We start from the raw sequence: 72,089 nt of genomic DNA, 5'->3' as shown, positions 1-72,089 counted from the left end.
GTGGGGGATGTAGGGATTGTGTGGGGGCTGTAGGTGTTGTGTGGGGGCTGTAGGGGTTGTGTGGGGGCTGTAGGGGTTGTGTCGGAACTGTAGGGGTTGTGTGGGGGCTGTAGGGGTAGTGTGGGGGCTGTATGGGTAGTGTGGGGGCTGTAGGGGTTGTGTGGGGGCTGTAGGTGTTGTGTGGGGGCTGTAGGGGTTGTGTGGGAGCTGTAGGGGTTGTGTGGGAACTGTAGGGGTTGTGTGGGGGCTGTAGGGGTTGTGTGGGGGCTGTAGGGGTTGTGTGGGAACTGTAGGGGTTGTGTGGGGGCTGTAGGGGTTGTGTGGGGGCTGTAGGGGTTGTGTGGGGACTGTAGGGGTTGTGTGGTGACTGTAGGGGGAGTGTGGGCGCTGTAGGGGTAGTGTGGGAACTGTAGGGGTTGTGTGGGGGCTGTAGGGGTAGTGTGGGGACTGTAGGGGTAGTGTGGGGGCTGTAGAGGTTGTGTTGTGGCTGTAGGGGTTGTGTTGTGGCTGTAGGGGTTGTGTGGGGGCTGTTGGGGTTGTGTTGTGACTGTAGGGGTAGTGTGGGGGCTGTAGGGGTTTGGGTAGTGTGGGGGCTGTAGGGGTAGTGTGGGGGCTGTAGGGTTTGTGTGGGGGCTGTAGGGTTTGTGTGGGGGCTGTAAGGGTAGTGTGGGGGCTGTAGGGGTTGTGTGGGGACTGTAGGGGTAGTGTGGGGGCTGTAGGGGTTGTGTGGGGACTGTAGAGGTAGTGTGGGGGCTGTAGGGGTAGTGTGGGGGCTGTAGGGGTAGTGTGGTGACTGTAGGGGTAGTGTGGGGGCTGTAGGGGTAGTGTGGGGGCTGTAGGGGTAGTGTGGGGACTGTGGGGGTAGTGTGGGGCTGTAGGGGACTGTAGGGGTTGTGTGAGGGCTGTAGGGGTAGTGTGGTGACTGTAGGGGTAGTGTGGGGGCTGTAGGGGTAGTGTGGTGACTGTAGGGGTAGTGTGGGGGCTGTAGGGGTAGTGTGGGGGCTGTAGGGGTAGTGTGGGGACTGTAGGGGTAGTGTGGGGCTGTAGGGGACTGTAGGGGTTGTGTGAGGGCTGTAGGGGTAGTGTGGTGACTGTAGGGGTAGTATGGGTGACTGTAGGGGTAGTGTGGGGACTGTAGGGGTAGTGTGGGGGCTGTAGGGGTAGTATGGGTGTTTTAGGGGGTAGTGTGGGGGCTGTAGGGGTAGTGTGGGGACTGTAGGGGTAGTGTGGGGGCTGTAGGGGTAGTGTGGGGGCTGTAGGGGTGGTGTGGGGGCTGTAGGTGTTGTGTGGGGGCTGTAGGGGTTGGGGTAGTGTGAGGGCTGTAGGGGTAGTGTGGGGACTGTAAGGGTAGTGTGGGTGTTGTAGGGGTAGTGTGGTGACTGTAGGGGTAGTGTGGGGACTGTAGGGGTAGTGTGGGGGGTAGTGTGGGGGCTGTAGGGGTTGTGTGGGGACTGTAAGGGTAGTGTGGGTGTTGTAGGGGTCGTATGGGTGTTGTAGGGGTAGTATGGGGGCTGTAGGGGTTGGGGTAGTGTGGGGGCTGTAGGGGTAGTGTGGGGGCTGTAGGGGGTCGTATGGGTGTTGTAGGGGTAGTGTGGGGGCTGTAGGGGTTGGGGTAGTGTGGGGTCTGTAGGGGTAGTGTTGGGGCTGTAGGGGTAGTGTGGGGGCTTTAGGGGTTGTGTGGGGGCTGTAGGGGGTAGTGTGGGGGCTATAGGGTTTGTGTGGGGGCTATAGGGCTTGTGTGGGGGGCTGTAGGGGTAGTGTGGGGGCTATAGGGGTTGTGTGGGGGCTGTTGGGGTTGTGTGGGGGCTGTAGGGGGTAGTATGTGGGCTGTAGGGGTTGGGGTAGTGTGGGGGCTGTAGGGATTGTGTGGTGACTGTAGGGGTAGTGTGGGGGCTGTAGGGGTTGTGTGGGGGCTGTAGGGGCAGTGTGGGGACTGTAGGGGTAGTGTGGGGGCTGTAGGGGTTGTATGGGGGCTGTATGGGTAGTGTGGTGACTGTAGGGGTAGTGTGTGGGCTGTAGGGGTAGTATGGGTGTTGTAGGGGTAGTGTTGGGGCTGTAGGGGTAGTGTGGGGGCTGTAGGGGTTGTGTGGGGACTGTAGGGGTTTTGTGGGGGCTGTAGGGGTAGTGTGGGGGCTGTAGGGGTTGTGTGGTGACTGTAGGGTTTGTGTGGTGACAGTAAGGGGTAGTGTGGGGGCTGTAGGGGTAGTGTGGGGGCTGTAGGGGTTGGGGTAGTGTGGGGGCTGTAGGGGTAGTGTGGGGGCTGTAGGGGGTAGTGTGGGGGCTGTAAGGGTAGTGTGGGGGCTGTAGGGGTTGTGTGGGGGCTGTAGGGGTAGTGTGGGGGCTGTAGGGGGTTGTGTGGGGGCTGTAGGGGTTGTGTGGGGGCTGTAGGGGTTGTGTAGGGGCTGTAGGGGTAGTGTGGGGGCTGTAGGGGTTGTGTGGGGGGCTGTAGGGGTGGTGTGGGGACTGTAGGGGTAGTGTGGGGGCTGTAGGGGTTGTGTGGTGACTGTAGGGTTTGTGTGGTGACTGTAGGGGTAGTGTGGGGGCTGTAAGGGTAGTGTGGGGGCTGTAGGGGTTGTGTGGGGGCTGTAGGGGTAGTGTGGTGGCTGTAGGGGTTGTGTGGGCGCTGTAGGGGTTGTGTGGGGGCTGTAGGGGTTGTGTAGGGGGCTGTAGGGGCTAGTGTGGGGGCTGTAGGGGTAGTGTGGGGGCTGTATGGGGTGGTGTGGGGGCTGTAGGTGTTGTGTGGGGGCTGTAGGGGTTGGGGTAGTGTGGGGGCTGTAGGGGTAGTGTGGGGGCTGTAGGGGTTGTGTAGGGGCTGTAGGGGTAGTGTGGGGGCTGTAGGGGTTGTGTGGGGGCTGTAGGGGGTGTTGGGGCGGTAGTGTGAGGGGCTGTAGGGGTTGGGGGTAGTGTGGGGGCTGTAGGGGTAGTGTGGGGGCTGTAGGGGTTGTGTGGGGGCTGTAGGGGTAGTGTGGTGACTGTAGGGGTAGTGTGTGGGCTGTAGGGGTAGTATGGGTGTTGTAGGGGGTAGTGTTGGGGCTGTAGGGGTGGTGTGGGGGCTGTAGGGGTTGTGTGGGGATTGTAGGGGTTTTGTGGGGGCTGTAGGGGTAGTGTGGGGGCTGTAGGAGTTGTGTGGTGACTGTATGGTTTGTGTGGTGACTGTAGGGGGTAGTGTGGGGGCTGTAGGGGTAGTGTGGGGGCTGTAGGGGTGGTGTGGGGGATGTAGGTGTTGTGTGGGGGCTGTAGGGGTTGGGGTAGTGTGAGGGCTGTAGCGGGTAGTGTGGGGGCTGTAGGGGTAGTGTGGGGGCTGTAAGGGTAGTGTGGGGGCTGTAGGGGTTGTGTGGGGGCTGTAGGGGTAGTGTGGGGGGCTGTAGGGGTTGGGGTAGTGTGGGGGCTGTAGGGGTTGTGTGGGGGCTGTAGGGGTTGTGTAGGGGCTGTAGGGGTAGTGTGGGGACTGTAGGGGTAGTATGGGTGTTGTAGGGGTAGTGTGGTGGCTGTAGGGGTAGTGTGGGAACTGTAGGGGTTGTGTGGGGGCTGTAGGGGTTGTGTGGGAACTGTAGGGGTTGTGTGGGGGCTGTAGGGGTGGTGTGGGGGCTGTAGGGGTTGTGTGGGGGCTGTAGGGGTGGTGTGGGGGCTGTAGGTGTAGTGTGGGAACTGTAGGGGTTGTGTGGGGGCTGTAGGGGTGGTGTGGGGGCTGTAGGTGTAGTGTGGGAACTGTAGGGGTTGTGTGGGGGCTGTAGGGGGTGGTGTGGGGGCTGTAGGGTGTTGTGTGGGGGCTGTAGGGGTTGGGGTAGTGTGGGGGCTGTAGGGGTAGTGTGGGGGCTGTAGGGGTTGTTTGGGGGCTGTAGGGGTTGTTTGGGGGCTGTAGGGGTTGGGGTAGTGTGAGGGCTGTAGGGGTTGGGGTAGTGTGAGGGCTGTAGGGGTTTGTGTGGGGGCTGTAGGGGTAGTGTGGTGACTGTAGGGGTAGTGTGTGGGCTGTTGGGGTAGTATGGGTGTTGTAGGGGTAGTGTTGGGGCTGTAGGGGGTAGTGTGGGGGCTGTAGGGGTTGTGTGGGGGACTGTATGGGGTTTTGTGGGGGCTGTAGGGGTAGTGTGGGGGCTGTAGGAGTTGTGTGGTGACTGTAGGGTTTGTGTGGTGACTGTAGGGGTAGTGTGGGGGCTGTAGGGGTGGTGTGGGGGCTGTGGGTGTTGTGTGGGGGCTGTAGGGGGTTGGGGTAGTGTGAGGGCTGTAGGGGGTAGTGTGGGGGCTGTAGGGGTAGTGTGGGGGCTGTAAGGGTAGTGTGGGGGCTGTAAGGGGTTGTGTGGGGGCTGTAGGGGTAGTGTGGGGGCTGTAGGGGTTGGGGTAGTGTGGGGGCTGTAGGGGTTGTGTGGGGGCTGTAGGGGTTGTGTGGGGGCTGTAGGGGTTGTGTAGGGGCTGTAGGGGTAGTGTGGGGACTGTAGGGGGTAGTATGGGTGTTGTAGGGGTAGTGTGGTGGCTGTAGGGGTAGTGTGGGAACTGTAGGGGTTGTGTGGGGGCTGTAGGGGTGGTGTGGGGGCTGTAGGTGTTGTGTGGGGGCTGTAGGGGTGGTGTGGGGGCTGTAGGTGTAGTGTGGGAACTGTAGGGGTTGTGTGGGGGCTGTAGGGGTGGTGTGGGGGCTGTAGGGTGTAGTGTGGGAACTGTAGGGGTTGTGTGGGGGCTGTAGGGGTGGTGTGGGGGCTGTAGGGTGTTGTGTGGGGGCTGTAGGGGTTGGGGTAGTGTGGGGGCTGTAGGGGTAGTGTGGGGGCTGTAGGGGTTGTTTGGGGGCTGTAGGGGTTGGGGTAGTGTGAGGGCTGTAGGGGTTGGGGTAGTGTGAGGGCTGTAGGGGTTGGGGTAGTGTGAGGGGCTGTAGGGGTAGTGTGGGGGCTGTAGGGGTTGTGTGGGGGCTGTAGGGGTAGTGTGGGGGCTATAGAGGGTTGTGTAGGGGCTGTAGGGGTTGTGTGGTGACTGTAGGGGTAGTGTGTTGACTGTAGGGGTTGTGTGGGGGCTGTTGGGGGTTGTGTGGTGACTGTAGGGGTAGTGTGGGGGCTGTAGGGGAAGTGTGGGGGCTGTAGGGGTAGTGTGGGGGCTGTAGGGGTTGTGTGGGGGCTGTAGGGGTTTGGGTAGTGTGGGGGCTGTAGGGGTATGTGGGGGCTGTAGGGGTTGTGTGGGGGCTGTAGGGGTTGTGTGGGGGCTGTAGGGGTTGTGTAGGGGCTGTAGGGGTAGTGTTGGGGCTGTAGGGGTTGTGTGGGGGCTGTAGGGGTGGTGTGGGGACTGTAGGGGTAGTGTGGGGGCTGTAGGGGTTGTATGGGGGCTGTAGGGGTAGTGTGGTGACTGTAGGGGTAGTGTGTGGGCTGTAGGGGTAGTATGGGTGTTGTAGGGGTAGTGTTGGGGCTGTAGGGGTAGTGTGGGGGCTGTAGGGGTTGTGTGGGGACTGTAGGGGTTTTGTGGGGGCTGTAGGGGTTGTGTGGTGGCTGTAGGGGTTGTGTGGTGACTGTAGGGTTTGTGTGGTGACTGCAGGGGTAGTGTGGGGGCTGTAAGGGTAGTGTGGGGGCTGTAGGGGTTGTGTGGGGGCTGTAGGGGTAGTGTGGTGGCTGTAGGGGTTGGGGTAGTGTGGGGGCTGTAGGGGTTGTGTGGGCGCTGTAGGGGTTGTGTGGGGGCTGTAGGGGTTGTGTAGGGGCTGTAGGGCTAGTGTGGGGGCTGTAGGGGGTAGTGTGGGGGCTGTAGGGGTGGTGTGGGGGCTGTAGGGTGTTGTGTGGGGGCTGTAGGGGTTGGGGTAGTGTGGGGGCTGTAGGGGTTAGTGTGGGGGCTGTAGGGGTTGTGTGGGGGCTGTAGGGGTAGTGTGGGGGCTGTAGGGGTTGTGTGGGGGCTGTAGGGGTTGCGGTAGTGTGAGGGCTGTAGGGGTTGGGGTAGTGTGAGGGCTGTAGGGGTAGTGTGGGGGCTGTAGGGGTTGTGTGGGGGCTGTAGGGGTAGTGTGGTGACTGTAGGGGTAGTGTGTGGGCTGTAGGGGTAGTATGGGTGTTGTAGGGGTAGTGTTGGGGCTGTAGGGGTAGTGTGGGGGCTGTAGGGGTTGTGTGGGGACTGTAAGGGTTTTGTGGGGGCTGTAGTGGTAGTGTGGGGGCTGTAGGAGTTGTGTGGTGACTGTATGGTTTGTGTGGTGACTGTAGGGGTAGTGTGGGGGCTGTAGGGGTAGTGTGGGGGCTGTAGGGGTGGTGTGGGGGATGTAGGTGTTGTGTGGGGGCTGTAGGGGTTGGGGTAGTGTGAGGGCTGTAGGGGTAGTGTGGGGGCTGTAGGGGTAGTGTGGGGGCTGTAAGGGTAGTGTGGGGGCTGTAGGGGTTGTGTGGGGGCTGTAGGGGTAGTGTGGGGGCTGTAGGGGTTGGGGTAGTGTGGGGGCTGTAGGGGTTGTGTGGGGGCTGTAGGGGTTGTGTAGGGGCTGTAGGGGTAGTGTGGGGACTGTAGGGGTAGTATGGGTGTTGTAGGGGTAGTGTGGTGGCTGTAGGGGTAGTGTGGGAACTGTAGGGGTTGTGTGGGGGCTGTAGGGGTTGTGTGGGAACTGTAGGGGTTGTGTGGGGGCTGTAGGGGGTGGTGTGGGGGCTGTAGGTGTTGTGTGGGGGCTGTAGGGGTGGTGTGGGGGCTGTAGGTGTAGTGTGGGAACTGTAGGGGTTGTGTGGGGGCTGTAGGGGTGGTGTGGGGGCTGTAGGTGTAGTGTGGGAACTGTAGGGGTTGTGTGGGGGCTGTAGGGGTGGTGTGGGGGCTGTAGGTGTTGTGTGGGGGCTGTAGGGGTTGGGGTAGTGTGGGGGCTGTAGGGGTAGTGTGGGGGCTGTAGGGGTTGTTTGGGGGCTGTAGGGGTTGTTTGGGGGCTGTAGGGGTTGGGGTAGTGTGAGGGCTGTAGGGTTGGGGTAGTGTGAGGGCTGTAGGGGTTTTGTGGGGGCTGTAGGGGTAGTGTGGTGACTGTAGGGGTAGTGTGTGGGCTGTTGGGGTAGTATGGGTGTTGTAGGGGTAGTGTTGGGGCTGTAGGGGTAGTGTGGGGGCTGTAGGGGTTGTGTGGGGACTGTATGGGTTTTGTGGGGGCTGTAGGGGTAGTGTGGGGGCTGTAGGAGTTGTGTGGTGACTGTAGGGTTTGTGTGGTGACTGTAGGGGTAGTGTGGGGGCTGTAGGGGTAGTGTGGGGGCTGTAGGGGTGGTGTGGGGGCTGTAGGTGTTGTGTGGGGGCTGTAGGGGTTGGGGTAGTGTGAGGGCTGTAGGGGGTAGTGTGGGGGCTGTAGGGGTAGTGTGGGGGCTGTAAGGGTAGTGTGGGGGCTGTAGGGGTTGTGTGGGGGCTGTAGGGGTAGTGTGGGGGCTGTAGGGGTTGGGGTAGTGTGGGGGCTGTAGGGGTTGTGTGGGGGCTGTAGGGGTTGTGTGGGGGCTGTAGGGGTTGTGTAGGGGCTGTAGGGGTAGTGTGGGGACTGTAGGGGTAGTATGGGTGTTGTAGGGGTAGTGTGGTGGCTGTAGGGGTAGTGTGGGAACTGTAGGGGTTGTGTGGGGGCTGTAGGGGTGGTGTGGGGGCTGTAGGTGTTGTGTGGGGGCTGTAGGGGTGGTGTGGGGGCTGTAGGTGTAGTGTGGGAACTGTAGGGGTTGTGTGGGGGCTGTAGGGGTGGTGTGGGGGCTGTAGGTGTAGTGTGGGAACTGTAGGGGTTGTGTGGGGGCTGTAGGGGTGGTGTGGGGGCTGTAGGTGTTGTGTGGGGGCTGTAGGGGTTGGGGTAGTGTGGGGGCTGTAGGGGTAGTGTGGGGGCTGTAGGGGTTGTTTGGGGGCTGTAGGGGTTGGGGTAGTGTGAGGGCTGTAGGGGTTGGGGTTGTGTGAGGGCTGTAGGGGTAGTGTGGGGGCTGTAGGGGTTGTGTGGGGGCTGTAGGGGTAGTGTGGGGGCTATAGAGGTTGTGTAGGGGCTGTAGGGGGTTGTGTGGTGACTGTAGGGGTAGTGTGTTGACTGTAGGGGTTGTGTGGGGGCTGTTGGGGTTGTGTGGTGACTGTAGGGGAGTGTGGGGGCTGTAGGGGGAAGTGTGCGGGGCTGTAGGGGTAGTGTGGGGGCTGTAGGGTTTGTGTGGGGGCTGTAGGGGTTTGGGTAGTGTGGGGGCTGTAGGGGTATGTGGGGGCTGTAGGGGTTGTGTGGGGGCTGTAGTTGTAGTGTGGGGGCTGTAGGGGTTGTGTGGGGGCTGTAGGGGTAGTGTGGGGGCTGTAGGGGTTGGGGTAGTGTGAGGGGCTGTAGGGGTAGTGTGGGGGCTGTAGGGGGTAGTGTGGGGGCTGTAAGGGTAGTGTGGGGGCTGTAGGGGTTGTGTGGGGGCTGTAGGGGTAGTGTGGGGGCTGTAGGGGTTGGGGTAGTGTGGGGGCTGTAGGGGTTGTGTGGGGGCTGTAGGGGGTTGTGTGGGGGCTGTAGGGGGTTGTGTAGGGGCTGTAGGGGTAGTGTGGGGACTGTAGGGGTAGTATGGGTGTTGTAGGGGTAGTGTGGTGGCTGTAGGGGTAGTGTGGGAACTGTAGGGGTTGTGTGGGGGCTGTAGGGGTTGTGTGGGAACTGTAGGGGTTGTGTGGGGGCTGTAGGGGTGGTGTGGGGGCTGTAGGTGTTGTGTGGGGGCTGTAGGGGTGGTGTGGGGGCTGTCGGTGTAGTGTGGGAACTGTAGGGGTTGTGTGGGGGCTGTAGGGGTGGTGTGGGGGCTGTAGGTGTAGTGTGGGAACTGTAGGGGTTGTGTGGGGGCTGTAGGGGTGGTGTGGGGGCTGTAGGTGTTGTGTGGGGGCTGTAGGGGTTGGGGTAGTGTGGGGGCTGTAGGGGTAGTGTGGGGGCTGTAGGGGTTGTGTGGGGGCTGTAGGGGTTGGGGTAGTGTGAGGGCTGTAGGGGTTGGGGTAGTGTGAGGGCTGTAGGGGTTGGGGTAGTGTGAGGGCTGTAGGGGTAGTGTGGGGGCTGTAGGTGTTGTGTGGGGGCTGTAGGGGTAGTGTGGGGGCTATAGGGGTTGTGTAGGGGCTGTAGGGGTTGTGTGGTGACTGTAGGGGTAGTGTGTTGACTGTAGGGGTTGTGTGGGGGCTGTTGGGGTTGTGTGGTGACTGTAGGGGTAGTGTGGGGGCTGTAGGGGAAGTGTGCGGGCTGTAGGGGTAGTGTGGGGGCTGTAGGGTTTGTGTGGGTGCTGTAGGGGTTTGGGTAGTGTGGGGGCTGTAGGTGGTAGTGTGGGGGCTGTAGGGGTTGTGTGGGGGCTGTAGGGGCAGAACTGGTTGCTGCTTTGGCCCTGGGAGTCGCCGTATCCCTTGCTTCAAAATAGACTTGATTTCTTGCAGCTGGCAGCTCTATCTTACCATGTGTCAAGTCTCTCCTCTGATGTCAACCTCTGATGTCAACCTTGTTCAGGCCATGAAAATGGAGGTGCAAGAAGCAGTTCTGAGCTGGAGAAAGGTGGAGAGAGAGGGGGAAAAGGTTAGGGGTAGAGGTGGACAGGGAGAGGGAGAGGGAAGGGAGGAGAGGTGAAGCGAAAGAATGACAGAGAGAGAGGGAGGGCAGGCTACACCTTATTTTCATGTACAATGTGATTTAAGAAATGACCCTTTGTTGATGAAATCATGGCGAGGTCTGTACGTTCGTTCATACGTTAGTCACACTCGATATCAGCACTGGGCCGATTTGGACAAGACTTGGGTGAACGATGTGTCCTGCCATAGAGATCCAGCATTTAAAGAATTACACTGATTGGCCCCAGGCGGGAGCTATAGTAATTAACAGACATTTGTTAGCCACATGCTATATCTCATTTGGCAAAATGGGGGGCGCTGCATCATTCTTGGGGGACGTCATGTTTACTGTTATCTTGTTTTAGTGTGGTGGTTGTTGATGTCACATTAATATGTTTCATGTTTTTGTGACCTTGTTGCGAGGCCTCATTGTACCTCTCCTCTCCTCTCCTCTCCTCTCTTCTCTTCTCCTCTCCTCACTTCACCTCTCCTCTCCTCTGTCAGTATTATGAGTTAATATGATGGTGGATCATTAGCATATTTTATTATCTCATTATAAACTCTATTCACCTAATTACCTCCAATTAACAACAATTATTGACTTCCTGCTTCCTGTTGGTGGAGAACCACTCAGAAGACAACAACAACACTCCATGGGAAGATAGATATTAAGGTCATAGTTCTCACCGTGGCCAGGGACGACAGGCCGTGTTTCTGTACGTTGTCTGCTGTACACATTAGAGATCCATTAACACAACAGATCTCCCCTGATCTTCAAACACATCTCGTTATCCATTACCAGACATAGGCCTATAGTCTGGTTAGTGAAAGCAGTTAGTCTGGTTAACCTGAGACCAATAGCCTTCATGGATTTATAGTAATAAGTGTAGAAAGGGTGGATTAGTAAATGCTGTCTTACAAATTCTTGGTGTTCTTTGGTATTCTTTGATCGGATGAAGTTAACCACATTGTCATACAAGCTGTAACCAGGCCTATAGCCTTCATGGACTAATACAATTATTTTTTAATGTCTTAGACATTCTTGGTATTCCTAGATACTCCTGTGTGGTGTTCACTGCACTCAAGGAACACTGTCTGTCGCTTCCAAACAAGGTGCAGTCGCTGCCTCGCTCTCCTTCCATGGTGCCGTTGCTGCCTCGATCTCCTTCCATGGTGCAGTCGCTGCCTCGATCTCCAACCAAGGTACAGTCGCTGCCTCGCTCTCCTTCCATGGTGCAGTCGCTGCCTCGCTCTCCTTCCATGGTGCAGTCGCTGCCTCGCTCTCCTTCCATGGTGCCGTTGCTGCCTCGATCTCCTTCCATGGTGCAGTCGCTGCCTCGATCTCCTTCCATGGTGCAGTCGCTGCCTCGATCTCCAACCAAGGTGCAGTCGCTGCCTCGCTCTCCTTCCATGGTGCAGTTGCTGCCTCGCTCTCCTTCCATGGTGCAGTCGCTGCCTCGCTCTCCTTCCATGGTGCAGTTGCTGCCTCGCTCTCATTCCATGGTGCAGTCGCTGCCTCGCTCTCCTTCCATGGTGCAGTCGCTGCCTCGCTCTCCTTCCATGGTGCAGTTGCTGCCTCGATCTCCAACCAAGGTGCAGTCGCTGCCTCGCTCTCCTTCCATGGTGCAGTTGCTGCCTCGCTCTCCTTCCATGGTGCAGTCGCTGCCTCGCTCTCCTTCCATGGTGCAGTTGCTGCCTCGCTCTCCTTCCATGGTGCAGTTGCTGCCTCGCTCTCCTTCCATGGTGCAGTCGCTGCCTCGCTCCCTTTCCATGGTGCCGTTGCTGCCTCGATCTCCTTCCATGGTGCAGTCGCTGCCTCGATCTCCTTCCATGGTGCAGTCGCTGCCTCGATCTCCAACCAAGGTGCAGTCGCTGCCTCGCTCTCCTTCCATGGTGCAGTTGCTGCCTCGCTCTCCTTCCATGGTGCAGTCGCTGCCTCGCTCTCCTTCCATGGTGCAGTTGCTGCCTCGCTCTCATTCCATGGTGCAGTCGCTGCCTCGCTCTCCTTCCATGGTGCAGTCGCTGCCTCGCTCTCCTTCCATGGTGCAGTTGCTGCCTCGATCTCCAACCAAGGTGCAGTCGCTGCCTCGCTCTCCTTCCATGGTGCAGTTGCTGCCTCGCTCTCCTTCCATGGTGCAGTCGCTGCCTCGCTCTCCTTCCATGGTGCAGTTGCTGCCTCGCTCTCCTTCCATGGTGCAGTTGCTGCCTCGCTCTCCTTCCATGGTGCAGTTGCTGCCTCGCTCTCCTTCCATGGTGCAGTCGCTGCCTCGCTCCCTTTCCATGGTGCCGTTGCTGCCTCGATCTCCTTCCATGGTGCAGTCGCTGCCTCGATCTCCTTCCATGGTGCAGTCGCTGCCTCGATCTCCTTCCATGGTGCAGTTGCTGCCTCGCTCTCATTCCATGGTGCAGTCGCTGCCTCGCTCTCCTTCCATGGTGCAGTCGCTGCCTCGCTCTCCTTCCATGGTGCAGTTGCTGCCTCGATCTCCAACCAAGGTGCAGTCGCTGCCTCGCTCTCCTTCCATGGTGCAGTTGCTGCCTCGCTCTCCTTCCATGGTGCAGTCGCTGCCTCGCTCTCCTTCCATGGTGCAGTTGCTGCCTCGATCTCCAACCAAGGTGCAGTCGCTGCCTCGCTCTCCTTCCATGGTGCAGTTGCTGCCTCGCTCTCCTTCCATGGTGCAGTCGCTGCCTCGCTCTCCTTCCATGGTGCAGTTGCTGCCTCGCTCTCCTTCCATGGTGCAGTTGCTGCCTCGATCTCCAACCAAAGGTGCCGTTGCATAGAAGGGACAATAGAGAGAACTGAAGAGAAGAGAATATTCATCCACTCTTGAAGAACAACGGGAAGTATAATACAAAAACGAATATAAATGATTATTATTTAAACTAACAAATGTTTGCATTTAACCTTCAGCACTCTTTCTCCACTCAACAACCTCTACAAGGTTACAATTAGGTCTGTTCTGTGTAAGTGTGTTTATGTTTCTAACAGCTGGGGAAACAATTATCCTTGATGGCGGGCTGAAGGACGGCCACTAACCACAGAACTGTGGGCAGAACACAGCTATACATCATTATTAGACTATTATTAATCATACAGTCAACACACACACACACACACACACACACACACACACACACACACACACACACACACACACACACACACACACACACACACACACACACACACACACACACACACACACATTGACATTACTGCTATCCCTAACCCTATCTTTAACCACAACCTTAACCCTAACTAATAAGTGACTGACCCATTTCAGAGTTAGCTGTTATCGTTACCGATTGCCTTTCAGTTTGGATTGCAGGTTCTTGAAAGATGGTTTCCAGAAACTTTAATTCACAATTTTTTGTCACTGACAGACTCTATATAGAATTTGTCAGATTCCCTTGTATATCAGTCAGTTTTTGTTGTTGATTCAGTCAGTGAATAAATAGGAGAGTTGAGGCAGTATGGGAGGCGTTGTTGTTTACATGGTGTGACAGGGATGGATGAGCTCAGTGCTCTGGTTTCTCTGGGGGTATACTCTGTGATCCTGCAGCTGTCTCTGGGTCTGCTAATGCTGCTGCTGATGCTGCAACTGTCTCTGGGTCTGCTACTGCTGCTGCTAATGCTGCAGCTGTCTCTGGGTCTGCTACTGCTGCTGCTGATGCTGCAGCTGTCTCTGGGTCTGCTAATGCTGCTGCTGATGCTGCAACTGTCTCTGGGTCTGCTACTGCTGCTGCTAATGCTGCAGCTGTCTCTGGGTCTGCTACTGCTGCTGCTGATGCTGCAGCTGTCTCTGGGTCTGCTACTGCTGCTGATGCTGCAGCTGCCTCTGGGTCTGCAACTGCTGATGCTGCAGCTGTCTCTGGGTCTGCTACTGCTGCTGCTGATGCTGCAGCTGTCTCTGGGTCTGCTACTGCTGCTGATGCTGCAGCTGCCTCTGGGTCTGCAACTGCTGATGCTGCAGCTGTCTCTGGATCTGCTACTGCTGCTGATGCCTCAGCTGGGTCTTTGAGCTAAGGATGTAAAAAATATCCAGCAACTCTTGGGAGAACAGTGGAAGAAATTGAGATTTATTTGAACAATAAATTATAATTTTTTAAACAACCTTCCATTGGCAGTTAGTTGCTGGATAGTTGTTCCATCTTCAGCTTGTGTCACTTTTCATGTAGCTTGGTTTGAAAGCAGTTTTTTTTCCCTTTACTGTCTTTCTGAACCCCAAGAGCACTGAGAGGATGAACATATTGTCAAAACACAAGAACCAATAAAAAAAACTGACCAAGACAATATATCTGACCATAATTATATCCTCCTGATTCCTGCTTACAAGCAAAAACTAAAGCAGGAAGTACTAGTGACTCGCTCAAAACAGAAGTGGTCAAAACCATCAAACAAGCAAAGCGTCAATACAGGATTAAGAATGAATCCTACTACCCCGGCTCTGATGCTCGTTGAATGTGGCAGGGTCTGAAATCTATTACGGATTTCAAAGGGAAACCCAAACGCGAGCTGCCCAGTGACGCGAGCCTACCAGACGAGCTAAATGCCATTTATGCTTGCTTCGAGGCAAACAACACTGAAGCATGCACGAGAGCACAAGCTGTTCTGGATGACTGTGTGATAACGCTCTCGGTAGCTGATGTGAACAAAACCTTTAAACAGGTCAACATTCACAAAGCCGCTGGTCCAGATGGATTACCAGGACGTGTACTCAAAGCATGCGTGGACCAACTGTCAAGTGTCTTCACTGACATTTTCAACCTCTCCCTGACAGAGTCTGTAATACCAACATGTTTCAAGGAGACCACCATAGTCCCTGTGCCCAAGAACGCGAAGGTAACCTGCCTAAATGATTACGGCACCGTGGCACTCATGTCGGTAGCCATGAAGTGCTTTGAAATGCTCGTCATGGCTCACATCAACAGCATCCTCCCGGACACCCTAGACCCACTCCAATTCACATACCGCCCCAACAGATCCACAGATCATGCAATCTCTATCGCACTCCACACTGCCCTTTCCCACCTGGACAAAAGGAACACCTATGTGAGAATGCTGTTCATTGACTACAGCTCAGCGTTCAACACCATAGTGCCCACGAAGCTCATCACTAAGCTAAGGACTCTGGGACTAAACACCTCCCTCTGCAACTGGATCCTGGACTTCCTGACGGGCCACCCCCAGATGGTAAGAGTAGGCAACAACACGTCTGCCATGCTGATTCTTAACACTGGGGCCTCTCAGGGGTGTGTACTTAGTCCCCTCCTGTATTCCCTGTTCACCCACGACTGCGTGGCCAAACACGACTCCAACACCATCATTAAGTTTGCTGACGACACAACAGTGGTAGGCCTGATCAGAGAACTGTCACTGTGGTGCTAGGACAACAACCTCTCCCTCAATGTGAGCAAGACAAATTGGCTGATCGTGGACTACAGGAAAAGGCGGGCCGAACAGGCCCCAATTAACATCGATGGGGCTGTAGTGGAGCGGGTTGAGAGTTTCAAGTTCCTTGGTGTCCACATCACCAACGAACTATCATGGTCCAAACATACCAAGACAGTCGCGAAGAGGGCACGACAAAACCTTTTCCCCTTCAGGAGACTGAAAAGATTTGGCATGGGTCCCCAGATCCTCAAAAGGTTTTACAGCTGCACCATTGAGAGCATCCTGACCGGTTGCATCACCACCTGGTATGGCAACTGCTCGGCATCTGACTGTAAGGCGCTACAGAGGGTAGTGCGAATGGCCCAGTACATCACTGGGGCCAAGCTTCCTGCCATCCAGGACCTGTACAATAGGCGATGTCAGAGGAAAGCCCATAAAACTGTCAGAGACTCCAGTCTCCCAAGTTATAGACTGTTTCTCTGCTACCGCACGCCAAGCGGTATCGGAGTGCCAAGTATTGGACCAAAAGGCTCCTCAACAGCTTAAGACTACTGAACAATTAATAAAATTGTCACCGGACAATTTACATTGACCCCCTCCCTTTTTGTACACTGCTGCTGCTCGAGGTGTATTATCTATGCATAGTCACTTCACCCCTACCTACATGTACAAATTACCTCAACTAACCTGTACCCCCACACATTGACTCAGTACCGGTACCCCCTGTATATTGCCTCGTTATTGTTATTGTTACTTTTTATTATAACTTTTTATTTTAGTCTACTTGGTAAATATTTTCTTAAATCTTCTTGAACTGCACTGTTGGTTAAGGGCTTGTAAACATTTCACAGTAAAGCCTACTCTTGTTGTATTCGGCGCATGTGACAAATAAAGTTTGATTTGATTTTGACATCTTGATCTATGCTTTTTTCTGCCAGGTTGGACATATAGCATGGCGACAGTAGGTCTACTGCCTAACTACAAATCCATGTTACTGATGTGCGAAAATGTAATTAGTGTTCTGAATCATTAAATTATATTTTCATCAATTGGAGTGATTTCTCTGACCTTAACATTGGGGTCAGCCCAGGATATGGATGTAGAGTGAGGTAAGAAGGAGCCATGCTGTCATTCCTGCGTCTTCTGGAATTGGAACTCTAACAATCCAATTGAAATGCGAAATGAGAACACCTGATCCAAAACACTTATGTCATGCAGGCCATGGTTGAGTGATAAATCTTCCGGCACATGTATGAAGCTCCCGACCGGAGTTCAATCCCTGCATCCACCCTTCCCACTGTTTCTCCCACCTGCCTGTATCCTCTTCTCCTTTTATAACTGTCTAAATAAAGTGTCGTAATGTCCTGAAAAAATGTATTAAATGACTGACAATGCCACAGTTCAATATTGACACATTTCTGTTTAATAGTGTGTGATAATCTTCTTTTAACGTAGTCTTTTCTGAGGTAGACCATTATTACAGTTCAAGAACATTATCAGTTTGAAAACAGACATAAAAAAACAGACATGAAATCAATACTTCATGTACAATATGTTGCAAAATGAGGTAGAAATGGTTACAGAAAATGTACAAGAACCAAAAACAAAGTCACTGTAATAATAGATTAAAAACAGCTAACGAAAGGCTATTTTGTTGGACAAACTGTTCGTATTTTTTATTTCCTCATTGGCTTTATAAAGGCAAAACACTGATTACAAACAGGTGTATTGTAGACGTGATGGACTTCAGTGATATGAACACAAAATCCTAACATGCTGCTGCATTGGTGAAACAATTTCTCCATAAGTAGGAATCTCATTTGAAACTTTGGCATTATAGCATTATCCCAGATCAATTCAGGACAGGGCTTTCCCTCTCAGTATTTCTGTTCAATCTGAGACTATTTAGTGACTATCCTATGACTATTTAGTCATATTAGGTGACTATTCTGTGATAATCAGTATATCACCAAGTCTTTTTCCAAGAAATCAGTCAGACATTGTGAGGTCATTGTACTTTAAAAGGGCTACCTCACCCAATCATCAATACCTTCTAATGATCTGAGCCGTTCCTGCTAATTAACTCGGACTGATACCATCAAGCAGTAACATATATGTTTAGCGAGGTAATCCATTAACTAAAAACAACAAACCAACTAACAGAAAAATTAACAAAATAAGTATATTCAACCAAATTCTACATGTTTGACAAACATGGATGTTTTGGGGAATCTGAGCCTGGTGAAATGGCTGAAAGATGTTTAACGAATCACATTGACTAATTATAGTATAGATATAGGCTGCTAATCATGAACTAAACTCTCATTACCTCTGTTTTAAACTATGACAGTTGGCCTCAAGCCCTAGGCCCTGCCTGATATGCAACACCTCTATCTGAAAACGAATTATAACAGCCTGTAATGATTATTATCAATTATGTATCTTAATGTAGTTGCATATAAATGATTACATATTTAACCCGTCTCTCAGTACCTTCCTAAGGCTGAGTTCTCCTGCTTAGTTTAAGATGTATTTTTACTTTATTAGACCTACCATGTGGCCCATGGCACCCTATTCCCTATATAGTGCGCTACTTTTGACCAAGGCCCTAGTCAAAAGTTGTGCACTATAAAGGGAATAGGGTGCCATTTGAGACAAAGTGATCAATATGTGCCTGAACCCTGGGGTCAGTGTGTTTGACCCAGCTGTATGGCATGACTGAAGACACCAGCTGTACTGAGGACACTGGGAGGCCAGAGTGGTGATATATCCAATCAGAGCAATGCCACTCCAAAAGAAGGGGGGTGTGATACTACCATAATGAGATTGCATTGGGGGGAGAGGAAAAATAAGAACATTACATCATCCTCCAGCGCGCATCCAGTCTACATAACTATGGTAACAGACCAGTATTCATGACATGACGTCAGTACCGAACTGAACTGAATGACCTCATGTTTCCAGACTGTTAAACAGAGTGGTAGCGACAGCACAACCCTGTGAATATATTTTCCTCTGGCTTGTCTAAATGTTATATCTAGTATTGTATTTTACATAAGCATAATATTGATTAGTGAAAAGGGGATAGCTAGTCAGTTGTACAACTGAAAGCATTCAACTGATTTAACCCAACCCCTCTGAATCAGAGAGGTGCGAGGGGGCTGCCATAATCAACATCCACGTCTTCAGCGCCTGGGGAACAGTGGGTTAACTGCCTTGTTCAGGGGCAGAAAGACAGATTTTTGACCTTGATTTGTCAGCTCGGGGATTTGATCCAGCAACCTTTCGGTTACTGGCCCAACGGTCTAGCAACTAGGCTACCCACTTTTTATTGTTAGACATCATGTTCAGGTCCATTTTCTATTTTCTTCTGTTATATCTTGTCTGTGTCCAGGTTTGAAATATAAGTGTAATTTAAATGTGCACCTTTTCTTTATATCTTTCATTGAATAATTACATCTATTACAATAAAATATGTATATAACATTCATTTGTGAATAGTACATGTAAACACAATGCTTTGGGTTGATTTGTAAACAGTTTGTCCAACAAAAAATTAATACTTTCTGTGTTCAACATAACACTTCATAAACACAACCAGCCTTCCACCAAAAAAAATCGACATTCAAATTTAAAAACATGTATTTATATTCATATATAATAATAAAACCATTGATTTTATGGCGTCAAATATCCTGTGAAATACCTGAATTACATTCAATGTTACTCTTTGTAGCATTTTCAAGTTTCTCCCCAAAGGTATATGCACAGACAGCTGCAGTGTGTATGCAACAGGACTCTGTTAGGGCTCTTCTCCTTTTCCTCCCCCTCTTTCTCTCCTCTTCCTTCTCTCCTCCACTTTCTCTCCTCCTCTACTCTCCACCAAGACCTGAAGATTACATACATTCTTTATTTCAAATTTCTGAGGTAAAGACATTTTTCCTGAGCATTTCAAACAAGACTTCCGCCATCTTGCCTGGCTGTGCCTGTCTGTGTTATACGCTGTATTAAAGCAACATCCAAGGAGCCGCCATCTTGCCTTACTGTGCCTGTCTGTGTTATATTCTGTATTAAAGCAACATCCATCTTGCCTTGCTGTGCCTGTCTGTGTTATATTCTGTATTAAAGCAACCTCCAAGGAGCCGCCATCTTGCCTTACTGTGCCTGTGTGTGTTATACGCTGTATTAAAGCAGTTCTCAGGAACTGGTGAACGAATGTGTGATAAATCAACATTCAAATAAATGTGTTGACATTATGTCTTTGAATTATAGTGTTGTATATTTAAGCAATAAGGCCCGAGGGGTGTGGTATATGGCCAATATACCACGGCTAAGGGCTGTTCTTAGGAACGATGCAACGCTGTGGTATATTGGCCCTACAGTATACCAGAAACCCCTGAGGTGCCTTATTACTATTATAAACTGGTTACAAACGTAATTAGAACAATAAAATGAAATGTTTGTCATACCCGTGGTATACAGTCTCACGGCTTTTAGCCAATCAATATTCAGGGCTCGAACCACCCAGTCTATAATCAAATACAGCCCAGTCTCATGACCAATACGTTCCATTTCAATGTTTTTTTTTAAGTTTGATTATAGTCATGGTCATGATGTCATGATTTTGGTGAGAAGCTATGTTTTAAGTCAATAACATATCATGATAAGAGACAATGAGCTACTATTGATATTTTAGGTTAAAAAAATATATAGTTGTTCAAACAGATCCTAAGCTCTTTTCACACACCAAATGACCAATAATGATGCTAAATAAGGTCATGACATCTAAAACACCACAGGAGAGGACTGGTAATGAATAAGGTAATGAAATCTAAAACACCACAGGAGAGGACTGGTAATGAATAAGGTAATGAAATCTAAAACACCACAGGAGAGGACTGGTAATGAATAAGGTAATGAAATCTAAAACACCACAGGAGAGGACTGGTAATGAATAAGGTAATGAAATCTAAAACACCACAGGAGAGGACTGGTAATGAATAAGGTAATGAAATCTAAAAGACCACAGGAGTGGACTGATAATGAATAAGGTAATGAAATCTAAAAGACCACAGGAGTGGACTGATAATGAATAAGGTAATGAAATCTAAAACACCACAGGAGAGGACTGGTAATGAATAAGGTAATGAAATCTAAAACACCACAGGAGAGGACTGGTAATGAATAAGGTAATGAAATCTAAAACACCACAGGAGAGGACTGGTAATGAATAAGGTAATGAAATCTAAAACACCACAGGAGAGGACTGGTAATGAATAAGGTAATGAAATCTAAAACACCACAGGAGAGGACTGGTAATGAATAAGGTAATGAAATCTAAAACACCACAGGAGAGGACTGGTAATGAATAAGGTAATGAAATCTAAAACAGCACAGGAGAGGACTGGTAATGAATAAGGTAATGAAATCTAAAACACCACAGGAGAGGACTGGTAATGAATAAAGTCCTGAGAGTAGCAGTCAGTCGACAGGGGGTTCTCCCTAATCAACCCTGGGTCCTGTTCATTAGGGCAAACGTTTTAAAAAGTTTTGCAATGGAAAACAAAAATGCGTTCTATGTTGGACGAGTCCAGGTAGTCCTGCCCCTATTCAGTCTGTTTTGCAACGGAAATCGAAAATACATTTTTCTTATTGGACAAATCCAGGTCGTTCCTTCCCTGTTTCTGTATGTTTTATTTTGTTTGGTGCCTCATAAACAGGACCCTGATTATCCATTTCCTTGGACCACGTCACCTTGACAACACATTACTGATTTATGTCTTGGATCACGAATAATCAGGATCTTTGGATGGAATCCTAACTAACTCGAGATGCACGTTGTGCTCAACTCGGCTTTGTGTAAAAAGCGTCTGGCAGGCCCACGTGGTAGCGCTTGGCGAAGCTCCGATGCACAGCATCCTGGAGCAGGTCTGGCCTACCGGTGGCACACACCATGATCACCAGCCCAGGGGCTCCTCCCGCCGACCCTAACTCCATCTGGGCCTTCTCCAGGGCAGATAGCAACACCTGCCTCAGCCCCTCCTCCTTCTCCATAGCCTCCACCTCACTGAGCAGCACCACGGAGGGCTGCCTCGACCCCGCCACCTGCAGTGTGGCCCCCAGGATCCCCTCAGCCTCAGCCTTGCCTTTAGAGGCTAACATGGCCCCGCTGAGCCTATAGAAGGAGGCCCCAATCTGGGAGGCCATAGAGCGTGCCAGGGTGGTCTTCCCGCCTCCCCGGGGGCCGAATAACAGAACGGTGGCTGGGGGGCGGACAGTGGGGCTGGGCCTAAGACAGGGCCACAGCAGCTCCTCCTCCAGAGCAGCCTTGACGTGGGTCAGCCCAGCCAGCTCCCCCCATAGCAGGGCCGGGCTACAGTCCAGCACCTCCCCGTTGACTAGATCCAGAAGCCTGGGGTCTGGACTCTTCAGGCTGCTCGACTCCCCTGGTCCAGACCCAGAATGGCCCTGGCCATGCAGGGAGGGGAGTTTATTGTTGTGGGCCAGGGAGGAGTGGTGCTGCTGCTGGGTGAAGCCCTGGTTCTCTGACCCCCCTCCTCCTCCTACATTCTCCCCAGTCATCCCTGCTGGTGGGCTGTAGCCCCCTGCTAAAGCCACCCTGTACGGAGGGGACACGAGGGGCTGGGAGGAGAGCTTACTGGCCTTGAAGGCCTGGGGATCTGTGCTGCCCGTGGTGAAGCCACTGTTTTCTTTATCTCCCACTCTGTAGGGAGAGAGAGAGTCCCCTCCTCCGGGCTTCACTGGGTCGTAGCCTGTATACTTACTGTATCTAGAGCCATCCTCCTCCTCGTCCAATGACATCTCAAACGCCTTCCTCTTCAACCCACCTCCGGATTCCTGGTAGCCGTAGCTACCCCCGACCACAGTGGGCCGGGAGGGGAGGGGAGTGGGGGCGGCCAGCCCCGGGGGTAAGTACCCTGCAGAGGGGTGGCTGTAGGTGGGGCCCAGGCCGGGCTGGTGGGGGTAGCTGCTGGGGGGGTAGTTGTAGACCGAGGTGGAGAGGGAGTAGCTGGGCAACAGGGTGGGTGTGGGCTGGAGGGGGTGTTGGAGGGAGGCAGGGGGGAGTGCTGAGGGGGGCTGGGGGCAGTAGCCAGGCGAGACGTAGGTACCGTTGTAGCTGGGGCGGTTGTAGTCACCTGAGTGAGAGCCAGAGGAGGAGCTGCTACCACTATAACAAGACTCTGAGAGGTTACTGTTGACCCCCGACATATTGCTGGCCCCTGGGGGCCCTGCTGACGTTGCCCCGGCCTTAGGGCCCGACTGACCGTCCAGGGACCCGGGGTAGAGCCCCTCTGCACTGTGGCTCAGGGGCCAGGGTTCCAGCTCAGTCTTGAGGCCAATAAGGCCTCCGAAAGCCCCTGGCTCTGGGTAGGCCCCTGCAGTGGGCCCCGGTGGACGGTCGTATGGCAAGTCTAGAACATCACAGTACTTCTCTGCGTAGCTTTTCAGCAGGTTGGAGGCGGTGAGGGCTGAAATGTCATCATTGGCCCAGGCGTAGCCGTGGGCGGGGCCACCTCGGCCGTGGGCGCGGCCAGCAGCGTAAAGCTCAGACTTGTGGGCCGGTGAGGAGGTAGTGGAGGACACATCCAGGTGCTGCTCAGGCCACTGGCTGAGGGACTGGCTGAGGGACTGGCTGAGGGACTGGGCATGCTCCGGGTTCCAGTGCATCTTATACAGGCCTGGAGGAGAGGACACAGACAGAGAGACACCACGTTATATACTGTAAGGTGCTGCTTAAAAACTCAGACACACCGGTAGAATTGTCAAACGTTTGCCTGCTGGGCCAGACGGATTACCAGGACGTGTACTTCGAGCATGCGCTGACCAACTGGCAAGTGTCTTCACTGACATTTTAACCTTTAATACCAACATGTTTCAAGCAGACCACCATAGTCCCTGTGCCCAAGAACACCAAGGTAACCTGTCTAAAATGTACCCGTAGCACTCACATCTGTAGTCATGAATTGCTTTGAAAAGGCTGGTCACGCCTCACATCAACACCATTATCCAGGAAACACTAGAACCAACTCCAATTTGCATACATCCCCAACAGATCCACAGATGACGCAGTCTCTATTGCACTGGTGCAGGCTGTGTTAGTACTAGTGTGGGCTTTGTTAGTAGTAGTGTGGGCTGTGTTAGTACTAGTGTGGGCTGTGTTAGTAGTGGTGTGGGCTGTGTTAGTACTAGTGTGGGCTGTATTAGTACTAGTGTGGGCTGTGTTAGTAGTGGTGTGGGCTGTGTTAGTACTAGTGTGGGCTGTGTTAGTACTAGTGTGGGCTGTGTTAGTAGTGGTGTGGGCTGTGTTAGTACTAGTGTGGGCTGTGTTAGTAGTGGTGTGGGCTGTGTTAGTAGTGGTGTGGGCTGTGTTAGTAGTGGTCCAGGCTGTGTTAGTAGTGGTGTGGGCTGTGTTAGTACTAGTGTGGGCTGTGTTAGTAGTAGTGTGGGCTGTGTTAGTAGTAGTGTGGGCTGTGTTAGTACTAGTGTGGGCTGTGTTAGTAGTGGTGTGGGCTGTGTTAGTACTAGTGTGGGCTGTGTTAGTAGTAGTGTGGGCTGTGTTAGTAGTGGTGTGGGCTGTGTTAGTACTAGTGTGGGCTGTGTTAGTAGTAGTGTGGGCTGTGTTAGTAGTGGTGTGGGCTGTGTTAGTAGTGGTGTGGGCTGTGTTAGTAGTGGTATGGGCTGTGTTAGTAGTAGTGCGGGCTGTGTTAGTAGTGGTGCAGGCTGTGTTAGTAGTGGTGCAGGCTGTGTTAGTAGTGGTGTGGGCTGTGTTAGTAGTGGTGTGGGCTGTGTTAGTAGTGGTGCGGGCTGTGTTAGTAGTGGTGTGGGCTGTGTTAGTAGTGGTGTGGGCTGTGTTAGAAGTAGTGTGGGCTGTGGTAGTACTAGTGTGGGCTGTGTTAGTAGTGGTGTGGTCTGTGTTAGTAGTGGTGTGGTGATGATTGTGGTGATGATAGTAGTGTAGTGGTGATGATAGTAGTGTAGTGGTGATGATAGTGGTGGTGTGGTGACGATAGTAGTGTAGTGGTGGTGATAGTAGTGTAGTGGTGATGATAGTAGTGTAGTGGTGGTGATAGTAGTGTACTGGTGATGATAGTAGTGGTGTGGTGATGATAGTAGTATAGTGGTGATGATAGTAGTGGTGTGGTGATGATAGTAGTGGTGTGGTGATGATAGTAGTCTAGTGGTAATTATAGTAGTGGTGTGGTGATGATAGTAGTGTAGTGGTGATTGTAATGGTGTAGTGGTGTGGCGATGATAGTAGTGTAGTGGTGATGATAGCAGTGGTGTGGTGATGGCGATGATAAAAAAAAGAGAGAGAGAAAAAGAGAGAGAGAGAAGGAGAAACACTGAGAAAGAGAGAGAGAGAGAGAGAGAGAGAAAAAGAAACAGAGAGATTTTAATTTTGGATTTATTAGGATCCCCATTAGCCGACACCAATGCCAACAGCTAGTCTTACTGGGGGCCGACGTATAACGAAAAAGACATTACAGAGAAAAGACTTCAGAATTTACATACATTTAAAAACATTAAGATGTAGTGTGTGTGTGTGCATCTATCAGTTACACATACTGTACATGCCAATACAAACACACAAAAAGTAGGTCACATCGGGGGGAGGCGTTGTGCCGCGAAGTGTTGCTTTATTTGTTTATTTTAAACAAGGTTTGTTGTTCACTTGCGCTGTGTAAGATGGAAGGGAATTCCATGCACCCATGGCTCTGTATAATACTGTACATTTTCTTGAATTTGTTCTAAACCTGGGGACTGTGAAAAGACCCATGGCGGCAAGTCTGGTAATTGTTTGTGTCAGTGCTGTGTATCAGTTGACTATGCAAACAATTTGGAATTTCCAACACATTAATGTTGCCAAAAAAACAAGAAGTGGTGCAGTCAGTCTTTTCTCAACTAGTATTAATATTAGCTCTCTGATCACAATGAAGAGCAAGACGTGCCACTCTGTTCTGGACCAGCTGCAGCTTAATTAACTAAGTCTTTCTTTGTAGCACTTGGTCATATGACTGGACAATAATCAAGATAAGATAAAACTAGAGCCTGCAGGACTTCCTTTGTGGAGTGTTGTGTCAAAAAAGCAGAGCGTCTCTTTATTATGCACAGAGCTCTACCCATCTATACAACCATTGAATCAATATTTATTGACAGTTTACAATCTACGCTAACACCAAGTAATTTAGTCTCCTCAATTTGTTCAACAGCCACACCATTCATTACCAGAGTCAGCTGAGTTCTAGAACTTAGGGAATGATTTGTACCAAATACAATGCTCTTAGTTTTAGAGATATTCAGGACTAGTTAATTTCTGGCCACTCATTCCAAAACAGACTACAACTCTTTGTTATGGGTTTCAGTGACTTCATTATCTCTGGTTGCTGATGCGTATATGGTTGAATCATCAGCATACATGGGCACACATGCTTTGTTTAATGCCAGTGACAGGTCATTGGTAAAAATAGAAAAGAGTAGAGGGCCTAGAGAGCTGCCCTGCGGTACACCACACTTTACATGTTTGACATTAGAGAAGCTTCCATTAAAGTAAACCGTTTGAGTTCTATTAGATAGATAGATCTGACTCCACGATATAGCAGTTTGAAAAGCCATAACACATATGTTTTCTCAACAACAGGTTATAGTCAAACATATCAATGGCTGCACTGAAGTCTAACATCACAGCTCCCGCAATCTTATTGTACATTTATTTCAAGCAATCATCAGCAATTTGTGTCATTGCAGTACATGTTGAGTGTTCTTCACTATAAGCATGCTGAAATTTGTATTGTTTTTGGTCAAACACAATTTTTCCAACAGTTTGCTAAGAGCTGTTAGAACCAGTAAAGGCCGCTTTACCACTCTTGGGTAGCAGAATGACTTTGGCTTCCCTCCAGGCCTGAGGACAAGGACTTTCCTCTAGGCTCAGATTAAAGGTATGACAGATAGGTGTGGCTATAGAGTCTGCTACCATCCTCAGTAGCGTTCCATTTAAGTTGTCAATGCCAAGAGGTTTGTCATTATTGATCTATAACAATACTTTTCCCACCTCTCCCACACTAACTACAAAATTCAAACTTGCAATGCTTTTTCAGTATTCTTTTTTTATAGATGAGTACGATGGCTCACTGTTCGTTGTTGGCATTTCCTGCCTAAGTTTTCACACTTTGCCAATGAAGTAATCATTAAAATAATTGGCAACATCAAATGGTTTTGTGATGAATAAGCCATCTGATTCGATGAAATTCTGTTCATAATTTCATTTAAAGTACTCCAAGGTTTTTCCCCATCATTCTTTATATCATTGATCTTGGTTTCATAATACAGTTTATAATTTTTTGTTGTTGAGTTTAGTAACATCATTTCTCAATTTGCAGTAAGTCAAACAGTCAGATGTGCATCCAGACCTATTAACCACTCCTTTTGCCCCATCTCTTTCAGCCACACAGTTTTTCAGTTCCTCATCAATCCATGGAGCCTCAACAGTTCTAACAGTCAGTTTCTTACCAGGTGCATGTTTATCAATAATTGGAAGAAGCAATTACATAAATTCATCAATTGCAGCGCCTGGATGCTCCTTACTAATCACATCAGACCAGCAAATATTTTTTAAAATCATCCACACACATGATTTCTTATACACTATTTTAGGCCCGGCTGTTGGAACTTTGGCTTTCCTGGATATAGTCACTATATTGTGGTCACCTCATCCAATGGGTACATATACAGCTTTAGAACAATGTTCTACAGTATTAGTAAACATGTGATCAATACATGTGGATGATCTTGTTCCTGTAGTGTTTGTAAACACCCTGGTAGGTTGATTAATAACCTGAACCAGAGTACAGGCACTGGTTACAGTGAGAAACTTCCTCTTGAGAGGACCGCTTGATGAAAACCAGTCAATATTCAGGCCCCCAAGAAAGTAGACCTCTCTGTTTACATCACATACACTATCAAGCATTTCACACATATTATTTAGATACTGACTGTTAGCACTTGGTGGCCTATAGCAACACCCCATAAGAAAAGGCTTTAGATGTGCCAGGTGAACCTGCAACCACAACACTTCAATAACAATTGACATAAGATCTTCTCTAAGCATACACCTCTCTGAATAAATACCTCTCCCATAAGCATTCCTGTCTCTTCTGTAGATGTTATATCCTTGTATTGATAGTGCTGTATCATCAAATGAATTATCTAAGTGTGTCTCAGAAATGGCTAATATATTCATGTTATCTGATGCTAATATATGAAGTTATTGATTTCATGAACCTTATTTCTAAGACTACATATATTAATATGGGCTATTGTCAGCTTTTTCCTGGGTAGCTTATCAGCGATATACATAATATGGAAAAGAGCAAACAAAGCAAGAGAAAAGAATATACATTCAGCAGTCCATTAATCAGTTGGTGTGTGTAAGTGTGTGTGTGTGTGCTACAGGGTTGAAGCTACGAACCCATAGGCTTGGCTCTCTTATCCCTTCCAGGCTTTTGAGAAGGAGGGTGGACAATAAGCCTGTCATAGCGGATGTAAGGAATGTCCCCACAGCTACCTTGTCCTTGAACCTCAGGAAATTGACCACTATCGGACTGGGCCTGTCACCTGGGCCGGTGTTGGGTTTTCCAGTTCTGTGGGCGTGCTTCACCTCAATCTTTCTGTGGTCCATCTTCAGTTTCTCAGAGATCATTTCCCTCACTTTGTCCTCAGACTCCGTCCAGGTGTCATGTGGAGATTCTGCAATTCCATCCACAACCATGTTGTTCTGCCTTGATTGTCCATTGAGATAATCTTTGTCATTGTTATCATGGATTCACATACAGAACTGATGTCCTCTCTCAATGATTTCTGTCACCTTGCCGTTCTCCTGTTTAAACTCATCGAGCTGTTCTTGGGAGAACTACAAACTGTTCTTCAGGTCCTGGACCTCTCTGGTCAGGTCGTCCATTCTTTTATTAGTTGACTCCACCAGTATTTGGACAAAACACTTGAAGCTATTTTGTTTTTGTTGTAACAACTGCTTGTAGAACAATTTTTGTTCATTTAAAATATCCTTCACCTGTGATCGAGAGACACCACTGTCCTCAACGGTACTCCCACCGGCTTTGGTGTTTGTCATGGTAACAACAGTAGGTTACGCTGTTACTCCTCGCAGTTTCAGACAGGGCAGGTCGCAGGGAATATTGAAAACAACAACAACAACAACAAAATATCAGGGGTCTAGACAGCCACAAGCCCGAGACAATCCTCTGTCCCAGCTACAAAGGCTAACCTCCCGTGGGCTGCGTTCAAGCCCTCAGGAAAACCCTGGTAGCTTGATAGGCAGCTAGTTAACAGCTAGGCTAGCTGCTATGCCAAACAGCTCCTCAGACCCGGCCTTGGTCAGCAGGATCACTGGACAAATAGTAGCGTCCCATCAACTGATGTCAACCATGTCGCTGGATCCAAACTCAAAAGGGAGCTAGATATAACCAAACTTTTTCAAACGACTTTCAAAACTTTACAAAACAACAAACCGAGCTCTTCCTCGTCTCACGTTCAACAGGAAGTGACGACAGGAAGTGAGAGAAAAAGAAAGAAAGAGAAAGAGTAAGAGAGAGAGCGAGAGAGAAAGACAGAGCGACTAAGAGAGAGAGAGAGAAAGACTAAGAGAGAGAAAGAGAGAGCGAGAGAGAAAAAAATTACTCAGGTCATTCTCATCTGTAGCAGGCAGAAGGACTAAACCATGCAGCAGGACTAGAACAGGCAGCAAGACTAGACCAGGCAGCAGGACTAAACCAGGCAGCAGGACTAGAACAGGCAGCAGGACTAGACCAGGCAGCAGGACTAGACCAGACAGCAGGACTAAACCAGGCAGCAGGACTAGACCAGGCAGCAGGACTAGACCAGGCAGCAGGACTAAACCAGGCAGCAGGACTAGACCAGGCAGCAGGACTAGACCAGGCAGCAGGACTAAACCAGGCAGCAGGACTAGACCAGGCAGCAGGACTAGACCAGGCAGCAGGACTAAACCAGGCAGCAGGACTAGACCAGGCAGCAGACTAAACCAGGCAGCAGGACTAGAACAGGCAGCAGGACTAAACCAGGCAGCAGGACTAAACCAGGCAGCAGGACTAGACCAGGCAGCAGGACTAAACCAGGCAGCAGGACTAAACCAGGCAGCAGGACTAGAACAGGCAGCAGGACTAGACCAGGCAGCAGGACTTTTAGATGGTGAAAACGTCTAACATACATGTCAGATATCAATACTGGCCTATGTCATAACTCAGGAGGACGTTTTCTCTTGAATTAGCCAGAGTTCATATTTTTGCAAAATTTCTACCTTGAGAAATGTTTTATTTAACAGAGGGTCTAGGACATGTTTCTGCCTCTTTAGTCCAGGGTGCATTGCATGGTGCGTTGCCAGAGATATTATAGGAAGGAGATGAATGAAGGAACACGTAACGCCCCACCCAGCAGACTGTCGACTAATCGCGTTCACGTTGTCATGCTGCGTCACGTCGTTGCTAAGCTAATCATCACGCACTCCCTTCTCAAAGTCAGTGTATATGTCGAGAAACGTGCCTTTTTTTCCTCGTAAGTATGTACGGTGCCACGATTCCAAAGCAATACGATACTACAGATGGCAAGTTCATTAACTCTCATCTCGTAAAAGATTTGGAATGTTGTACTTCTTGTTGACAAAATGTATGTTTGTTGAGCTAGCACCCAATAGACTTCCATTAACTCCTTAAAGGAGAGCTCTCCTTGTCCCAGAATCAGCCAAGATGAAGGGGAGGAAACAGGTTAAAGAAGGATTTTTAGGCCTTGGGACAATTGAGACATGAATTATGTGCCAGTCAGAGGGTGAATGGGCAAGACAAAAGATTTAAGTGCCTTTGAATGGGGTATGATAGTAGGTGCCAGGCGCACTGGTTTGAGGGTGTAAAGAACTGCAACGCTGCTGGGGTTTTCTCGCTCAACAGTTTCCAATGTGTGTCAACAATGGTCCACCATCCAAAGGACATCCAGCCAACTTGACACAACTGTGGGAAGCATTGGGGTCAACATGGTCCAGCATCCAATGGACATCCAGCCAACTTGACTCAACCGTTTTAGTAATACTGTCTCTGAGTCTCTCGAGTCATTGTGAGAGCTGCTCGTCCACGAGACATCCTCTCTGGTCCCTCGGCCCTGCCTTGTGTGTGTGTGTGTGTCGTCCACCACTCGGACCATCCTGTTGGCTCTGAGACAAAGCCTAGAGGATCCCATTGTCAGCTAGCTGCCGAGGTCTAATTATGGAAATCTTACTAATCTATTCAGCAGCAGCTAGCCCTCTGACAGCCTTTGTTCCTGCAAGGGATTTATTGAAGGACCTGTGTGTGTGTGTGTGTGCGTGCGTGTGTGCGTGCGTGTGTGTGTGCTGCTGCCTCCTTTTGTATGGTAGAGGAGCCTCCTCAACTGATATTAGCTTTATTTGGGGAGGCAAAGACGAGAGGGTTTTAAGAGCTGAGGAGTGTCGTCTAGGTGGGTCAGGTAGGTGGGTCAGGTAGGTGGGCCAGGGTCATATTCACTAGACACCAAACGGAAGAAAACACACCAAAATGAGGAGGGACTACCTGGACTTTGTTGCAAAACATTTGCAGTTGCAAAATATTTTGCCATGGTTTGTTACATGTGCTCAAATCACAGGGCCATTCACTGATCTGGTATTCCTCATTTCCCCAGGGCACAATGGCTTTTCGGGTTGACTGAGTGAAACTGGGAGCTTTAGTCGTGATGGTGGACTGGAGCTGAACTCTCAGTCAGTGTGTTGTGGTTTTCTCTGAGGCAGAGATTGAAACTTGAGCTTGGCAGGGAACCTAGTGCTGGAGTGTCGCGGTGCTGTTACACTGCTCCCCTGGAGCTCTTCCTCCTCTCCTCTTCTCCCTCCTCTCCACTTCCACCTATCATCTCCGCTGGCCGCAGAGGAAAGGAGGGGAGAGGAGAGGACGGACAGGAGAGGAGAGAGGAGAAGAAGCAGCTTGTAAACAACAATAGCTCTCCCTGGATCAATCCAGTCAGCCTGTATTCAGGGAGAGAGAGACACAGTCTACCTCCACCTTACCTACCAAACCCTGTAAACTAGCTACTTCCTTTACCACCCCCACCCAACCCATTAAAACCCTGTAAACTAGCTATGTCCTTCACCAACCCCAGCTTATCTACCAAACCCTGTAAACTAGCTACACCCTCCTCCACCCCCACCTTACCTACCAAACCCTGTAAACTAGCTACGCCCTCCTCCACCCCCACCTAACCTACCAAACCCTGTAAACTAGCTACGCCCTCCCCACCCCCACCTAACCTACCAAACCCTGTAAACTAGCTACGCCCTCCTCCACCCCCACCTAACCTACCAAACCCTGTAAACTAGCTACGCCCTCCTCCACCCCCACCCCCACCTAACCTACCAAACCCTGTAAACTAGCTACGCCTCCTCCACCCCACCTAACCTACCAAACCCTGTAAACTAGCTACGCCCTCGTCCACCCCACCTAACCTACCAAACTCTGTAAACTAGCTACGCCCTCCTCCACCCCACCTAACCTACCAAACCCTGTAAACTAGCTACACCCTCCTCCACCCCCACCTAACCTACCAAACCCTGTAAACTAGCTACGCCCTCCTCCACCCCCACCTAACCTACCAAACCCTGTACACTAGCTATGCCCTCCTCCACCCCCACCTAACCTACCAAACCCTGTAAACTAGCTACGCCCTCCTCCATCCCACCTAACCTACCAAACCCTGTAAACTAGCTACACCCTCCTCCACCCCCACCTAACCTACCAAACCCTGTAAACTAGCTACGCCCTCCTCCACCCCCCCTAACCTACCAAACCCTGTAAACTAGCTACATTCTCCTCCACCCCCACCTAACCTACCAAACCCTGTAAACTAGCTACACCCTCCTCCACCCCACCTAACCTACCAAACCCTGTAAACTAGCTACACCCTCCTCCACCCCCACCTAACCTACCAAACCCTGTAAACTAGCTACACCCTCCTCCACCCCCACCTAACCTACCAAACCCTGTAAACTAGCTACGCCCTCCTCCACCCCCACCTAACCTACCAAACCCTGTAAACTAACTACGTCCTCCTCCACCCCACCTAACCTACCAAACCCTGTAAACTAGCTACGCCCTCCTCCACCCCCACCTAACCTACCAAACCCTGTAAACTAACTACGCCCTCCTCCACCCCACCTAACCTACCAAACCCTGTAAACTAGCTACACCCTCCTCCACCCCCACCCCCACCTAACCTACCAAACCCTGTAAACTAGCTACGCCCTCCTCCACCCCCACCTAACCTACCAAACCCTGTACACTAGCTACGCCCTCCTCCACCCCCACCTAACCTACCAAACCCTGTAAACTAGCTACGCCCTCCTCCATCCCACCTAACCTACCAAACCCTGTAAACTAGCTACACCCTCCTCCACCCCCACCTAACCTACCAAACCCTGTAAACTAGCTACGCCTCCTCCACCCCCCCTAACCTACCAAACCCTGTAAACTAGCTACATTCTCCTCCACCCCCACCTAACCTACCAAACCCTGTAAACTAGCTACACCCTCCTCCACCCCACCTAACCTACCAAACCCTGTAAACTAGCTACACCCTCCTCCACCCCCACCTAACCTACCAAACCCTGTAAACTAGCTACACCCTCCTCCACCCCCACCTAACCTACCAAACCCTGTAAACTAGCTACGCCCTCCTCCACCCCCACCTAACCTACCAAACCCTGTAAACTAACTACGCCCTCCTCCACCCCACCTAACCTACCAAACCCTGTAAACTAGCTACGCCCTCCTCCACCCCCACCTAACCTACCAAACCCTGTAAACTAACTACGCCCTCCTCCACCCCACCTAACCTACCAAACCCTGTAAACTAGCTACGCCCTCCTCCACCCCCACCTAACCTACCAAACCCTGTAAACTAGCTACGCCCTCCTCCACCCCCACCTAACCTACCAAACCCTGTAAACTATCTACACCTCCTCCACCCCACCTAACCTACCAAACCCTGTAAACTAGCTACGCCCTCCTCCACCCCACCTAACCTACCAAACCCTGTAAACTAGCTACGCCCTCCTCCACCCCACCTAACCTACCAAACCCTGTAAACTAGCTACGCCCTCCTCCACCCACCCCCACCTAACCTACCAAACCCTGTAAACTAGCTACACCCTCCTCCACCCCCACCTAACCTACCAAACCCTGTAAACTAGCTACGCCCTCCTCCACCCCACCTAACCTACCAAAGCCTGTAAACTAGCTACGCCCTCCTCCACCCCCACCTAACCTACCAAACCCTGTAAACTAGCTACGCCCTCCTCCACCCCACCTAACCTACCAAACCCTGTAAACTAGCTACGCCCTCCTCCACCCCCACCCCCACCTAACCTACCAAACCCTGTAAACTAGCTACGCCCTCCTCCACCCCCACCTAACCTACCAAACCCTGTAAACTAGCTACACCCTCCACCACCCCCACCTAACCTACCAAACCCTATAAACTAGCTACGCCCTCCTCCACCCCCACCTAACCTACCAAACCCTGTAAACTAGCTACACCCTCCACCACCCCCACCTAACCTACCAAACCCTATAAACTAGCTACGCCCTCCTCCACCCCACCTAACCTACCAAACCCTGTAAACTAGCTACGCCCTCCTCCACCCCCACCTAACCTACCAAACCCTGTAAACTAGCTACACCCTCCTCCACCCCCACCTAACCTACCAAACCCTGTAAACTAGCTACGCCCTCCTCCACCCCCACCTAACCTACCAAACCCTGTAAACTAGCTACGCCCTCCTCCACCCCACCTAACCTACCAAACCCTGTAAACTAGCTACGCCCTCCTCCACCCCCACCCCCACCTAACCTACCAAACCCTGTAAACTAGCTACGCCCTCCTCCACCCCCACCTAACCTACCAAACCCTGTAAACTAGCTACACCCTCCTCCACCCCCACCTAACCTACCAAACCCTGTAAACTAGCTACGCCCTCCTCCACCCCCACCTAACCTACCAAACCCTGTAAACTAGCTACGCCCTCCTCCACCCCCCCTAACCTACCAAACACTCGTAATGAAATGTTTGCAGAGTGCATGAAGCCTCTTTCCCTACAAACTCAGATGTGGGTTGAAGAGCTGTTTATTAAATCATGGGCGCAACTTTGGTTTATCCAGTGGCAGTATCACTCCAAACAGCTTACCCGACCGCTCGGAGATGTCCACATGGTCCTTAAGCACACCGTTGACTTGTTTTGTGTCACATTCCAATGATTAAACATTTCAATGATCACCTTCCAATGATAAAACTGATGGGGACAAAAATGCAATTTCAGACATGTCCCTCTGTCCCCAGTGGTAGTTGCGCCCCGGTATTAAATGGACAGAATCTTTCTTTGATGTACCAAATAACTTATTCCCCTCAATTCTGCCTGGGTGGCAGGTAGCCCAGTGGTTAGAGCGGCAGGTAGCCCAGTGGTTAGGGCGGCAGGTAGCCCAGTGGCTAGGGCGGCAGGTAGCCCAGTGGTTAGAGCGTTGGGCCAGTAACCAAAAGGTTGCTAGATTGAACACCAGGAGGGGATTTGAATCCCAAAAAATTTGCTTATGTATGTTTTCACAACTGAATACAATGCATTCATGTTTACCTGGCAACCTAGTAGCTGTTTGACCATGATTACTCTCCTTACCGCTCTGAGCCTTCATCACACGGACATGGTTGACAGATCACTTCTCAGACCTGAACTAAAACACACAGTGCAAGTGTGTAGTAATGAAGCACATTCTAGGTTAACTAAGTGCCTCCACCTACTATAATTGACCTCAAAATGTCACTCTGTCTGTGTGTCTGTCAAGCAGATGACAGACATTCCCTGTGAGAATTCACAGCTCAAACATGTTCTGAGATGGTCTGAATGATCCTAAAGGTTTGTTCCCAGCAGCCCCGAACAGAAAACTACAGAGGGAGAAGAGTCCAGTCCAGTTATTTATAGATTGTGGACTAGAGGTATTTCTGGAATTCAAATTGGACAATCTGTTTCTGAAACAGTCATTAAAACCTTCTGAAGCACAGTGCTCTGAGCTCAAACTGTGTTCTGGAAATGTAAATAACTTGCACAGAGAAACACAGATGAGAGAGAGAGAGAGAGAGAGAGAGAGAGAGAGAGAGAGAGAGAGAGAGAGAGAGAGAGAGAGAGAGAGAGAGAGAGAGAGAGAGAGAGAGAGAGAGAAAGGGTAAGAGATAGATATGGAGATAGAGAGAAAAAAGGGTAAGAGAAAGAGAGAGAGAGAGAGAGAGAGAGAGAGAGAGAGAGAAAGGGTAAGAGAGAGAGAGAGAGAGAGAGAGAGAGAGAGAGAGAGAGAGAGAGAGAGAGAGAGAAAGGGTAAGAGAGAGAGCGATAGTGAGAGAGTGTGTGACAGAGGCTGTATTTGCACTGACAAATCACAAATGTGTGGCTTAGATACAGCAGTTTGGCAACCCAGGGTGTTGGTCATTTAACTACTGTCATGTCTTCAGTCAACACCCAGGGTGTTGGTCATTTAACTACTGTCATGTCTTCAGTCAACACCCAGGGTGTTTGTCATTTAACTACTGTCATGTCTTCAATCAACACCCAGGGTGTTGGTCATTTAACTACTGTCATGTCTTCAGTCAACACCCAGGGTGTTGGTCATTTAACTACTGTCATGTCTTCAGTCAACACCCAGTGTGTTAAAGTGTACTTCAAAGCAGTGTGCCAATGCCTGTATCACTTTATCACAAGAACGTGACCAATGACGTCCAAAGATTTTTTTCATCAAAAAAATTGGTTCTCCACACCTTCTTATTGGATTGGTTCTCCACACCTTGTTATTGGTTTGGTTCTCCACACCTTGTTATTGGATTGGTTCTCCACACCTTGTTATTGGTTTGGTTCTCCACACCTTGTTATTGGATTGGTTCTCCACACCTTGTTATTGGATTGGTTCTCCACACCTTGTTATTGGATTGTCAACATTGCAGAACCTATTTTATTTTTGAAAACTTAAGTTGACCATTTTAATTTAGAAAATAAAGACAAATGGCAAGGTCAAAATGATTGACACCCTGGATCTAGTACTTGGTTGAAAAAAACAGCAATCTTCCAACCAAACCACAGCCATGTTTCACCATAGAAACGCCAATCTCCCAACCAAACCACAACCATGCTTCACCATAGAAACGCCAATCTCCCAACCAAACCACAACCATGCTTCACCATAGAAACGCCAATCTCCCAACCAAACCACAACCATGTTTCACCATAGAAACGCCAATCTCCCAACCAAACCACAACCATGCTTCACCATAGAAACGCCAATCTCCCAACCAAACCACAACCATGCTTCACCATAGAAACGCCAATCTCCCAACCAAACCACAACCATGCTTCACCATAGAAACGCCAATCTCCCAACCAAACCACAACCATGCTTCACCATAGAAACGCCAATCTCCCAACCAAACCACAGCCATGTTTCACCATAGAAACGCCAATCTCCCAACCAAACCACAGCCATGTTTCACCATAGAAACGCCAATCTCCCAACCAAACCACAACCATGCTTCACCATAGAAACGCCAATCTCCCAACCAAACCACAACCATGTTTCACCATAGAAACGCCAATCTCCCAACCAAACCACAACCATGCTTCACCATAGAAACGCCAATCTCCCAACCAAACCACAGCCATGTTTCACCATAGAAACGCCAATCTTCCAACCAAACCACAGCCATGCTTCACCATAGAAACGCCAATCTTCCAACCAAACCACAACCATGCTTCACCATAGAAAGGCCAATCTTCCAACCAAACCACAGCCATGCTTCACCATAGAAACGCCAATCTTCCAACCAAACCACAGCCATGCTTCACCATAGAAACGCCAATCTTCCAACCAAACCACAGCCATGCTTCACCATAGAAACGCCAATCTTCCAACCAAACCACAGCCATGCTTCACCATAGAAACGCCAATCTTCCAACCAAACCACAGCCATGCTTCACTGGACAGCAGTGTCACAGAGAGAAACAGACGGACAGCATATAATCTAAAAATCACCTAGCATCCCAATGAACTACTCTAACACAATGAACTACTCTAACACAATGAACTACTCTAACACAATGAACTACTCTAACACAATGAACTACTCTAACACAATGAACTACTCTAACACAATGAACTACTCTAACACAATGAACTACTCTAACACAATGAACTACTCTAACATGATGAACTACTCTAACACAATGAACTACTCTAACACAATGAACTACTCTAACACAATGAACTACTCTAACACAATGAACTACTCTAACACAATGAACTACTCTAACACAATGAACTACTCTAACACAATGAACTACTCAAACACAATGAACTACTCTAACACAATGAACTACTCTAACACAATGAACTACTCTAACACAATGAACTACTCTAACATGATGAACTACTCTAACACAATGAACTACTCTAACATGATGAACTACTCTAACACGATGAACTACTCTAACACAATGAACTACTCAAACACAATGAACTACTCTAACACAATGAACTACTCTAACACAATGAACTACTCTAACACAATGAACTACTCTAACATGATGAACTACTCTAACACAATGAACTACTCTAACACAATGAACTACTCTAACACAATGAACTACTCTAACATGATGAACTACTCTAACACAATGAACTACTCTAACATGATGAACTACTCTAACACAATGAACTACTCTAACACAATGAACTACTCAAACACAATGAACTACTCTAACACAATGAACTACTCTAACACAATGAACTACTCTAACACAATGAACTACTCTAACACAATGAACTACTCTAACACAATGAACTACTCTAACACAATGGACTACTCTAACACGATGAACTACTCTAACACAATGAACTACTCTAACACAATGAACTACTCAAACACAATGAACTACTCTAACACAATGAACTACTCTAACACAATGAACTACTCTAACACAATTAACTACTCTAACATGATGAACTACTCTAACACAATGAACTACTCTAACACAATGAACTACTCTAACACAATGAACTACTCTAACACAATGAACTACTCTAACACAATGAACTACTCTAACATGATGAACTACTCTAACACAATGAACTACTCTAACATGATGAACTACTCTAACACAATGAACTACTCAAACACAATGAACTACTCTAACATGATGAACTACTCTAACACAATGAACTACTCTAACACAATGAACTACTCTAACACAATGAACTACTCAAACACAATGAACTACACTAACACAATGAACTACTCTAACATGATGAACTACTCTAACACAATGAACTACTCTAACACAATGAACTACTCTAACATGATGAACTACTCTAACACAATGAACTACTCTAACATGATGAACTACTCTAACACAATGAACTACTCTAACACGATGAACTACTCTAACACAATGAACTACTCTAACACAATGAACTACTCTAACACAATGAACTACTCTAACACAATGAACTATTCTAACACAATGAACTACTCGAACACAATGAACTACTCTAACACAATGAACTACTCTAACATGATGAACTACTCTAACATGATGAACTACTCTAACACAATGAACTACTCTAACACAATGAACTACTCTAACATGATGAACTACTCTAACACAATGAACTACTCTAACACAATGAACTACTCTAACACAATGAACTACTCTAACACAATGAACTACTCGAACACAATGAACTACTCTAACACAATGAACTACTCTAACATGATGAACTACTCTAACACAATGAACTACTCTAACACAATGAACTACTCTAACACAATGAACTACTCTAACACAATGAACTACTCTAACATGATGAACTACTCTAACACAATGAACTACTCTAACATGATGAACTACTCTAACACAATGAACTACTCTAACATGATGAACTACTCTAATACAATGAACTACTCTAACACAATTAACTACTCTAACACAATGAACTACTCTAACACAATGAACTACTCTAACACAATGAACTACTCTAACACGATGAACTACTCTAACATGATGAACTACTCTAACACGATGAACTACTCTAACATGATGAACTACTCTAACATGATGAACTACTCTAACACAATGAACTACTCTAACACGATGAACTACTCTAACATGATGAACTACTCTAACACAATGAACTACTCTAACACAATGAACTACTCTAACATGATGAACTACTCTAACATGATGAACTACTCTAACACAGTGGTAGGATTTTCAAGCAGTTCAACCCACAAATGTCGCTGAGTTACAGCAGCTCTATATGGAAGAGTGGGACAAAATACCTCCACAGCGAGGTGAGAGACTGATCAAATGTCGCTGAGTTACAGCAGCTCTATATGGAAGAGTGGGACAAAATTCCTCCATAGCGACGTGAGAGACTGATCAAATGTCGCTGAGTTACAGCAGCTCTATATGGAAGAGTGGGACAAAATTCCTCCATAGCGACGTGAGAGACTGATCAAATGTCGCTGAGTTACAGCAGCTCTATATGGAAGAGTGGGACAAAATTCCTCCATAGCGACGTGAGAGATACTTTTTCACGGCACTGTATGTGACAGACAGTTTGTCAACTCATATGGTTTTCTTTCAGCTTCCCAGAGGGTTGCTGCTTATGCTGCTGCTGCTGCAGATTAACAGAAAAATCTAAACACTGGGATCTAAAAATACACACTGTGCAGAAGGGTTGGTCGATTCCATTTCCTGTCAATTCCTGAATTCCAATTCCAATTCCGATTCAAATTCTGCTCAATGCTTTTCAATTAGGAAAATCTGGATTTGGAATTTGGTTGCCTTTTTTTATTTACTGGAATTGAAATGGAATTGACCCCAACCCTGCTGTGCAGCTACTATTCAATATGAAATGGATAAACAAAATAAAATGAAAGTTGACATGATTAAAAATGACTGTATATGATCTTAATGAATGTTCCTACAGCAGTTTGTTTTTAAGGGAAAAGCACTTACAGTAACTACTTACTGGTTTTTTGTTTAAACGTTGATTAATTGACAAACACTGAGAAATACTGCTGATATTGTGTGTGCAGCAAAAGCGAATCCCATGTAAGCTCGTCAGTCTGTATTTTAGTCTCCTTTTCAACGCTCTCTAAAAAACTCAGACTCCTCTGAAGTAAATAGCTTAGATATGTCACTGTGCTTCGTGCTCGTAGTTTTGGAAACAACTGTTCCCATCCCCCGTGCCTGCTACCCTGCTACACTAACCTAACAGACGTCCACAAATGGTCAGCCACTTATCCCCCCTCCCCTTTAACAAAAACAGGGTTCCTATATATATGTGTGTGTGTGTGTGTGTGTGTGTGTGTGTGTGTGTGTGTGTGTGTGTGTGTGTGTGTGTGTGTGTGTGTGTGTGTGTGTGTGTGTGTGTGTGTGTGTCCACTAATATATCAAAGAACAGCTGTCTGAAGGCTCTGTGATGACAACTCACCCCTTCCATCTGTCTCCCTCCTCCTTCTCCTCCTCCTCCCTTATTCTCAGCCATCTCTTCCCCCTGCAGTCTCTATCTCTCCCTCTCCTCTACAGCTCTGCTCTATCTTTTCCTTCCAATCTCCTCTTTCCCCCTCCTTACAAGCTATCTCTTTCTTTCTCCCCCCATATAATCTATCCCTCTCTCCCCCTCTTTATAACTCTCTCTCTCTCTCTCTCTCTCTCTCTCTCTCTCTCTCTCTCTTTTTCTCTCCCCTCTTTATCTATATATGTCTTTCTTTCTCTCTCTTTCTCTCTCTCTGTCACGTCCTGACCATAGAAGCTTTTATTTTCTATGGTAGAGTAGGTCAGGGTGTGACGGGGTTGTGTCTAGTTTAGATTTTCTATGTTGTCATGTTCTTGTTTTTGTATTTCTATGTTTTTTGGGGGGATGATCTCCAATTAGAGGCAGTTGGTCATCGTTGTCTCTAATTGGAGACCATACTTAAGTAGTTGTTTTTCCCACCTGGGTTTGTGGGAGATTGTATTTTGAGTAAGTGTCTGTTGCACCTCTTCGTCACGGTTTGTTGTTTTGTTTATGAGTTTATTTGTATGTCTTGCATAGTTTCACAGTTTAAATAAAATGTGGAACGGAATACACGCTGCACTTTGGTCCCATTCTTCAGACAGCCGTGACACTCTCCCTCTCTTTATAATCTATCTCTCTGTTCTCCTTCTCTCTCTCCCCTTCTTTATAATCTCTCTCTCTCTCTCTCTCTCTCTCTCTCTCTCTCTCTCTCTCCCTCTTTATAGTCTATCTCTCTGTTCTCTATCTCTCTCTCTCCCCCCCTCTTTATAATCTATATATCTCTCTCTTTCTCTCTCTCCCACGCTTTATAATATATCTATCTCTCTCTTTCTCTCTTTCCCCCTCTTTATAATTTATGTATCGCTCTCTTTCTCGCTTTCTTTATAATCTCTCTCTTTCTTTCTCTCTCTCCCTCCTTATAATCTTTCTCTCTCTGTCCCTTCCCTTTGGTCTGACTACATGGACACCAGCTCTGAGATGTGTTGCTCCTCTGACCACATGGACACCAGCTCTGGGATGTGTTGTTGCTCTGACTACATGGACACCAGCTCTAGGATGTGTTGTTGCTCTGACTACATGGACACCAGCTCTGGGATGTGTTGTTGCTCTGACTACATGGACACCAGCTCTAGGATGTGTTGTTGCTCTGACTACATGGACACCAGCTCTGGGATGTGTTGTTGCTCTGACTACATGGACACCAGCTCTGGGATGTGTTGCTCCTCTGACCACATGGACACCAGCTCTGGGATGTGTTGTTGCTCTGACTACATGGACACCAGCTCTGGGATGTGTTGTTGCTCTGACTACATGGACACCAGCTCTGGGATGTGTTGCTCCTCTGACCACATGGACACCAGCTCTGGGATGTGTTGTTGCTCTGACTACATGGACACCAGCTCTGGGATGTGTTGTTGCTCTGACTACATGGACACCAGCTCTGGGATGTGTTGTTGCTCTGACTACATGGACACCAGCTCTGAGATGTGTTGTTGCTCTGACTACATGGACACCAGCTCTGAGATGTGTTGTTGCTCTGACTACATGGACACCAGCTCTGGGATGTGTTGTTGCTCTGACTACATGGACACCAGCTCTAGGATGTGTTGTTGCTCTGACTACATGGACACCAGCTCTGGGATGTGTTGTTGCTCTGACTACATGGACACCAGCTCTGGGATGTGTTGCTCCTCTGACCACATGGACACCAGCTCTGAGATGTGTTGTTGCTCTGACTACATGGACACCAGCTCTGAGATGTGTTGTTGCTCTGACTACATGGACACCAGCTCTGAGATGTGTTGTTGCTCTGACTACATGGACACCAGCTCTGAGATGTGTTGTTGCTCTGACTACATGGACACCAGCTCTGAGATGTGTTGTTGCTCTGACTACATGGACACCAGCTCTGAGATGTGTTGTTGCTCTGACTACATGGACACCAGCTCTGGGATGTGTTGTTTTGGGTTAGCACACAACACAAAAAAAGCAAAAAAGCTCACAATAAATGATTGTTGTGTAACAACAAAAATATAAATATAACGTTGTTACCAGTGTAGTTACAATGTTACTACACAGATATTGGAGTAACTCAATGATGTTGTGATGTGTTTTACGACACCGATGCTTTTACATTACAAATGGTCAGCTAACTGCATAACTGAAGAAGGTAGGTGTGTGGTAAATGACTAATTAGTCACCATAGCGTGAACTGTTCTGGCTGAATTCTGCTGCCTCAGCACCCTTGTGAACTCTGAGAATGTGTATCTTAATTGGGCCCTTAATGGTAGTGGAGATGTCCTTAATGAGCTGATGAACCCAGGGAGAGGGAAGTATGGCCGTGCTGCCTTAGACCTAGGTGCCCTAACCCCCTACCTGATCTCTGGACATAAAGACACTCATACACATGCAAAACCACACAAAATGCAAGAACACACACATTAACATGTATGCACATAAGCACAACACACACACACACACACACACACACACACACACACACACACACACACACACACACACACACACACACACACACACACACACACACACACACACACACACACACACACACACACACACACACACAGCGGTGGGGGCTAATTAGAGCTCATTCACAGCCCTCACTAATGATCTCAGCTCTCATTCACACAGACACTTCAGCAGGCGCTGAGAAAATACAATACCATCTCTATCTCCATGCTGCTACCGCTGTACCCCTCACCATCTCTATCTCCATGCTGCTACCGCTGTACCCCTCACCATCTCTATCTCCATGCTGCTACCGCTGTACCCCTCACCATCTCTATCTCCATGCTGTCACCGCTGTACCCCCTCACCATCTCTATCTCCATGCTGCTACCGCTGTACCCCTCACCATCTCTATCTCCATGCTGCTACCGCTGTACCCCTCACCATCTCTATCTCCATGCTGCTACCGCTGTACCCCTCACCATCTCCATGCTGCTACCGCTGTACCCCTCACCATCTCTATCTCCATGCTGCTACCGCTGTGCCCTCACCATCTCTATCTCCATGCTGCTACCGCTGTACCCTCACCATCTCCATGCTGCTACCGCTGTACCCCTCACCATCTCTATCTCTATGCTGCTACCACTGTACCCCTCACCATCTCTATCTCCATGCTGCTACCGCTGTCCCCTCACCATCTCCATGCTGCTACCGCTGTACCCCTCACCATCTCTATCTCCATGCTGCTACCGCTGTACCCCTCACCATCTCCATGCTGCTACCGCTGTACCCTCACCATCTCTATCTCCATGCTGCTACCGCTGTACCCCTCACCATCTCTATCTCCATGCTGCTACCACTGTACCCCTCACCATCTCTATCTCCATGCTGCTACCGCTGTACCCTCACCATCTCTATCTCCATGCTGCTACCGCTGTACCCCTCACCATCTCTATCTCCATGTTGCTACCACTGTACCCCTCACCATCTCTATCTCCATGCTGCTACCACTGTACCCCTCACCATCTCCATGCTGCTACCGCTGTACCCCTCACCATCTCTATCTCTATGCTGCTACCGCTGTACCCCTCACCATCTCTATCTCCATGCTGATACCGCTGTACCCCTCACCATCTCTATCTCTATGCTGCTACCGCTGTACCCCTCACCATCTCTATCTCCATGCTGCTACCGCTGTACCCCTCACCATCTCTATCTCTATGCTGCTACCGCTGTACCCCTCACCATCTCTATCTCCATGCTGCTACCGCTGTACCCCTCACCATCTCTATCTCCATGCTGTCACCGCTGTACCCCTCACCATCTCTATCTCTATGCTGCTACCGCTGTACCCCTCACCATCTCTATCTCTATGCTGCTACCGCTGTACCCCTCACCATCTCTATCTCCATGCTGCTACCGCTGTACCCCTCACCATCTCTATCTCCATGCTGCTACCGCTGTACCCCTCACCATCTCTATCTCCATGCTGTCACCGCTGTACCCCTCACCATCTCTATCTCTATGCTGCTACCGCTGTACCCCTCACCATCTCCATGCTGCTACCGCTGTACCCCTCACCATCTCTATCTCCATGCGGCTACCGCTGTACCCCTCACCATCTCTATCTCCATGCTGCTACCACTGTACCCCTCACCATCTCTATCTCCATGCTGCTACCGCTGTACCCCTCACCATCTCTATCTCCATGCTGCTACCGCTGTCCCCTCACCATCTCTATCTCTATGCTGCTACCACTGTACCCCTCACCATCTCCATGCTGCTACCGCTGTACCCCTCACCATCTCTATCTCTATGCTGCTACCGCTGTACCCCTCACCATCTCTATCTCCATGCTGCTACCACTGTACCCCTCACCATCTCTATCTCCATGCTGCTACCGCTGTACCCCTCACCATCTCTATCTCCATGCTGCTACCGCTGTACCCCTCACCATCTCTATCTCCATGCTGCTACCGCTGTACCCCTCACCATCTCTATCTCCATGCTGCTACCGCTGTACCCCTCACCATCTCTATCTCTATGCTGCTACCGCTGTACCCTCACCATCTCTATCTCCATGCTGCAACCACTGTACCCCTCACCATCTCTATCTCCATGCTGCTACCGCTGTACCCCTCACCATCTCTATCTCCATGCTGCTACCGCTGTACCCCTCACCATCTCTATCTCCATGTTGCTACCACTGTACCCCTCACCATCTCTATCTCCATGCTGCTACCGCTGTACCCCTCACCATCTCTATCTCTATGCTGCTACCGCTGTACCCCTCACCATCTCTATCTCCATGCTGCTACCGCTGTCCCCTCACCATCTCTATCTCTATGCTGCTACCTCTGTACCCCTCACCATCTCTATCTCCATGCTGCTACCGCTGTACCCCTCACCATCTCTATCTCTATGCTGCTACCGCTGTACCCCTCACCATCTCTATCTCCATGCTGCTACCGCTGTACCCCTCACCATCTCTATCTCCATGCTGCTACCGCTGTCCCCTCACCATCTCTATCTCCATGCTGCTACCGCTGTACCCCTCACCATCTCTATCTCCATGCTGTCACCGCTGTACCCCTCACCATCTCTATCTCTATGCTGCTACCGCTGTACCCCTCACCATCTCCATGCTGCTACCGCTGTACCCCTCACCATCTCTATCTCCATGCTGCTACCGCTGTACCCCTCACCATCTCTATCTCCATGCTGTCACCGCTGTCCCCTCACCATCTCTATCTCCATGCTGCTACCGCTGTACCCCTCACCATCTCTATCTCCATGCTGCTACCGCTGTACCCCTCACCATCTCTATCTCCATGCTGCTACCGCTGTACCCCTCACCATCTCTATCTCTATGCTGCTACCACTGTACCCCTCACCATCTCCATGCTGCTACCGCTGTACCCCTCACCATCTCTATCTCTATGCTGCTACCGCTGTACCCCTCACCATCTCTATCTCCATGCTGCTACCGCTGTACCCCTCACCATCTCTATCTCCATGCTGCTACCACTGTACTCCTCACCATCTCTATCTCCATGCTGCTACCGCTGTACCCCTCACCATCTCTATCTCCATGCTGCTACCGCTGTACCCTCACCATCTCTATCTCCATGCTGCTACCGCTGTACTCCTCACCATCTCTATCTCCATGCTGCTACCACTGTACCCCTCACCATCTCTATCTCCATGCTGCTACCACTGTACTCCTCACCATCTCTATCTCCATGCTGCTACCGCTGTACCCTCACCATCTCTATCTCCATGCTGCTACCGCTGTACCCTCACCATCTCTATCTCCATGCTGCTACCGCTGTACCCCTCACCATCTCTATCTCCATGCTGCTACCACTGTACCCCTCACCATCTCTATCTCCATGCTGCTACCACTGTACCCCTCACCATCTCCATGCTGCTACCACTGTACCCCTCACCATCTCTATCTCTATGCTGCTACCGCTGTACCCCTCACCATCTCTATCTCCATGCTGCTACCACTGTACCCCTCACCATCTCCATGCTGCTACCACTGTACCCCTCACCATCTCTATCTCCATGCTGCTACCGCTGTACCCCTCACCATCTCCATGCTGCTACCGCTGTACCCCTCACCATCTCTATCTCCATGCTGCTACCGCTGTACCCCTCACCATCTCTATCTCCATGCTGCTACCGCTGTACCCCTCACCATCTCTATCTCCATGCTGCTACCACTGTACCCCTCACCATCTCCATGCTGCTACCGCTGTACCCCTCACCATCTCTATCTCCATGCTGCTACCGCTGTACCCCTCACCATCTCTATCTCCATGCTGCTACCGCTGTACCCCTCACCATCTCTATCTCCATGCTGCTACCGCTGTACCCCTCACCATCTCTATCTCCATGCTGTCACCGCTGTACCCCTCACCATCTCTATCTCCATGCTGCTACCGCTGTACCCCTCACCATCTCTATCTCCATGCTGCTACCGCTGTACCCCTCACCATCTCTATCTCCATGCTGCTACCACTGTACCCCTCACCATCTCTATCTCCATGCTGCTACCGCTGTACCCCTCACCATCTCCATGCTGCTACCGCTGTACCCCTCACCATCTCTATCTCCATGCTGCTACCGCTGTACCCCTCACCATCTCTATCTCCATGCTGCTACCACTGTACCCCTCACCATCTCTATCTCCATGCTGTCACCGCTGTACCCCTCACCATCTCTATCTCCATGCTGCTACCGCTGTCCCCTCACCATCTCTATCTCCATGCTGCTACCGCTGTACCCTCACCATCTCTATCTCCATGCTGCTACCACTGTACCCCTCACCATCTCTATCTCCATGCTGTCACCGCTGTACCCCTCACCATCTCTATCTCCATGCTGCTACCGCTGTACCCCTCACCATCTCTATCTCCATGCTGCTACCGCTGTACCCCTCACCATCTCTATCTCCATGCTGCTACCGCTGTCCCTCACCATCTCTATCTCCATGCTGCTACCGCTGTACCCCTCACCATCTCTATCTCCATGCTGCTACCGCTGTACCCCTCACCATCTCTATCTCCATGCTGTCACCGCTGTACCCCTCACCATCTCTATCTCCATGCTGCTACCGCTGTGCCCCTCACCATCTCTATCTCCATGCTGCTACCGCTGTACCCTCACCATCTCTATCTCCATGCTGCTACCACTGTACCCCTCACCATCTCCATGCTGCTACCGCTGTACCCCTCACCATCTCTATCTCCATGCTGCTACCGCTGTACCCTCACCATCTCTATCTCCATGCTGCTACCACTGTACCCCTCACCATCTCTATCTCCATGCTGCTACCACTGTACCCCTCACCATCTCTATCTCCATGCTGCTACCGCTGTACCCTCACCATCTCTATCTCCATGCTGCTACCGCTGTACCCCTCACCATCTCTATCTCCATGCTGCTACCACTGTACCCCTCACCATCTCTATCTCCATGCTGCTACCGCTGTACCCCTCACCATCTCTATCTCCATGCTGCTACCGCTGTACCCCTCACCATCTCTATCTCCATGCTGCTACCGCTGTACCCCTCACCATCTCTATCTCCATGCTGCTACCACTGTACCCCTCACCATCTCTATCTCCATGCTGTCACCGCTGTACCCCTCATACCCCTCCTCTCCAACCTGGTCCTCTCACTATAGAAGAAAACACCTGCTCTGAAAATCCAGGGAAAAACTTGTGCACACACAGAACACACCAGTGCTTTTCTTTTTGAATATGCCTAAACTGTGGACCAGTTTGACGCTCACGCTTTATAGAGTGACCAACCTCGAGCGCAATGAGAAACAGAGATTCTTGGCAGATATATGTAGGAGCCATGCTGTAACCTAGTCCTATGGGGGGCCTTGTAAAAGTCAGCCCGGCCCTCATGAGTCAAGTCAGCCCGGCCCTCATGAGTCAAGTCGGCTCGGCCCCCATGAGTCAAGTCAGCTCGGCCCCCATGAGTCAAGTCAGCTCGGCCCCCATGAGTCCAGTCAGCCCGGCCCTCATGAGTCAAGTCAGCCCGGCCCTCATGAGTCAAGTCAGCCCGGCCCCCATGAGTCAAGTCAGCCCGGCCCTCATGAGTCAAGTCAGCCCGGCCCTCATGAGTCAAGTCAGCCCGGCCCCCATGAGTCAAGTCGGCTCGGCCCCCATGAGTCAAGTCAGCTCGGCCCTCATGAGTCAAGTCAGCCCGGCCCCCATGAGTCAAGTCAGCCCGGCCCCCATGAGTCAAGTCGGCTCGGCCCCCATGAGTCAAGTCAGCCCGGCCCCCATGAGTCAAGTCAGCTCGGCCCCCATGAGTCAAGTCAGCCCGGCCCTCATGAGTCAAGTCAGCTCGGCCCCCATGAGTCAAGTCAGCCCGGCCCTCATGAGTCAAGTCAGCCCGGTTCACAGAAAGGAGAGTTACAAAATGTGCTGGAGCTGAAGGCTTGGAGCTGAAGGCTTGGAGCTGAAGGCTTGGAGCTGCCCCACTCTACTCTAAGTCAGGCCAGGCAGGCATATGTGTGTCGGTGTGTTGAAAAGAAAAGGTATCCCTCCACCAGCAGTGGGGGCCCCCAGCAACAAGGGTTAGGGCACTCCTGGGCTACCGGCCTGGGACTGATTTAGGAGCCTGTTTGAAGTGTAGATTACAGATTCTTTGCACCAAATCCCTCCAGGAGTATCCATGGCCCCTGGAATCTCTCTCAAGTTTCATTCAGGTCCGGCCATAGCTGGCAGGCCTAACTTGGGGTCTTCTGGATGAGAGATAGAGCGCCAGGAGCCAGGGGGTAGGAACAACGGCCGGACGGAAACACAGAGGGGACATGACGAAACAGATGAGGTGAATAGAAGGTCTATGAAAGCTCTCAATGAGGAAAGAGTGTATCCCAGCTCTCTCTCTCTCTCTCTGTGTGTGTGTGTGTGTGTGTGTGTGTGTGTGTGTGTGTGTGTGTGTGTGTGTGTGTGTGTGTGTGTGTGTGTGTGTGTGTGTGTGTGTGTGTGTGTGTGTGTGTGTGTGTGTGTGTGTGTGTGTGAGACTAAGCTGAAATACTAGTGCTAGGAGTCAGAAGTAACATAAGAAAGTAGGAATATTTAGTCTTCCCCACAAAGAAAATTCAGACATGTGGGTGAGATTGTTCACATGTACACCACATACATTAACCCTCCTCTTCACATGATTTGTGTCCAGAAGAATCGTGAAGAAAGGGTTAAAACAAATAACAAACCAGGAGTGTCACAATGAACGCTGAGAGAGAGAGGGGGAGAGGTAGGGAGAGAGAGAGAGAGAGAGAGAGAGAGAGAGAGAGAGAGAGAGAGAGAGAGAGAAAGGTAAGGAGAGAGAGAGAGCGAAGGGGAGAGGTAAGGAGAGAGAGAGAGCGAAGGGGAGAGGTAAGGAGAGAGAGAGAGAGAGAGAGAGAGAGAGAGAGAGAGAGAGAGAGAGAAAGGTAAGGAGAGAGAGAGAGAGCGAAGGGGAGAGGTAAGGAGAGAGAGCGAAGGGGAGAGGTAAGGAGAGATAGAGAGAGAGAGAGAGAGAGAGAGAGAGAGAGAAGGGTAGACAGGAAAACCTGGCTCCCTGTAGAGGAAAGGCTGTGCAACCACTGCAGAACCTGAGAAGGAGCTGCATTTCCTGACAAAATGTAAAAAATATAAAACAATTAGAGTGTCATTTTCCCAAATTTGAAACCCTTATTCAAGGTTTCAAAGACCTCTCTGATGAGGATAGGCTACCCGTCCTGTTGGGGGAGGACGCAGAGAGCTGTGGGTTGGCAGCGCACTACATTGCTGCCTGCCATAAGTTGAGGGACAGTGTCTGAAAGACCAATCAACCTGCACATGTCCTCTACTGTATGCTTATTGTTATTGTTGAATGTATGGTTATTTTGACCCTTGGTTATTGTTGCTACTGTTGTCCCGTTGACAATTTTGATTCTCATTTTATTTATTTTTTATATTGTAAATATCCAAAATAAGCTTTGGCAATATGTACATTGTTATGTCATGCCAATAAAGCGAATTGAATTGAATTGAAATTAATTGAGAGAGAGAGAGAGAGAGAGGGGGGGGGAGAGGGAGAGAGAGAGAGAGAGAGAGACTAAAATACCATAAAGAATGCAGTGTTTTAGTAAGAGGGGGAGAGGTAAGGAGAAAGAGAGAAAGAGAGGGAGAGAGGTAGAGAGAGGGGGAGAGAGGGGGAGAGGTAAGGAGAGAGAAAGAGAGAGAGAGAGAGAGAGAGAGAGAGAGAGAGAGAGAGAGAGAGAGAGAAAGAGGGGGGGAGAGGTAGGGAGAGAGAGAGACAAAGTAGAGAGTGGGGGAGAGAGAGAGAGGGGAGAGGTAAGGAGAGAGAGAGAGGGAAAGAGAGAGAGAGAGGTATGGAGAGAGAGAAAGAGGGGGGAGAGGTAGGGAGAGAGAGGGAGAGAGAGAGAGGGGGGAGAGGTAGGGAGAGAGAGAGAAAGTAGAGAGAGAGGGGGGAGAGAGAGGGGGAGAGGTAAGGAGAGAGAGAGAAAGAGAGGGGGAGAGGTAGGGAGAGAGAGAAAGAGAGGGGGAGAGGTAGGGAGAGAGAGAAAGATAGGGGGGACAGGTAGGGAGAGAGAGAAAGAGGGGGGGGAGAGGTAGGGAGAGAGAGAGAGAAAGTAGAGAGAGAGGGGGGAGAGAGGGGGAGAGGTAAGGAGAGAGAGAGAAAGAGAGGTAAGGAGAGAGAGAGAGAAAGAGAGGGGGAGAGGTAGGGAGAGAGAGAAAGTAGAGAGAGAGGGGGAGAGGCAAGGGAGAGAGAGAGAGAGAGAGAGAAAGAGAGGGGGAGAGGTAGGGAGAGAGAGAAAGAGGGGGGGAGAGGTAGGGAGAGAGAGAAAGAGGGGGAGAGAGGTAGGGAGAGAGAGAGAGAAAGAGGGGGGGAGAGAGGTAGGGAGAGAGAGAGAAAGAGGAGGGGAGTGGTAGGGAGAGAGAGAGGGAGAGGTAGAGAGAGGTAGAGAGAGAGAGGGGGGAGAGGTAGGGAGAGAGAGAGAAAGAGGGGGGGAGAGGTAGGGAGAGAGGGAGGGAGAGGTAGAGAGAGGTAGAGAGAGAGAGGGGGGAGAGGTAGGGAGAGAGAGAGAAAGAGGGGGGGAGAGGTAGGGAGAGAGAGAGGGAGAGGTAGAGAGAGGTAGAGAGAGAGAGGGGGGAGAGGTAGGGAGAGAGAGAGGGAGAGGTAGAGAGAGAGAGGGGGGAGAGGTAGGGAGAGGTAGGGGAGAGAGGGAGAGGGAGAGAGAGGTAGAGGAGAGAGAGAGAGAGAGGGGGGGAGAGGTAGGGAGAGAGAGAGACACCTCTCGCTCTGTGCCAGTGGTCTCAGATACCATAAGCATGATGACTAACTCCACTGTGTGTGCTCTCCTACGATCTCTCTGTCCAGAAAGAGACATGCTAGCAACCTGTTACCAACCGTTCACACCACTCACCACCACAGCAGTACACAGCACAACACTTATTCTAATGAAACAACCTCAAGCTATAGCTACAGTACAAGAAAACCTGTAGTGTGTGTGTACAGGCAGAGCCAGCCGAGACCATTTCATACAAAATGTGGTGTGTTGAATGAGTCCAGAGGCATTCTAAAAGGTATTCTAAACATCCCACCCGTAGTTTGTGACATTCTTGGATATACGTGTTCTGAAGAGAGCAGAGGAGACTGTTGATTGGTCAGTCAGTATGTATGGTCTGCCTGATGGAAGTCAGTTCACAACAGTTCCATCAGTTCACAACAGTTCCATCAGGATCTACCGATTTAATTACCACATCATAAAATAAGATTATAAATAAAGTTTTTTCTTAAATCAGCTAGGGAGGGCCATTGCAAAAGTAAAATAAATAACGTTTCATATAATGATAAATAAGGTCAGACATTTCTTAGTGATCTGGCAACGTTTCTTCTGATAGCGTCATGATTGGTGTATTTTCAACATCAAGAAAACAAATCAACTAGGAGAAAAAACAAGAAATTCACAAATACGTCACTGGCTCGAATTGCAAGGTTTGTCCAGTTTAAATTCTCATTACCTCGCTCCCACCAACACCACATACATCCCACCATTCCACAACGTACTCCAGAGGAATACAAAAGGATTTATATTCCAAACCATTATGAAGTTATACTTGGTAAATTGCTCATTCTGTTAGATTCGTCCCTTTTGTCTTGTAACTATTAGGCCAATAAAGCTCCTTTCAGAGGAGATAAAGAGAAAAGGACTCTTGAGACGCAGACAGACAGAGCAGCCACATGCTGCCCGCTAGACATTGCTGTTGTGGAGAGGTAGAGAGATAGAGGTACAGAGGTAGAGAGGAGGAGAGGAGGAGAGGAGGAGAGGTAAAGAGATAGAGAGGTAAAGAGGTAAAGAGATAGAGAGGTAGAGAGGAGGAGAAGGAGAGAGGTAGAGAGGAGGAGAGGACGAGAGGACGAGAGGGAGAGAGGTAGAGAGGTAGATAGGTAGAGAGGAGGAGAAGGAGGAGAAGGAGAGAGGTAGAGAGATAGAGAGGTAGAGAGGAGGAGAGGAGGAGAGGGAGAGAGGTAGAGAGATAGAGGTACAGAGGTAGAGAGGAGGAGAGGTAGCGAGGTAGAGAGATAGAGAGGTAGAGAGGAGGAGAGGAGGAGAGGGAGAGAGGTAGAGAGGTAAAGAGATAGAGAGGTAAAGAGGTAAAGAGATAGAGAGGTAGAGAGGAGGAGAAGGAGAGAGGTGGAGAGGAGGAGAGGACGAGAGGACGAGAGGACGAGAGGGAGAGAGGTAGAGAGGTAGATAGGTAGAGAGGAGGAGCAGGAGGAGAAGGAGAGAGGTAGAGAGATAGAGAGGTAGAGAGGAGGAGAGGAGGAGAGGGAGAGAGGTAGAGAGATAGAGAGGGAGAGAGGTAGAGAGATAGAGAGGTAGAGAGGTAAAGAGGAGGAGAAGGAGAGAGGTAGAGAGGTAGAGAGATAGAGAGGTAAAGAAGAGGAGAAGGAGAGAGGTAGAGAGATAGAGAGGAGGAGAGGAGGAGAGGGAGAGAGGTAGAAAGATAGAGAGGTAGAGAAGTAAAGAGGAGGAGAAGGAGAGAGGTAGAGAGGTAGAGAGATAGAGAGGTAAAGAAGAGGAGAAGGAGAGAGGTAGAGAGGTTGAGAGGTAGAGAGGAGGAGAAGGAGAGAGGTAGAGAGGAGGAGAGGAGGAGATGGAGAGAGGTAGAGAGGATGAGAAGGAGGAGAAGGAGAGAGGTAGAGAGATAGAGAGGTAGAGAGGAGGAGAGGAGGAGAGGAGGAGAGGTAGATAGGAGGAGAGCCAGAGCAGTGGTAGCCTGAACTCTGAACCAGAGCAGTGGTAGCCTGAACTCTGAACCAAAGCATTGGTAGCCTGAACTCTGAACCAGAGTAGTGGTAGCCTGAACTCTGAACCAAAGCATTGGTAGCCTGAACTCTGAACCAGAGCAGTGGTATCATGAACTCTGAACCAGAGTAGTGGTAGCCTGAACTCTGAACCAGAGTAGTGGTATCATGAACTCTGAACCAGAGCAGTGGTAGCCTGAACTCTGAACCAGAGCAGTGGTATCATGAACTCTGAACCAGAGTAGTGGTAGCCTGAACTCTGAACCAGAGCAGTGGTAGCCTGAACTCTGAACCAGAGCAGTGGTAGCCTGAACTCTGAACCAAAGCATTGGTAGCCTGAACTCTGAACCAGAGTAGTGGTATCATGAACTCTGAACCAGAACAGTGGTATCATGAACTCTGAACCAGAACAGTGGTATCATGAACTCTGAACCAGAGCAGTGGTATCATGAACTCTGAACCAGAACAGTGGTATCATGAACTCTGAACCAGAGCAGTGGTATCATGAACTCTGAACCAGAGCAGTGGTATCATGAACTCTGAACCAGAGCAGTGGTATCATGAACTCTGAACCAGAGCAGTGGTATCATGAACTCTGAACCAGAGCAGTGGTAGCCTAAACTCTGAACCAGAACAGTGGTATCATGAACTCTGAACCAGAGCAGTGGTATCATGAACTCTGAACCAGAGCAGTGGTATCATGAACTCTGAACCAGAGTAGTGGTAGCCTGAACTCTGAACCAGAGCAGTGGTAGCCTAAACTCTGAACCAGAGCAGTGGTATCATAAACTCTGAACCAGAGCAGTGGTATCATGAACTCTGAACCAGAACAGTGGTATCGTGAACTCTGAACCAGAGCAGTGGTATCATGAACTCTGAACCAGAGCAGTGGTATCATGAACTCTGAACCAGAGCAGTGGTATCATGAACTCTGAACCAGAACAGTGGTATCGTGAACTCTGAACCAGAGCAGTGGTATCATGAACTCTGAACCAGAGCAGTGGTAGCCTAAACTCTGAACCAGAGCAGTGGTATCATGAACTCTGAACCAGAGCAGTGGTATCGTGAACTCTGAACCAGAGCAGTGGTATCATGAACTCTGAACCAGAGCAGTGGTAGCCTGTGAAATGAGGGTTTGTGAAACAACAGTTAGTGAAATGAGGGTTTGTGAAACAACAGTTAGTGAAATGAGGGTTTGTGAAACGACAGTTATTGAAATGAGGGTTTGTGAAAACACAGTTTGTGAAATGAGGGTTTATGAAACGACAGTTAGTGAAATTAGGGTTTGTGAAACGACAGTTAGTGAAATGAGGGTTTGTGAAACGACAGTTAGTGAAAGGAGGGTTTGTGAAACGACAGTTAGTGAAATTAGGGTTTGTGAAAACACACTGCCAGAACCACAGGGTTTCTACCGCTAAAGTCATAAACCTTCCAACCTCTTTTCTCTCCGTCTCTCCCTCTTTCCATCTCTTCCTCTTCTAGTTCTGGAACATTTGGACTGGTCCGGCACCAGGAAAAGAACACTGAGGTCATCCAGAGCGCACTAGAAGACCACAGGCTGTCATTTCCTTTCACAACTACACTACTGTGGATTCCTATTCTGTTCAAAATGACTGGACAGAGTGTACACCACACTACACTACACATAGATACAGAGTGTACACTACACCACACTACACCACACTACACTACACATAGATACAGAGTGCACTATACTACACTACACCACACTACACTACACATAGATACAGAGTGTACACTATACTACACTAGACCACACTACACGACATGTAGATACAGAGTGTACACTACACTAGACTACACCACACTACACTACACGTAGATACAGAGTGCACTATACTACACTACACCACACTACACTACACATAGATACAGAGTGTACACTATACTACACTACACCACACTACACGACATGTAGATACAGAGTGTACACTACACTAGACTACACTACACGACACTACACTACACATAGATACAGAGTGTACACTACACTAGACTACACTACACTACACATAGATACAGAGTGTACACTATACTACACTACACCACACTACACGACATGTAGATACAGAGTGTACACTACACTAGACTACACTACACGACACTACACTACACATAGATACAGAGTGTACACTACACTAGACTACACTACACTACACATAGATACAGAGTGTACACTACACTAGACTACACTACACGACACTACACTACACATAGATACAGAGAGTACACTACACTACACATAGATACAGTGTACACTACACTACACTACACTACACTACACTACACTACACTACACTACACTACACATAGATACAGTGTACACTACCCTACCCTACCCAACCCTACCCTACACTACGCTACACGTAGATACATAGTGTACACTGCACTGCACTACACTACACTACACGTAGATACAAGACGCCCCACAAGATGGACTTGTGGGGCGTCTGTTTCTCAAACTAGACACTCTAATGTACTTGTCGTCCTGCTCAGTTGTGCACCGGGGCCTCCCACTCCTCTTTCTATTCTGGTTAGAGCCAGTTTGCGCTGTTCTGTGAAGGGAGTGGTAGACAGCGTTGTACCAGATCTTCAGTTTCTTGACAATTTCTCATATGGAATAGCCTTCATTTCTCAGAACAAGAATAGACTGACGAATTTCAGAAGAAAGGTATTTGTTTCTGGCCATTTTGGGCCTGTAATTGAACCCACAAATGTTGATGCTCCAGTCTAAAAAGGCCAGTTTTATTGCTTCTTCAGCTGTGCTAACATAATTGCAAACACAACATGCCATTGGAACACAGGAATGATGGTTGCTGATAATGGGCCTCTGTACGCCTATGTAGATAGTCCAATAGAAAATCAGCCGTTTCCAGCTACAATAGTCATTTACAACATTAACAATGTCTACACTATATTTCTGATCAATTTGATGTTCTTTTAATAGACAAAAAAATTTGCTTTTCCTTCAAAAACAAGGACATTTCTAAGTGACCACAAACTTTTGAACGGTAGTGTAGATACAGAGTGTACACTACACTACACGTAGATACAGAGTGTACACTACACTACACTGCACTGCACTACACCACACTACACTACACTACACTACACTACACTGCACTGCACTACACTACACCACCCCACACTACACTACACTACACTACACTACACGTAGATACAGAGTGTACATATGTAGTGTACTTACTATCGACATGTATCACACATAGCACTGTACGTAACTACAATGTTGGGAAGGGGTGTCAAACTCCATGCACGGTCTAGTGTCTGTGAGTTTGAGTTTTTTCCTTTCAATTAAGACATAGACAACCCGTTGAGGGGAGTTCCTTACTAATTAGTGACCTTAATTCATCAATCAGGTACAAAGGAGGAGTGAAAACTCGCAGACACTAAGATCTCCGTGGACTGAGTTTGGCACCTGTGATATAGTGTATGGTACTTACTATATATTACTATAGGGGTCAATGGGGCTCAGCATTCTGTGATATAGGGGTGAGTGTATTGTACTTACTATATATTACTATAGGGGTCAATGGGGCTCAGCATTCTGTGATATAGGGGTGAGTGTATGGTACTTACTATAGGGGGCAATGGGGCTCAGCATTCTGTGATATAGGGGTGAGTGTATGGTACTTACTATATATTACTATAGGGGTCAATGGGGCTCAGCATTCTGTGATATAGGGGTGAGTGTATGGTACTTACTATAGGGGGCAATGGGGCTCAGCATTCTGTGATATAGGGGTGAGTGTATGGTACTTACTATAGGGGGCAATGGGGCTCAGCATTCTGTGATATAGGGGTGAGTGTATGATACTTACTATAGGGGGCAATGGGGCTCAGCATTCTGTGATATAGGGGTGAGTGTATGGTACTTACTATAGGGGGCAATGGGGCTCAGCATTCTGTGATATAGGGGTGAGTGTATGGTACTTACTATAGGGGCAATGGGGTTCAGCATTCTGTGATATAGGGGTGAGTGTATGGTACTTACTATAGGGGGCAATGGGGCTCAGCATTCTGTGATATAGGGGTGAGTGTATGGTACTTACTATAGGGGCAATGGGGCTCAGCATTCTGTGATATAGGGGTGAGTGTATGGTACTTACTATAGGGGGCAATGGGGCTCAGCATTCTGTGATATAGGGGTGAGTGTATGGTACTTACTATAGGGGGCAATGGGGCTCAGCATTCTGTGATATAGGGGTGAGTGTATGGTACTTACTATAGGGGGCAATGGGGCTCAGCATTCTGTGATATAGGGGTGAGTGTATGGTACTTACTATAGGGGGCAATGGGGCTCAGCATTCTGTGATATAGGGGTGAGTGTATGGTACTTACTATAGGGGGCAATGGGGCTCAGCATTCTGTGGAGCTGGTCTCAGTTAGGAGGAGAGTAGTTCTGTCAGAGGAGAGCAGTAACCAGCCAGGTCCAGGTTAGTGTCTGTCTGCCTGTTGTCCATCACTGTTACGGGCTGCCAGTACTAACACGCTAAAACACTCTTACCCTGTAGAAGGAGATGAGAGACAGTTACAGATGCACAATGTTTTTGGACAAAATGTTTTTATTGAGGTGGGGACTGTGGATCTGTGCACGTCCGTCCATCTGTTAGTTCAAATGTTAGTCACACACGATATCTCAAACAGCACTGGGCTGAGAGGCGGATGGGGGTGGGGGGGACGGGGGGGGCCTTGTTTTATTTCAAGCGATTTAAACAGGGAAATCCCATTCGGAGCCCGGCACACAATCATACAAATTCACAACATTTACAAATCCAACTCAATAAACACCTACAATATTTACAAGCAATTTAAGAAATATAACTTACAAAACACGATTCTGAAAAGTAAACCCATTCCTCAGTAAAAAGGTAATCAACCAGCCGTCCAAACTGCTCTATCAGCCCAGGAACATTCAACTTTAGAGAGTTTTGATCACAGGTAAACACACGGGTAAAGACACGGGTAAACACACGGGTAAACACACGCACTCACACACGTTTACGAGCACGCAACCACTTACACACACACACACGCCAATACACATGTATACAAGCAAGCACAAGTGTAAGTACGCACAAGCATACAAGCACGCAACCACGTTCCGCACAGGCATCAACTAACCACACACACTCCAATACACAGGCATCAACTAACCATTTCACACACTCCAATACACAGGCATCAACTAACCATTTCACACACTCTAATACACAGGCATCAACTAACCATTTCACACACTCTAATACACAGGCATCAACTAACCACACACACTCTAATACACAGGCATCAACTAACCACTCCAATACACAGACATCAACTAACCATTTCACACACTCTAATACACAGACATAAACTAACCATTTCACACACTCCAATACACAGGCATCAACTAACCATTTCACACACTCTAATACACAGGCATCAACTAACCATTTCACACACTCTAATACACAGGCATCAACTAACCACACACACTCTAATACACAGGCATCAACTAACCATTTCACACACTCTAATACACAGGCATCAACTAACCATTTCACACACTCTAATACACAGGCATCAACTAACCATTTCACACACTCCATTACACAGGCATCAACTAACCATTTCACACACTCTAATACACAGGCATCAACTAACCATTTCACACACTCCAATACACAGACATCAACTAACCATTTCACACACTCTAATACACAGACATAAACTAACCATTTCACACACTCCATTATACAGGCATCAACTAACCACACACACTCCAATACACAGACATCAACTAACCACACACACTCCAATACACAAACATCAACTAACCATTTCACACACTCTAATACACATGCATCAACGAACCACACACACTCCAATACACAGGCATCAACTAACCACACACACTCCAATACACAGGCATCAACTAACCATTTCACACACTCTAATACACAGGCATCAACTAACCACACACACTCCAATACACAGGCATCAACTAACCACACACACTCTAATACACAGGCATCAACTAACCACACACACTCCAATACACAGGCATCAACTAACCATTTCACACACTCCAATACACAGGCATCAACTAACCACACACACTCCAATACACAGGCATCAAGTAACCATTTCACACACTCTAATACACAGGCATCAACTAACCACACACACTCCAATACACAGGCATCAACTAACCACACACACTCCAATACACAGGCATCAACTAACCATTTCACACACTCTAATACACAGGCATCAACTAACCATTTCACACACTCTAATACACAGGCATCAACTAACCATTTCACATACTCCAATACACAGGCATCAACTAACCATTTCACACACAGGCATCAACTAACCATTTCACACACTCTAATAAACAGGCATCAACTAACCATTTCACACACTCTAATACACAGGCATCAACTAACCATTTCACACACTCCATTACACAGGCATCAACTAACCATTTCACACACTCTAATACACAGGCATCAACTAACCATTTCACACACTCCAATACACAGACATCAACTAACCATTTCACACACTCTAATATTTAGACATCAACTAACCATTTCACACACTCCATTACACAGGCATCAACTAACCACACACACTCAAATACACAGACATCAACTAACCACACACACTCCAATACACAGGCATCAACTAACCATTTCACACACTCTAATACACAGGCATCAACTAACCATTTCCCACATTCTAATATTCAGACATCAACTAACCATTTCACACACTCTAATACACAGGCATCAACTAACCACACACACTCCAATACACAGGCATCAACTAACCACACACACTCCAATACACAGGCATCAACTAACCATTTCACCCACTCTAATACACAGGCATCAACTAACCATTTCACCCACTCTAATACACAGGCATCAACTAACCATTTCACACACTCCAATACACAGGCATCAACTAACCATTTCACACACACCAATACACAGGCATCAACTAACCACACACACTCCAATACACAGGCATCAACTAACCACACACAATCCAATACACAGGCGTCAACTAACCACACACACTCCAATACACAGACATCAACTAACCACACACACTCCAATACACAGGCATCAACTAACCATTTCACACACTACAATACACAGGCATCAACTAACCATTTCACACACTCCAATACACAGGCATCAACTAACCATTTCACACACAGGCATCAACTAACCATTTCACACACTCTAATACACAGGCATCAACTAACCATTTCACACACTCTAATACACAGGCATCAACTAACCATTTCACACACTCTAATACACAGGCATCAACTAACCATTTCACACACTCCAATACACAGGCATCAACTAACCACACACACTCTAATACACAGGCATCAACTAACCATTTCACACACTCCAATCCACAGGCATCAACTAACCATTTCACACACTCTAATACACAGACATCAACTAACCATTTCACACACTCTAATACACAGACATAAACTAACCATTTCACACACTCCATTATACAGGCATCAACTAACCACACACACTCCAATACACAGACATCAACTAACCACACACACTCCAATACACAGGCATCAACTAACCACACACACTCCAATACACAGGCATCAACTAACCATTTCACACACTCTAATACACAGGCATCAACTAACCACACACACTCCAATACACAGGCATCAACTAACCACACACACTCCAATACACAGGCATCAACTAACCATTTCACACACTCCAATACACAGGCATCAACTAACCACACACACTCCAATACACAGGCATCAAGTAACCATTTCACACACTCTAATACACAGGCATCAACTAACCACACACACTCCAATACACAGGCATCAACTAACCACACACACTCCAATACACAGGCATCAACTAACCATTTCACACACTCTAATACACAGGCATCAACTAACCATTTCACACACTCCAATACACAGACATCAACTAACCATTTCACACACTCTAATATTCAGACATCAACTAACCATTTCACACACTCCATTACACAGGCATCAACTAACCACACACACTCAAATACACAGACATCAACTAACCACACACATTCAATACACAGGCATCAACTAACCATTTCACACACTCTAATACACAGGCATCAACTAACCATTTCACACATTCTAATATTCAGACATCAACTAACCATTTCACACACTCTAATACACAGGCATCAACTAACCACACACACTCCAATACACAGGCATCAACTAACCACACACACTCCAATACACAGGCATCAACTAACCATTTCACACAATCTAATACACAGGCATCAACTAACCATTTCACCCACTCTAATACACAGGCATCAACTAACCATTTCACACACTCCAATACACAGGCATCAACTAACCATTTCACACACTCCAATACACAGGCATCAACTAACCACACACACTCCAATACACAGGCATCAACTAACCACACACACTCCAATACACAGGCGTCAACTAACCACACACACTCCAATACACAGACATCAACTAACCACACACACTCCAATACACAGGCATCAACTAACCATTTCACACACTACAATACACAGGCATCAACTAACCATTTCACACACTCCAATACACAGGCATCAACTAACCACTTCACACACAGGCATCAACTAACCATTTCACACACTCTAATACACAGGCATCAACTAACCATTTCACACACTCTAATACACAGACATCAACTAACCATTTCACACACTCTAATACACAGACATAAACTAACCATTTCACACACTCCATTATACAGGCATCAACTAACCACACACACTCCAATACACAGACATCAACTAACCACACACACTCCAATACACAGGCATCAACTAACCACACACACTCCAATACACAGGCATCAACTAACCATTTCACACACTCTAATACACAGGCATCAACTAACCACACACACTCCAATACACAGGCATCAACTAACCACACACACTCCAATACACAGGCATCAACTAACCATTTCACACACTCCAATACACAGGCATCAACTAACCACACACACTCCAATACACAGGCATCAAGTAACCATTTCACACACTCTAATACACAGGCATCAACTAACCACACACACTCCAATACACAGGCATCAACTAACCACACACACTCCAATACACAGGCATCAACTAACCATTTCACACACTCTAATACACAGGCATCAACTAACCATTTCACACACTCCAATACACAGACATCAACTAACCATTTCACACACTCTAATATTCAGACATCAACTAACCATTTCACACACTCCATTACACAGGCATCAACTAACCACACACACTCAAATACACAGACATCAACTAACCACACACACTTCAATACACAGGCATCAACTAACCATTTCACACACTCTAATACACAGGCATCAACTAACCATTTCACACATTCTAATATTCAGACATCAACTAACCATTTCACACACTCTAATACACAGGCATCAACTAACCACACACACTCCAATACACAGGCATCAACTAACCACACACACTCCAATACACAGGCATCAACTAACCATTTCACACACTCTAATACACAGGCATCAACTAACCATTTCACCCACTCTAATACACAGGCATCAACTAACCATTTCACACACTCCAATACACAGGCATCAACTAACCATTTCACACACTCCAATACACAGGCATCAACTAACCACACACACTCCAATACACAGGCATCAACTAACCACACACACTCCAATACACAGGCGTCAACTAACCACACACACTCCAATACACAGACATCAACTAACCACACACACTCCAATACACAGGCATCAACTAACCATTTCACACACTACAATACACAGGCATCAACTAACCATTTCACACACTCCAATACACAGGCATCAACTAACCACTTCACACACAGGCATCAACTAACCATTTCACACACTCTAATACACAGGCATCAACTAACCATTTCACACACTCTAATACACAGGCATCAACTAACCATTTCACATACTCCAATACACAGGTATCAACTAACCATTTCACACACAGGCATCAACTAACCATTTCACACACTCTAATAAACACGCATCAACTAACCATTTCACACACTCTAATACACAGGCATCAACTAACCATTTCACACACTCCATTACACAGGCATCAACTAACCATTTCACACACTCTAATACACAGGCATCAACTAACCATTTCACACACTCCAATACACAGACATCAACTAACCATTTGACACACTCCATTACACAGGCATCAACTAACCACACACACTCAAATACACAGACATCAACTAACCACACACACTCCAATACACAGGCATCAACTAACCATTTCACACACTCTAATACACAGGCATCAACTAACCATTTCACACATTCTAATATTCAGACATCAACTAACCATTTCACACACTCTAATACACAGGCATCAACTAACCACACACACTCCAATACAAAGGCATCAACTAACCACACACACTCCAATACACAGGCATCAACTAACCATTTCACACACTCTAATACACAGGCATCAACTAACCATTTCACCCACTCTAATACACAGGCATCAACTAACCATTTCACACACTCCAATACACAGGCATCAACTAACCATTTTACACACTCCAATACACAGGCATCAACTAACCACACACACTCCAATACACAGGCATCAACTAACCACACACACTCCAATACACAGGCGTCAACAAACCACACACACTCCAATACACAGACATCAACTAACCACACACACTCCAATACACAGGCATCAACTAACCATTTCACACACTACAATACACAGGCATCAACTAACCATTTCACACACTCCAATACACAGGCATCAACTAACCATTTCACACACAGGCATCAACTAACCATTTCACAGACTCTAATACACAGGCATCAACTAACCATTTCACACACTCTAATACACAGGCATCAACTAACCATTTCACACACTCTAATACACAGGCATCAACTAACCATTTCACACACTCCAATACACAGGCATCAACTAACCACACACACTCTAATACACAGGCATCAACTAACCATTTCACACACTCCAATCCACAGGCATCAACTAACCATTTCACACACTCTAATACACAGGCATCAACTAACCATTTCACACATTCTAATATTCAGACATCAACTAACCATTTCACACACTCTAATACACAGGCATCAACTAACCACACACACTCCAATACACAGGCATCAACTAACCACACACACTCCAATACACAGGCATCAACTAACCATTTCACACACTCTAATACACAGGCATCAACTAACCATTTCACCCACTCTAATACACAGGCATCAACTAACCATTTCACACACTCCAATACACAGGCATCAACTAACCATTTTACACACTCCAATACACAGGCATCAACTAACCACACACACTCCAATACACAGGCATCAACTAACCACACACACTCCAATACACAGGCGTCAACAAACCACACACACTCCAATACACAGACATCAACTAACCACACACACTCCAATACACAGGCATCAACTAACCATTTCACACACTACAATACACAGGCATCAACTAACCATTTCACACACTCCAATACACAGGCATCAACTAACCATTTCACACACAGGCATCAACTAACCATTTCACAGACTCTAATACACAGGCATCAACTAACCATTTCACACACTCTAATACACAGGCATCAACTAACCATTTCACACACTCTAATAGACAGGCATCAACTAACCATTTCACACACTCCAATACACAGGCATCAACTAACCACACACACTCTAATACACAGGCATCAACTAACCATTTCACACACTCCAATCCACAGGCATCAACTAACCATTTCACACACTCTAATACACAGGCATCAACTAACCATTTCACACACTCCAATACACAGGCATCAACTAACCATTTCACACACTCTAATACACAGGCATCAACTAACCATTTCACACACTCCATTACACAGGCATCAACTAACCATTTCACACACTATAATGCACAGGCATCAACTAACCATTTCACACACACTCCAATACACAGGCATCAACTAACCATTTCACACACTCTAATACACAGGCATCAACTAACCATTTCACACACTCCAATACACAGGCATCAACTAACCATTTCACACACTCCATTACACAGGCATCAACTAACCATTTCACACACTCCAATACACAGGCATCAACTAACCATTTCACACACTCTAATACACAGGCCTCAACTAACCATTTCACACACTCCAATACACAGGCATCAACTAACCACACACACTCTAATACACAGGCATCAACTAACCGCACACACTCCAATACACAGGCATCAACTAACCACACACACTCTAATACACAATAATCAACTAACCACACACACTCTAATACACAGGCATCAACTAACCACACACACTCCAATACACAGGCATCAACTAACCATTTCACACACTCCATTACACAGACATCAACTAACCACACACACTCCAATACACAGGCATCAACTAACCATTTCACACACTCCAATACACAGGCATCAACTAACCACACACACACATCCACATTAACACCCGCTGTCTCCCAGACTGAGTCACACACACATCCACATTAACACCCGCTGTCTCCCAGACTGAGTCACACACACACATCCACATTAACACCCGCTGTCTCCCAGACTGAGTCACACACACATCCACATTAACACCCGCTGTCTCCCAGACTGAGTCACACACACATCCACATTAACACCCGCTGTCTCCCAGACTGAGTCACACACACACATCCACATTAACACCCGCTGTCTCCCAGACTGAGTCACACACACATCCACATTAACACCCGCTGTCTCCCAGACTGAGTCACACACACACATCCACATTAACACCCGCTGTCTCCCAGACTGAGTCACACACACATCCACATTAACAACCGCTGTCTCCCAGACTGAGTCACACACACATCCACATTAACACCCGCTGTCTCCCAGACTGAGTCACACACACACATCCACATTAACACCCGCTGTCTCCCAGACTGAGTCACACACACATCCACATTAACACCCGCTGTCTCCCAGACTGAGTCACACACACACATCCACATTAACACCCGCTGTCTCCCAGACTGAGTCACACACACACATCCACATTAACACCCGCTGTCTCCCAGACTGAGTCACACACACACATCCACATTAACACCCGCTGTCTCCCAGACTGAGTCACACACACACATCCACATTAACACCCGCTGTCTCCCAGACTGAGTCACACACAAAGGTACAGATGCTGTCAAATATATCAGCACCGTTGCATAAATTACAATTTTAAAATAAGTTGATATTGAAAATACTTTTGGCGTTTACGTGTGTATTTGTTAGATTTTACGTGTGTATTTGTTAGATTTTACATGTGTATTTGTTAGATTTTACATGTGTATTTGTTAGATTTTACATGTGTATTTGTTAGATTTTACATGTGTATTTGTTAGATTTTACATGTGTATTTGTTAGATTTTACGTGTGTATTTGTTAGATTTTACGTGTGTATTTGTTAGATTTTACATGTGTATTTGTTAGATTTTACATGTGTATTTGTTAGATTTTACATGTGTATTTGTTTGATTTTACATGTGTATTTGTTAGATTTTACATGTGTATTTGTTAGATTTTACATGTGTATTTGTTAGATTTTACATGTGTATTTGTTAGATTTTACATGTGTATTTGTTAGATTTTACATGTGTATTTGTTTGATTTGCAACTTCACAGGACAAAGAAGAAGAAAAAGAATCTAAAGCAAAATGTTGAGTTTTCACTTCCAAGTCACATGTGTCCTAGACTAAGTTATTCACAATTCAAATACATTTTTTAGGACACAATGATTCTCATTTACTGTGTCGTTTATATCACCTGTCAAAGTTGCAGGTGGCCACAGGGTAAAAATTGGCATTCACCCATTTTGTTTTTATCGGAAAAAGAGCATTCTGCTCCATTGCACTCAATTGTAAAGTGCAAGGGTGCCAATATATTTCACCACATCAATATTCATTAGCCTGAGGCAGACAGGAATGGACACAGAGAGGCTGTGTTCAGAGAGCAGGGCTTTAAAGAGAGCCTTCTAAATCTGACTCCCTCACAAAAACAACCAGAAGACCACTGCTTTCTGTGTGTTAGCTGAGACCAGTGCTCTGTGCATTGGCTGAGACCACTGCTTTCTGTGTGTTAGCTGAGACCAGTGCTCTGTGCATTGGCTGAGACCACTGCTTTCTGTGTGTTAGCTGAGACCAGTGCTCTGTGCATTGGCTGAGACCAGGGCTCTGTGAATTGGCTAAGACCAGTGCTTTCTGTGTGTTAGCTGAGACCAGTGCTCTGTGCATTGGCTGAGACCAGTGCTCTGTGCGTTGGCTCAGACCAGTGCTTTCTGTGTGTTAGCTGAGACCAGTGCTTTCTGTGTGTTAGCTGAGACCAGGGCTTTCTGTGTGTTAGCTGAGACCAGGGCTTTCTGTGTGTTAGCTGAGACCAGTGCTTTCTGTGTGTTAGCTGAGACCAGGGCTTTCTGTGTGTTAGCTGAGACCAGGGCTTTCTGTGTGTTAGCTGAGACCAGTGCTTTCTGTGTGTTAGCTGAGACCATGGCTCTGTGTGTTAGCTGAGACCAGGGCTCTGTGTGTTAGCTGAGACCAGTGCTCTGTGCGTTAGCTAGGGCTGTAAAGACTGCTCTGTTGTTCTGTGCGTTAGCTAGGGCTGTAAAGACTGCTCTGTTGTTCTGTGCGTTAGCTAGGGCTGTAAAGACTGCTCTGTTGTTCTGTGCGTTAGCTAGGGCTGTAAAGACTGCTCTGTTGTTCTGTGCGTTAGCTAGGGCTGTAAAGACTGCTCTGTTGTTCTGTGCGTTAGCTAGGGCTGTAAAGACTGCTCTGTTGTTCTGTGCGTTAGCTAGGGCTGTAAAGACTGCTCTGTTGTTCTGTGCGTTAGCTAGGGCTGTAAAGACTGCTCTGTTGTTCTGTGCGTTAGCTAGGGCTGTAAAGACTGCTCTGTTGCTCTGTGCGTTAGCTAGGTCTGTAAAGACTGCTCTGTTGTTCTGTGCGTTAGCTAGGGCTGTAAAGACTGCTCTGTTGCTCTGTGCGTTAGCTAGGGCTGTAAAGACTGCTCTGTTGCTCTGTGCGTTAGCTAGGTCTGTAAAGACTGCTCTGTTGCTCTGTGCGTTAGCTAGGGCTGTAAAGACTGCTCTGTTGTTCTATGCGTTAGCTAGGGCTGTAAAGACTGCTCTGTTGTTCTGTGCGTTAGCTAGGGCTGTAAAGACTGCTCTGTTGCTCTGTGCGTTAGCTAGGGCTGTAAAGACTGCTCTGTTGCTCTGTGCGTTAGCTAGGGCTGTAAAGACTGCTCTGTTGTTCTGTGCGTTAGCTAGGGCTGTAAAGACTGCTCTGTTGTTCTGTGCGTTAGCTAGGGCTGTAAAGACTGCTCTGTTGTTCTGTGCGTTAGCTAGGGCTGTAAAGACTGCTCTGTTGTTCTGTGCGTTAGCTAGGGCTGTAAAGACTGCTCTGTTGTTCTGTGCGTTAGCTAGGGCTGTAAAGACTGCTCTGTTGTTCTGTGCATTAGCTAGGGCTGTAAAGACTGCTCTGTTGTTCTGTGCATTAGCTAGGGCTGTAAAGACTGCTCTGTTGTTCTGTGCGTTAGCTAGGTCTGTAAAGACTGCTCTGTTGTTCTGTGTGTTAGCTAGGGCTGTAAAGACTGCTCTGTTGTTCTGTGCGTTAGCTAGGGCTGTAAAGACTGCTCTGTTGTTCTGTGCGTTAGCTAGGGCTGTAAAGACTGCTCTGTTGTTCTGTGCGTTAGCTAGGGCTGTAAAGACTGCTCTGTTGCTCTGTGCGTTAGCTAGGGCTGTAAAGACTGCTCTGTTGTTCTGTGCGTTAGCTAGGGCTGTAAAGACTGCTCTGTTGTTCTGTGCGTTAGCTAGGTCTGTAAAGACTGCTCTGTTGTTCTGTGCGTTAGCTAGGGCTGTAAAGACTGCTCTGTTGCTCTGTGCGTTAGCTAGGTCTGTAAAGACTGCTCTGTTGTTCTGTGCGTTAGCTAGGGCTGTAAAGACTGCTCTGTTGCTCTATGCGTTAGCTAGGGCTGTAAAGACTGCTCTGTTGCTCTGTGTATTAGCTAGGGCTGTAAAGACTGCTCTGTTGCTCTGTGTATTAGCTAGGGCTGTAAAAACTGCATTCTCATGAGACTTACTGTAACACAATAAGGCACTAGAAGTAGTCAAAATAATGATAAACGATGTTTCCTACAACAACGTTTTACCCACAGCAGGCATTCTGACTGACTGATTTTCCAGTTTTCAGATATACTCTTGATACAAATGAAAGGAAATTTCAAAACAAGGACATTACATTTTTGTTTTGCTCTACTTTCCAGGGAAAATAAGCCAAGCATTTCTAGGGAAATCATGTACTCAGATGAAATGTATTATAATCTTGCTGCATTTTTTTTGTATTATTTTTTTAATTAGATTTGTTGATCTAATATGACTTTAGCCTCTCCAACAACCCCAGGACTATCAGATCACATCGAATTGAACAGATCTTACATAAAAATGGCAAACATTCATGTCTCAAAAGGTGCACATATTGAAAATACTTGGTCCTCAAAACATAATGGATAAATTCCACATCCTGTTTCAGACCAGCTAGAAGAGTATTAGGCTGAATATTGAAAAAGCTATGTTGAAAGTCAGAATGAACATGTGCAATTTTCCGTTACATACAGGACTTAACAACTTCATTCCATGAATATCCAAAATCTGTAATGTGGATTTTTAGCATGTTTCTTCAATGCGATAAAAAGCGTGAAACTCTTCGTAAAGCGGTCCAACCATTACCATCCAATCATATGGAAGTGAATATTATGCAGTAACCCCAGCGCACGGCTGTCCCTGAACAATGGACTGCACAAGGCTTCTGTCTGGAGTGGGCTGAACTGATTTACCTAAACCTGACACACACAGACATCTCTAAATTAACTTTTATAATTAGACTCATTTCTAAATTGCTTTGAAATAAACAGAGCTATTTATACACTTCTAGAAATATGAAATAGTGCAGACGATGAGAAAGAATTATAGAAAGAGATATTGGCAGAGAGAGGTAAGTGAGAGGGCAGAGAAACCCACAGGGGCTAAACAGATGGACAGATAGACAGAAGAACAGGAGATGTTGAGCTTGGGAATGTACATAGTGGCCAGCGGCCAAAGACAAGTCCACGCTTCCTGTACTTCCTTCACACCCACAGAGATAGAGCCAAGTCAAACAGACACAGACAGACACCTCCTACCACGCTACAGTAGAAACACAGCACAGCGCTGCGGTCACAACACTCCAACACTGAAGACAGAGGAGAGAGAAGCTGTTCTTACCTATTCATGCCTGCAGATTCTCTTTCTATCGGAACGCAGCAGTTAGATAATCCTGTGGGGCAGAGAGCAGACCTTGTGTTCACCGCTGCCCTTTTTTTCTCCATGTATGGGACACAACTCAACTATCCCTCTCCCTCCCTCCCTCTCTCCCTCCTCTCTCTCTCTCTCTCTCTTTCTAGCTCTGCCTGCCAGTGACAACAGAGTGCACACACACAATTCCCCTCCCCCATCCCTCCCTCCTTCCCATCCCTCCCTCCCTCTTTATGTTAAAAGTATTTAAGCAGGGAGAGAGAATGAGAGGGGGGGAGTTGACCAATCATGCTTTGAGAGAGAGAGAGAAGGAGAGAAGAGGAGAGGAAAGAGGGTTGGAGGGAATTGAGTTTTGCCCAGGATAATTAGCTAGGGGCAGGGGGTCAGGGGGTACAGAGAAGGGTAATAAGGTAAGGGGAAGGAAGAGTGCTTACAGATTTGGGTGGGAACACTCTCATTTAACTCCCCTCAGTGTTGTGTCCGGAGATAAAATACTTAAAGTCCAAATTGTTATTTTCTTTCATACACAGGTATGACAATTCATGGAATTCATTCACAAATATGATTTTGGTCATAGACATGCCAAACACTATACATGCCAAACACTGTAAAATAAAACTGATTGCAAATCTCTTCAAATCAATATCCTAATTTGTTATACAGTAATAACAGCTCAATCCATAACCCAACTCAATTGAACAGTTTAAGCTCAACAGATGTTTCTTTGTCTCTATTTGTA

The 72,089-nt window shown here is 48.0% G+C and overlaps 1 protein-coding gene across 2 annotated transcripts; it reads right to left on the bottom strand.

Annotated features, from left to right (window-relative positions):
• Positions 1-16,245: 16,245 nt before the first annotated feature.
• Positions 16,246-71,513, bottom strand: LOC106572722 (fidgetin-like protein 2). 2 transcript variants are annotated; one of them, XM_014147151.2, is made up of 3 exons: positions 71,321-71,513; positions 58,219-58,385; positions 16,246-22,545 (listed from the first exon to the last, which is right to left on the bottom strand). In XM_014147151.2, exons 2-3 carry the CDS (start codon positions 58,241-58,243, stop codon positions 20,690-20,692), a joined length of 1,881 nt encoding a protein of 626 aa, XP_014002626.2. In that variant the 5' UTR covers positions 58,244-58,385; positions 71,321-71,513; the 3' UTR covers positions 16,246-20,689. The 2 variants fall into 2 exon arrangements, with proteins under 2 accessions (XP_014002626.2, XP_014002627.2); XM_014147152.2 differs by lacking the exons at positions 58,219-58,385; positions 71,321-71,513 and adding an exon at positions 57,457-57,681.
• Between the last annotated feature and the right edge of the window lie 576 nt (positions 71,514-72,089).

This window comes from Salmo salar, chromosome ssa15 (assembly GCF_905237065.1).
Source record: "Salmo salar chromosome ssa15, Ssal_v3.1, whole genome shotgun sequence".
NCBI classification, from domain to species: Eukaryota; Metazoa; Chordata; class Actinopteri; order Salmoniformes; family Salmonidae; genus Salmo; species Salmo salar.
The sequence above is the reverse complement of the archived record's forward strand: the minus strand, read 5'-3'. Positions and strand labels throughout refer to the sequence as shown.

What these genes read in the sequence shown, in the direction of transcription:
- LOC106572722 (XM_014147151.2), bottom strand. Translation starts at nt 58,243, where the DNA reads ATGCTGAGCCCCATTGCCCCCTATA. An exon ending in GAGCCCCATTGCCCCCTATA is followed by an intron (nt 22,546 to 58,218) that starts GTAAGTACCATA and finishes CCTCTCCTCCAG; the next exon opens with GCCTGTATAAGATGCACTGG.